General features: G+C 43.1%; 2 protein-coding genes across 2 annotated transcripts; both read right to left on the reverse strand.

The window, feature by feature from the left end:
• Positions 1-41,909: 41,909 nt before the first annotated feature.
• LOC123169681 (protein FAR1-RELATED SEQUENCE 5) lies at positions 41,910-45,528 on the reverse strand. The gene is made up of 4 exons (XM_044587557.1): positions 45,030-45,528; positions 42,772-44,923; positions 42,597-42,683; positions 41,910-42,503 (listed from the first exon to the last, which is right to left on the reverse strand). The coding sequence occupies exons 2-4, from the start codon at positions 44,008-44,010 to the stop codon at positions 42,462-42,464; spliced, it is 1,368 nt and encodes a 455-aa protein (XP_044443492.1). The 5' UTR covers positions 44,011-44,923; positions 45,030-45,528; the 3' UTR covers positions 41,910-42,461.
• A 170-nt stretch (positions 45,529-45,698) lies between these two features.
• On the reverse strand, positions 45,699-51,992 carry LOC123169679 (T-complex protein 1 subunit epsilon). The gene is made up of 9 exons (XM_044587556.1): positions 51,625-51,992; positions 50,776-51,094; positions 49,597-49,945; positions 48,850-48,982; positions 48,724-48,776; positions 48,255-48,357; positions 46,819-46,985; positions 46,619-46,732; positions 45,699-46,167 (listed from the first exon to the last, which is right to left on the reverse strand). The coding sequence occupies exons 1-9, from the start codon at positions 51,821-51,823 to the stop codon at positions 45,997-45,999; spliced, it is 1,608 nt and encodes a 535-aa protein (XP_044443491.1). The 5' UTR covers positions 51,824-51,992; the 3' UTR covers positions 45,699-45,996.
• Between the last annotated feature and the right edge of the window lie 20,097 nt (positions 51,993-72,089).

Raw genomic sequence — 72,089 nt, forward strand, 5'->3', positions numbered from 1 at the left:
CTACAATAACAACATCAGTAGTGATCTTGTGCATGCTCTAAGGATATCAACATGGAGGCAGCCCCAGCCATATTATGTTAAGTGGTTGAATGCTATTGGTAAACTGAAGATTACACATCATGCTAGGGTACAATTTTCAATGGGAAGTTATGTGGATAAAGTGGAATGTTATGTGGTGCCAATGCAAGCTTGTCATCTTCTTTTGGGAAGGCAGTGGCACTTTGATCATGATGCTACTTACCATGGGAGGTCAACAAGTATTCTTTCATGCATCAAGGAGTGAACCATCTCTTGAAACCTATGGTGGATCAAACACTCAAGGTTGAGCAATTCCCACATGTGAAGAAGCCAAAAAAGAATACCTCAAAACCGAGGATGAGTTTGTTTGAAGGAAGGGAGGATGATGTGGACCCGATCATGACTAATGCATCAAAGAGTGAGGTTCATGCTAGAAAAAATGTTAAACCATTAGAAGAGCCAAAGGAAGACATGGGCAAGACCATTATCTTAGTTGGGAAGCTTCGGTGCCAATTTTGGGAGAAATGACACATCAGATTTTCAAGTGAAACTTTCCACCTAAATATAATTAATTCTAGAAGGTTCTAGCATGTTTTAGAGGCTAGAAAAGTTGGTCTTTAAATTCATATATCGTTCAAAAAACGGTGCATCATTTGAGGTCTTGAGTCAAAAGTTGTGCAAGTTCCCATGCAAGTTGTCCACGAATTAATTACAGCGAAGCTCAACAAGTTTGCTCCTACAGCACGGAGCTCACGAATTTACCCTTCACGCCACTTCCAATGCATTGGTGCTTACATGAGGTGCTAAGTGCATTAAAAATCTTAGCAACTAGTCTTCTCAATGCATAGGTTGTCGGTGTACAACAGTAGGGGTCCCTTTTTGCACCCCTTTACTTGTGCGCGGGAAGTCATAGCCCCACGCCCCTGGCCACGCTTGGCGGGGTAGAGGAAGCAAAGGCACAAGACGACCAGACCAACGCCAAGCCGGAAACACAAAGAGCAGAAGGGTGAGATGGACTCCCCCGGCAAGGCCCTTGCCGGGGCGGCCTTCACAGCCCCGGCAAGAACCTTGACGGGGTAACTCGCCCAACGCCAGCAGGGCTGCCACCCTTGAGCCTGAGAGTTCTGATGCCCTCAACCACACTGGAACCAAAGCTCGGGAGGCGCCTCCGTGGTGGCATGCAGATCTTTGTGAAGACCAAGAGCATACAAGACTAGATAAATAACCAGAAGACGAAGATCCTCGGCAAGATCCTTGCCAAGGATACCCACGAGACCCCCGGCAAGCCCCTTGCCGGGGACAACCACGACGCCACGGCAAGACCCTTGCCGGGGCCCCGGCAAGACTCTTGCCGAAGACATCCGCGGGGCCGTAGCCAGGCCCACATCTGCCAAAGCTCCGCCATCATTCCCATGCAGCTGCCAGCCCACCAACTAGGCGAACACCTGCGTGGCGACCTGCGGCCTCTAGGCCAACTCAACAAGCACCTGCGTGGTGGCATGCAGATCTTCGTGAAGGCTCTGCCACCGCACCAGCTCAGTAGCCAGCCAGCCAGCGTGACACTACCCGCCTCGTCAGTTCATACGCGCGTCGAAGCCAGGCGAGGCGGCGACAGCTGGGACGAGCTTCCTTGCCGTCCCTAATAAAGCAAGAAGGGCACGTCGGCAGCGCATTAAATGCGTTTGTCCTACGGTGCCAGAGGATAGACTCGACCACTGTATAGCTTTCCACCCTGTGTGCCACTGTGGCAGCCCCTTTGTCTATAAAAGGAGGCCCGCGGCGTACTGGGAGAGGATTAGGACTTTTTGGACCCTGCACGCCTTGTAGCTAGTCCAAGAACACCAGATAAACAGAAACCAGCAGGAGTAGGGCATTACCCGTCACTTGCGGCCCGAACCTGGATAATCCCCTCGCGTTGATCTCTCAATCCTGCTCTTTCCACAGCCCCGCGCCCCCAACCGTAGCAAAAGGGATTCCTCGTGATCCCGTAGGTGCCGTTTCCCCCGACATAGGTGCATAGTTTTTAACTAAGCTTCACTCATTGAATTGTTTAACAATTAAATTTCTTCATGTATTGGTTGGTAATCATTTTGTATAGGTCCACGTGCTTAGCATCGTTTCCTCTTGAGGTCACCATAATGTTCTCTCTCCTCTTTAATTGTTGTGCCACATCATGTTTTTGCCTATGTGGCATCCTTAGCACCTGTACACCGTGGAGCACTGGGAAGGGCCTCATTTTGTGTTGTTTTCACACCTAACTAGTAGGTTCTTCTAGTATCAGTACTCCCAGTTGTTCCATGTGAAGGGGGATGACATTTCCTCAGTTTATGTTTGTGGACAGCCGGTGAGGTTGTGTTGTGATGTGATCACTAGTTTTGTTGAGTGTTAGCTCATGTGTGTGGATTGGAGGGCATGTCCTCAATTCATATAGGATCCTTGTGATTCTATATAGGTTCACAAGTTTCATGGTTTGGTTGCGTCCTTGTAAACCAAGCTAGTTATCTACTGCAACCTATTTGAGAGTGTTTCCTCTTGTTCTTTGCCATTTGAGAGAGATAGTTGCTGCTCCTTGTGAGTTCTTTCGCACCGTGAAAGATCATTTTTATGGCATCCTGCATCAGGCCTCCTCTCAGGAGCGGCGGAGTGCAAGCCGGATGGCCATCTCCTCCTTAGGGCCGCATGGGATGAGCTCGGTGTCAACGGATCTGGAGGTGAAGGACTCGGATCCACTGCCCGACATGTTGGAGACGGCCGGAGATCGCCGGGCTGAAGCTTGGGTGGCGGAGGGGAGTGGAGTGAAGTGGCCAGGGTTGGGTCCAGCGAGCGGATGGGGAGGGATATATGTGGGGTCGGGTGGGCCATCGTGGGCCGAGGATGACATGGCGGATGCACCCGGGCTCCCTCATATCTGCCCCATATTTGGGATGGATATGAGGGGTGCCGGTCAGCCCGGGAGTTTGAGGCATGTTTGAGGCGCCTGTCTGGGTTGAAATTTCGTGAACGGTTAGTGATGGTGCGGCCCGCCCGGGCGTATGAGGCGGGCTTGGGACGCCTGACTGTAGATGCGCTTAGAGCATCTACAGCCGGACCTAGCAAATCCGACCCCCTAAACGCCCGCAGACGCTGTCCGCGCATATCCATTTTGAGCCCCTATTTATCCGTTTATGCAACCACACTCCTTATTTTCTTCCTCATATGTCCGGTCACTTGCACGCGATAGGTGGAGACGAAGAGAGAGAAAGAAAAGAATGAATAAAGATGGTTCGGAGTGGGCCGCGTCCAATGTGGCGGACTGACCGGACGCATCAACGGGCCCTCATATTCTCCCTACATTTGTCCTCAATACGAGGGTTCGCAGATAGTCCGGACGTATAGGGATGATATGAGAGGTCCTATTGGGTCACTTTTTTTCTTTCTCTCTTGTCCGGTCACTGACTGGTCGCATCCGCAGATGTTTGTTGAGGATTTGAGGATTTCGGTTGTAGATGCTATTAGAACCCCACACGGCAAGGCCGTCCATGCAACAATTGACCCGGGTGCATAGGTGTAGATGGCTCGCGCGCAGCACCATGCAACAATTGACCCGGGTGCATAGGTGTAGATGGCTCGCGCGCAGCACCGCAGGAAACATAGGTCGCTGACATGCCTACTCGGGCTCAACGTCTCAACCAGTGTGTGTGGACCATCCAACTAGGTGGCACACACATGTCTGATGGCGTGCGCGTTGTCTTGGTTTCCACCTAGTGCGGTCCTGTGCAGCTCGAAGAATGATGCAACCCGGGGAAGCAGACGTGTTTTTACTCCTATGTACGACCCAACAAAGCGCCCCACGGGCGCTAGCCGCTAGCAGACAAAAATCAAGGAAAAGCATCGTGCAACGCCCGTGCATGTAGCCCGCCGGCCCAGCCGTACGCAGATATACCCGGCCAGCCAAGCCTCTGACAACCCCACACAGCAAGCCCGGGCATGCAACATGTGGAGTCGTACGTACATGTGCACAAGAATCATGTGACTTAGGCTAACTTTCGTGTTTTGACCCTTTTGGTGTAGTTTAGCCGGATCTGACCCTTGTTCGAAAACATTTCAGGATCTGATCCTTTTTCCTACCGCCAGGGCCCAAGGCGGTAGGGTTGAACAGATTACCGCCGGGGGCCACGGCTGTAGCCCACTCATCCATGCCAGCCTTGGTAAACGGCTACCGTCTCTTGCCGTCCACCCAACCGCCAGGCCACTCGGTGATAGGCTATGCAACCCTACCGCCAAAGGCCCTGGCGGTAGGTGTTGAACCGTTATAAGCTCATGGGGGCGGCTCGTGGGGCCCACCCACAAGCGCAATCCCCATCTTATCCCCTACCGCGCGGCGCCACAAGAACAGAGAGCACAAGTCCTCTCTCATCCCCTCCACTCCCCCCTCTGATCTTCTTCGTTTCTCCACCATTTTTGCGGATCGAGATGGCTCCGAAACAAGAAAAGTGAGCTCCCTCAATCCCTCCAATTCATTTCAGTTAAAAATCTTTCAATTTGATGCATTATTTGCCACAAGATGAACCCTATTTCATCTAGTAGATTTTCATTTTTGTTGTTTTTAGGTTTGTTTAGTTAGGAGTAATATGATGTTTGATGTGGTTGAATATGATAGAAGACTAGTTAATGAACCCTATTCATGTTCATATTCATAAAAAAATTTAATTGTTCATTAACGTTTGATGATGTGCTTGAATATAATTGAATTCGATAGAACCCTATTTCAATGTAATAGATGAATCATAATTCATGTTTCTAAATAGTATCAACTGAACCCTAGTTCATGTTAATTTTTTAATTATTTATTGATGTTTGATGTGGTTGAATATGATTGATGTGGTGATGTGGTTGAATATGATTTGTTAACTAGTTTGAAGATGAACCTAGTTTGAAGGTGAACCTAGTTAATGTTTATAGTATTTTTTTTACAATTGTTGAATATGATATGATTGATGTTAGTTGAATGGTTGAATATGATTGGATAATGTGATATGATGGATTGAAGGATTGATTAACTAGTTTGAAGATGAACCCTTGTTCATGTTTATAGTATTTGTTTTACAATTGTTGAATATGATATGATTGATATTAGTTGAATGGTTGAATATGATACATTTGATGATTATATGTTGATAATTAAATGTTGTTGTTTCAGGAGGGGCCCCCTTGGTCCGGCAGTCGGCACTAGTTAAACGATGCTTGGCCCGGCATTCGATAACGGTCATCGCGCCCATTACATCGAGAATGGAGTGGTAATAAGAATGATCAACGTCTTGCATCAAAATTTTGGCTTTCCAAAAGTTAGTTGGTAACTATTTTCATGTACACATTGACAGATGCTTCCGCCATTATGTATGAGGGGCCACACAAAGGTCGCTGAGATGAAGTACGACAACCGCTACGAGCCATATTACAGGAGAGTTGGGATGTTGGGTTTCATCCTCCAGTTCAATCATGTGCGCCAGCACTTGTCCACACAGCTCTCACAGCGTTGGTGGACCGTTGGCGGCCCGAGACGCACTCTTTCTATCTCCCATGTGGTGAGATGACGGTGGCCCTTGAGGACTTTGCCATGATCACGGCCCTACCGATCCAGGGCCATGCTCTCATTGGGCGCGTGGAGAGGAAGAACTAGCCGGACAGGGTTAACGCCCTCATCGGCGGCTACCCTCCCATGAAGAATAACCGAATGTCCAATGTACCACTGCACTGTCTCCTAACCCACCAGTGAAGGAAATATGCCCTAGAGGCAATAATAAAGTTGTTATTTTATATTCCCTTATATCATGATAAATGTTTATTATTCATGCTAGAATTGTATTAACCGGAAACTTGATACATGTGTGGATACATAGACAAAACACTGTGTCCCTAGTAAGCCTCTACTAGACTAGCTCATTAATCAAAGATGGTTAAGTTTCCTAACCATAGACATGTGTTGTCATTTAATGAACGGGATCACATCATTAGGAGAATGATGTGATGGACAAGACCCATCTGTTAGCTTAGCATATTGACCGTTCAGTTTTATTGCTATTGCTTTCTTCATGTCATATACATATTCCTTTGACTATGAGATTATGCAACTCCCGGATACCGGAGGAATACCTTGTGTGCTATTGATAACCCAAAAGTATAGGGGATCGCAACAGTTTTCGAGGGTAGATTACTCAACCCAAATTTATTGATTCGACACAAGGGGAGCCAAAGAATATTCTCAAGTATTAGCAACTGAGTTGTCAATTCAGCCACACCTGGATAAGTTAATATTTGCAGCAAAGTATTTAGTAGCAAAGTAATATGGAAGTAACGGTAACGGTAGAAAAAGTAATATTTTTGGGTTTTGTAGTGATTGTAACAGTAACAACGGAAAAGTAAATAAGTGGAGAACAATATGTGAAAAGCTCGTAGGCATTGGATCGGTGATGGAGAATTATGCCGGATGTGGTTCATCATGTAACAATCATAACATAGGGTGACACAGAACTAGCTCCAATTCATCAATGTAATGTAGGCATGTATTCCGAATATAGTCATACGTGCTTATGGAAAAGAACTTGCATGACATCTTTTGTCCTACCCTCCCGTTGCAACGGGGTCCTAATGGAAACTAAGGGATATTAAGGCCTCCTTTTAACAGAGTACCGGACCAAAGCATTAACACATAGTGAATACATGAACTCCTCAAACTAAGGTCATCACCGGGAGTGGTCCCGATTATTTTCACTTCGGGGTTGCCGGATCATAACACATAGTAGGTGACTATAGACTTGCAAGATAGGATCAAGAACTCACATATATTCATGAAAACATAATAGGTTCAGATCTGAAATCATGGCACTCGGGCCCTAGTGACAAGCATTAAGCATAGCAAAGTCATAGCAACATCAATATCAGAACATAGTGGATACTAGGGATCAAACCCTAACAAAACTAACTCGATTGCATGATAAATCTCATCCAACCCATCACCGTCCAGCAAGCCTACGATGGAATTACTCACGCACGGCGGTGAGCATCATGAAATTGGTGATGGAGGATGGTTGATGATGACGACGGCGATGGATTCCCCTCTCCGGAGCCCCAAACGGACTCTAGATCAGCCCTCCCGAGATAGTTTAGGGCTTGGCGGCGGCTCCGTATCGTAAAACATGATGAATCCTCCTCTCTGATTTTTTTCTCCCCGGATGTGAATATATAGAGTTGGAGTTGAGGTCGGTGGAGCTCCAGGGGGCCCACGAGGCAGGGGGCGCGCCCAGGGGGGCAGGCGCGCCCCCACCCTCGTGGAAAGGGTGTGGGCCCCCTGGCCTTGATTCTTTCACCAGTATTTTTTATTATTTCCAAAAATAATCTCCGTGAAGTTTTAGGTCATTCCGAGAACTTTTGTTTCTGCACAAAAATAACACCATGGTAATTCTGCTGAAGACAGCGTCAGTCCGGGTTAGTTCCATTCAAATCATGCAAGTTAGAGTCCAAAACAAGGGCAAAAGTGTTTGTAAAAGTAGATACGACGGAGACGTATCAACTCCCCCAAGCTTAAACCTTTGCTTGTCCTCAAGCAATTCAGTTGATAAACTGAAAGTGATAAAGAAAAACTTTTACAAACTCTGTTTGTTCTTGTTGTAAATATGTAAAGCCAACATTCAAGTTTTCAGCAAAGATTATGACTAACCATATTCACAATAACACTTAGGTCTCATGTTTACTCATGTCAATGGCATAATCAACTAGCGAGCAATAATAATAAATCTCGGATGACAACACTTTCTCAAAACAATCATGATATGATATAACAAGATGGTATCTCGCTAGCCCTTTCTGAGACAGCAAAACATAAATGCAGAGCACCTTTAAAGATCAAGGACTGACTAAACATTGTAATTCATGGTAAAAGATATCCAGTCATACCCAATATAAATTAATAGTAATGGATGCAAATGTAACATCCCAAATTTTCAATTTGGAATGTTACATTAAATCATCATTGCATATCATAATTCATTTCATTTTGGCTAGATCCTAGAAATTCTACGCAACTCAAGGGCCCACCGGAGAGAGTTGGGGATTTCGTTATTTTCAAATTTGGGTTTTCTCAAATTTTGAAAATAGGATCATTTGGTTTTATTTATTTTATCCTCAATTATTTCAATTATAAAAATATGAGAGAGGGAATAAAATGAATTTCCCAAAATAAAGGAATAATGAGGATTTAATAAAAAAATCAAAGAAGATTCTATTTTGGAGTTTTTCGCTATTTTATTTGGATAGGAAAAATGCGCGTTTTTCAAAATTGCATTTAGGCCCCAAATAAATGTTCATCTTGTCCGGCTTGATTTTAGAAGTCGGGGAAAATTTATTTTGGTATTTTTGGAGTTCGGTTAGTATTTCTTTTGTTTGTTTTTCTATGCATATTTATTTTAAAAAAACGAAACCGACTTCGGCCAGGACTCCCCTGGCCGGGTCCTTTATAAGTCGCGGCCCGACCCCGCCGTTGGCCCAAGCCGCCCCCGAACCCTAACCCTAGTCGACCTCACCGCCGCCGCCGACGACGACGCCGCCCCGTCGCCCGACGCCCGACGCCGCCGCCCGCCGACCCCGCCGGAGCCCGCCGGAGACGCCGCCCCTCGCCGAGGTAGCCGCCGGAGTTGTCGCCGCCGCCGACGGTTTTCTCTAAAAAGCCGCCCGGTTTTTAAAAAAAACTGCGGTTGTTTTATTTTTTTAGATCGGTTTATTTTTTTTCTCGGTTTAGTTAATTAGCGAGCGTTCGCTCGTTCGTTCGTTTTAACGAACGTGTTCATCGTTTAGTTACAGTTAACGAACGTTCGTTCGATAAACTGTTCGTCAGTTTTTCTTTTTCTCGGATTTTCCGTGATTATTCCAGATCGTGATTTCTGATCCGATTTTCGTTCTAATATATCTTTTCGCTCGTTTATCGGAATCAGGCGATTCAAGCGCCTAGAGTTTTGTCTCGAAATTCTCTTTCCGTTTAACCAACTCAAACAAGTTTTTGCTACTGTAAAATTTGACTTAGATCCAGATTAGTAAACGAAGCTTGTTTCCTTCGCCATTTGACTTTCGTTGCTTCGTTTGATTTGATTCTTTTTGCAAACCAGAGTTCTTAAGTTGAACTTTCTGGTTAGATCTTTTATTTGAGTTTTACCTGTGCATTAGTTGAGTGCTTACTGTATGCTTGTTTGTTTGCGATAGAGTACCCGGAGTGCGCCGCTTGCTACTTCGAATCTCTAGGTTTCACGGATCATCAGCAAGGCAAGTAACACTTTGATCATACCTCTTTACTACCCAGTTTTATTGCATTAGACCAATCCTCAAACATTGCATGATTAGGATCTAATTAAATTGTGAGTATTGGGAAGTAGATGAGGTAGTACCTATTACCTGTTTTGTTATCAAACCCTGGGAGTTACTTCTACGTTTGCTCATGTTGCTATGCTATGCTAGTAGACGTGGATTGGGTGAGTGTATCCATGACAGATGTGAGATTGTTAATTTAATGGTTTACTTAAGGTGGCAACTTAAGCACACATCTGGGTGGATTGAGGCACCTGGGTATTCTAGTGATTGCCTTTTTTTTGTGGACCGCCACCCAGGCTCAAAGGGATCATGATATTATTCATACTAGAAACTTCCGTGTGCAGCCACAAGCATTATGGGCTCTAGCATAGTTGAATAAGTTGTGTGAACTCTTACAGTGGTAGACTAGAAGATGTAGGGGAAAGTAGGTGTAACGGTCTACCCGATCGTAAGGTGCAAACACTTCTGAAAGACTATGTCTCGATCATCCGTCACTCAAACACCATGTAGTGCGAGTAATCCAACGGAGGAGATCGAGTCTTGTGGGGAAAAGTGCACAAACCTCTGCAGAGTGTATAAACTAATCATGGTTAGCCGTGTCCCCGGTTATGGACGTCTTGAGTATCTAGTACTTGGATATCATGTGAATCTCATCATGTTACTCAAATCAATTTTGTTGGGCTAAGGATGATACTTAATTGGGATTGAGATGATGTCAACCATTCTCAATGTTTAACAACCACCATGATAGTTAAATAAAATTTATCCTTTGTAGTAGGGAAAAATTGGCTTTTCGCAAAACTGTAACCATAGAGCTTAAACACCAGCCAAATATGCATGTAGTATAGCTTTATTCTGTTCATTACTCTCTATGTGTTATTTTGCCAGCATATTCCATGTGCTGACCCGTTTTCGGGCTGCAACGTTTCATGTTGCAGACTTTTCAGACGACGAGTAAGGTGCCTTAGGTCGTGGTCTTATACTCAGTGATGCCGTTGGAGTTGATGGACTCACTTATCTTCCAAGTCTTCCGCTGTTATCATTTTAGATGGCCTTAAGCCATATTTGTCATACTTATTTCTCTTTTGAGATACTCGATGTAATAAGTGTGTGATTGCTACTCTGTTATAAATCCTCCAAGTACTGTGCGTGTCAGCATTACTGATCCAGGGATGACACTGGTGCACGGTAGATCAGACTGTTTGAGGTCAGGTCGCTACAAAGGTGGTATCAGAGCACACGCTGACTGTAGGACACGACCACTAAGCTTAAACCCTAGAACACTACTCTCTTCTCATTTCTGACTCCTCTCCATTTTCTACTCTTTTAGGAATGGCGGATGCAAGGAACAAGTTCATGCAACCGGATGAAGATACACCTTTTGGACGACACTTGAAGGAAGTCACTAAGTACCTGAACATCGGAATACCAAGCTTCACCGGGACCTACAACGCCACACTACCAGAAGAAGGGCGCTGGAAGATTCAAGTTCAAGTTCCAGGAAGGACGTTTACGCCAGTCACTGAGCCTATAGAGTTTTCCTTTGATGCACCAACCTGGAGTTTAGGGAAGAGCATGGCAGCCCACATCACTATGGGACGCATTGGAGAAGTCTACCACAGGGAGCTTAAGGATACTATTTATCAGATTTGTGGGCGCCGAGATGAGCAATGGGAGATGATCAGCACCAAGAAGGATGGATCAATTGCAGCTTTCATCCAGGAGCAAAACCAACACATTCGTCGCCAGGAGAACCAGATGTGCGCAGACATGATAGAACTGAAGAAGGCATTGACCAAGATCACGGAGTTGGAGGAAGAACTCAAGTCTACGCGCGATGGATATGAGGAGGAGATCGCCACGTTGTTGGAGAAGAATGACGACCTGATAAAGAAGATCGGAGTATTCATGGAAGACCCAGCACCAAGAGGAGAAGATGATGATTGCGCTTGCCCGAATAACTACATCATCATCGACGACACCGACTCAGACCCCAGCGAAGGTGATTTTGTTGATGAAGCTGGAGCAGATATCATGGAGTCTTCGACCGATCAAAATTTCTAGTAGACCACCATAATCAGTAGTAGTATTTCCCCATGTATATAGTATAGTCCGAGCACTTTGTAACGATAGTTAGGTCGATTGTATGCCTTGTTTGAATTGATTGAGTGATATTGATTGTGTTTGTCTCATGAGCATATGGGTAGTGTTTTCTCTCTAGACCTCATTCTATTCTAAATTCTCATCTTTTCTAACCTATCAGATGCCTCCGAGACGCAACACTGGATTTGTTTTCCCACCGGAGATCACTCAGTTGATTCAGCAGCAGAATGCCCTGATGCAAGTGTTAGTACAGAACCAAGGCAACAACAACAACAACAACCCACCACCACCACCTGTTGATCACTTAACCCGTTTCTTGAGATTGAATCCGCCGGTGTTTTCCAGCAGCACCGAGCCGATTGTTGCAGATGATTGGCTCCGCAAAGTTGGAAGGGAGTTGACCACTGCAGGATGCACAGATGCGGAGAGAGTGCGTTTTGCCGCACATCATCTTGATGGACCCGCAGCATCATGGTGGGAGAATTACACAGTCACACACCCTATTGACACTGTCACATGGGACCAGTTTCAGCAAGCTTTCCGTACTGCCCATGTTTCAGCAGGAGCTATGGCTATGAAGAAGCGTGAGTTTTGCAACCTACGCCAAGGAGGACGCACCGTAGGCCAGTATGTGGAGGACTTTAGTAGGTTCGCACGTTATGCTTCAGATGACATTGCTACAGATGCAGCCAAGCAGGAGAAGTTTCTGGAAGGACTGAATGATGAGCTGAGTATGCAGTTGATGGTAGCAACCTTCAACAACTACCAGGAGTTGGTAGATAGAGCTCTCATGATTGAAGGGAAGCAGCAGCAGATTGAAAGCCGCAAGTGGAAGTATGGACAAGGGAAGTACAATTCTGGAGCTCATCAGAAGCCACATTTTACCCCAAATTCGGGAGGATCTTTTCAGCATACCCATGGAGCAGGAGGTTCGCACAACCATAGTGGACCCAAGAATGGTAATGGGAATGGAGGAAGCAACGGACAGAACCGTAATAACCCATCTACCCCAGTTAAGAGAGATCTGAGCCAAGTCACTTGCTACAAGTGCCAGAAGACTGGACATTATGCTAATGAATGTCCCGAAGCTAAAAATGGAAATGGCAATGGAAGCTCTGGGAAGAAGCCTAACCCTTTCAATAAAGGACATGTGAACCACGTTTACGTGGAGGAGGTTGAAGCACAGCCTGATGCAGTAATAGGTAAATTTTTGGTTAAGTCATTTACTGCACTCGTTCTTTTTTATACTGGTGCATCGCATTCATACATATCAAGGGGATTTGTGGATAAGTATAAACTGCCCACCAAAGTTCTTAGAACACCTATGTTAGTGAGTTCACCAGGAGTAGAGTATATGGCAAGCCAAGGATGTTTTCAGATGCCATTGTCCATAGGTAGGCATGTTTTCCCCTCAGACTTAATAATCTTGGAGTCGCAAGGTTTGGACGTAATTTTGGGTATGGACTGACTCTCGATGTACGGAGGAAACATCGATTGCGCCAGTAAAACGATTTCGCTTACCACCCCAGAAGGAAGAAGGATTAAGTATGTATCCCGGCATGTGCCAAAGAGGACTCAAGTAAATTCCTTATCAGGAGTTGTACAGGAGGAAGTACCAGTGGTGAAGGATTACCCGGATGTATTTCCAGAGGAGTTGCCAGGCATGCCACCGGATAGAGACATTGAGTTTTTGATTGAGCTTTTGCCAGGCACAGGGCCAATATCAAAGAGACCGTACAGGATGCCCGCAAAGGATTTAGAAGAAATTAAGAAGCAGATTAAGGAGTTACTGGATAAAGGCTATATTCGCCCAAGTTCTTCACCTTGGGGATCACCCGTACTTCTAGTGGAGAAGAAAGATGGATCGTTGAGGATGGTTGTTGATTATCGTGGATTGAATGAAGTGACCATCAAAAATAAGTACCCACCGCCGATGATCAATGATCTGTTTAACCGATTACGAGGAGCTAAGTTATTTTCCAAGATCGATCTACGATCAGGATACCATCAGTTGAAGATTCAAGAGCAGGATATACCTAAGACGGCTTTTACCACCAGGTATGGGTTGTACGAGTATACCGTTATGTCATTTGGTCTGACTAACGCACCTGCCTATTTCATGAACCTGATGAACAAAGTGTTTATGGAGTTTCTGGATAAGTTTGTCGTAGTATTCATTGATGATATTTTGATTTACTCAAAGAATGAAGAGGAACATAAGGAGCACTTGCGTTTGGTACTTGAGAAGCTCAGAGAACATCAGTTATACGCCAAGTTCAGCAAATGTGAGTTTTGGTTGAAGGAAGTTGGATTCCTCGGACATGTTATATCCGGAGACGGAATAGTAGTAGACCCCACCAAAGTCGACACTGTGACAAACTGGGAATCACCCACATCAGTTGGAGAGATCCGGAGTTTTCTTGGACTTGCAGGATACTACCGGAGGTTCATTGAGAATTTCTCGAGGATTGCTAAGCCCATGACAGAGTTGTTAAAGAAGGACACCAAGTTCAATTGGACTGAGGAATGTGAAGCTAGTTTCCAAGAGTTGAAGAAACGTTTGGTTATATCACCAGTGTTGATTCTGCCAGATCAACGCAAGGATTATGAAGTATATTGCGACGCTTCACGTCGAGGACTTGGAGCAGTGCTAATGCAGGAGGGAAGAGTTGTTTCATATGCTTCACGACAACTTAAACCCCATGAGAAGAATTATGCCACGCATGATTTGGAGTTAGCAGCCGTAGTGCATGCGTTGAAGACATGGAGACATTTTCTCATCGGAAATCACTGTGAGGTGTACACGGATCACAAGAGTTTGAAGTACATTTTCACGCAAAAGGAGTTGAATCTCACGCAGAGAAGATGGTTGGAACTCATAAAGGATTATGATATGAGATTGCATTATCACCCCGAAAAGGCTAACATAGTAGCCGATGCGTTGAGCCGCAAAAGTCATGTGAACACACTCATGATCGGAGAATTACCCAAGAAGTTAGCCGAGGATCTTCATGAACTACGTTTGGAAATAGTTCCGAGAGGCTATGTAGCAACGTTGGAGATTCAGTCTACCTTGATGGAAAAGATCAGGGAAGCTCAGAAGACAGACAAGGAGATTGACGAGATAAAGAAAAGGATGAGTAAAGGAAAAGCCAAGGGATTTCGTGAGGATGAGCACGATACCTTATGGTTTGAGGACCGCGTTTATGTGCCCAATGATCCGGAGATCAGGAAGTTGATCTTGCAAGAGGCCCATGATTTGCCGTATTCGATTCACCCAGGGAATACCAAGATGTATTTGGATTTGAAGGATACTTTCTGGTGGACCGGAATGAAGAAGGATATTGCGGAGTATGTAGCAGTTTGTGATGTATGTCAGAGAGTGAAGGCAGAACATCAGAAGCCAGCAGGATTGCTACAGCCATTGCCGATACCCGAATGGAAGTGGGATAAACTAGGCATGGATTTTATCACGGGATTGCCCAGGACTCGTTCAGGCTATGACTCGATATGGGTTGTAGTCGATCGTTTGATGAAGGTAGCTCATTTCATCCCAGTGAAGACCACTTACACCAGTGCTAAGTTGGCAAAGATATACATAACTAGGATCGTATGTCTGCATGGAATTCCGAGGACCATTGTATCAGATAGAGGAACCCAGTTTACTTCAAAGTTTTGGAATCAGTTACATGAAACTTTGGGTACCAGGCTAGAGTTCAGTACAGCCTTTCACCCACAGACAGACGGACAGACCGAGAGAGTCAATCAGATTTTGGAAGATATGCTGAGAGCTTGTGCACTAGATTATGGATCTAGTTGGGACGATAATTTGCCGTATGCAGAGTTTTCTTACAACAACAGTTATCAATCCAGTTTGAAGATGGCCCCTTTCGAAGCTTTGTACGGAAGGAGGTGTAGAACACCATTGTTATGGGACGAAGTTGGAGACCGCCAGTTGTTTGGACCAGATTTGATTAAAGAGTCTGAACAGAAAGTGAAGTTGATTCGCGATAGGCTCAAGGTAGCCCAGTCCAGGCAGAAGAGTTATGCGGATTCTAAACGCAAGGAGACAGTTTACGAAGTCGGAGACAGAGTTTATCTACGAGTATCACCACTTCGAGGAGTGAAGCGCTTTGGAGTTAAGGGAAAGTTAGCGCCATGTTTTGTAGGACCATACAAAGTTTTGGAGCGTATGGGAGAAGTTGCTTACAAGCTGGAATTGCCTAAAGGATTGTCAGGAGTTCATGATGTATTTCACGTTTCCCAGTTAAAGAAGTGCCACACAGAGATGGCTGAGATGCCACTAAGAGATACAGTGCCTTTGGAAGCGATTCAGCTGGATAGTGATTTGACCTATGAGGAGAAACCAGTTAATAATAGTGCACGTGCATTGGACTAAGTTGGAATCTGCAAGCATTCAATAAACAGGAGAAGACAAGGCAATATGGGCTCTTGGTTAAATCAACAATAATGCATATAAGAGCCACTTCAGCATTTTCATTATGGTCTTCTCCAATCGACCCCCAAAGATAAGCTCCCAACAAGCAAAAGAAGAACAGGAAATCCTTTCGGGTTTTTCTTTTAATTACTACTACTACAGCAGGAAAGGTAAACTAGCTAACACTACAACTTTTTTTTGGTTTTATTAAGATTTTCAAACACACAAGAAGAAAGCATAAAAAGGAAAATAAACTAGCATGGATATTACAGTGGAAAAGTATGAGCACCGACATCTAGCAATGAGTGTGTGAACATAAATGTAATGTCGGTGAGAAATACGTACTCCCCCAAGCTTAGGCTTTTGGCCTAAGTTGGTCTATTGCCACGGCTGGCCTGGCGGATATCCAAAGTTGTAGTTGGGGTCGTACTGAGATGCCGCAGTCATTGCATTGTGGGCTGCAGCTTGGAGGCGAGCTATCTCAGCCCTCCTCTCGTACTCGGTCGCCTCCTCTCTGGTTATGAAATATCTCCCCTTTGCCTGAAAGTCAAAGAAAGTATAAGCAGGGAGAGTGACGTGATAGGTGCGTCGTCTGTCAAAGATTAGTCGGTACTGGAGGAACTGATCGTTCCTCTCTACAAAATGATGACGAACCATAGCCTCATAATCTAAGTAAGCAGAGGGCAACTCAATATCATCCTCACGTATGGTTACACCAAGAAAATCAGCTAAATGGGTTGCATAAATTCCACCAAAGAAATCTCTATTAAATCTATTATTATGCAACCTACGTGCAACAATGGCTCCCAAATTATAATGTTTATCTCCTAACACAGCACTCCTGAGAACACTGAGGTCAGGAACACACATGTGACATGCTTCATCCTTACCATTTATGCACCTACCTATGAAGAGAGCAAAATAATGTATAGCAGGAAAATGAATGCTCCCTATGGTAGCTTGTGCTATGTCTCTAGATTCCCCCACAGTTATACTAGCAAGAAAATCTCTAAATTCAGATTTGCGAGGTTCACTAGTACTACCCCATTGTGGAAGTTTGCAAGCAGTGGTAAAATCCTCTAAGTCCATAGTATAAGAATTTTCATAAAGATCAAACAGGACAGTTTGAGAATTACGTGAAGATGAAAATTCAAACCTCCTCACAAAGGAACTAGTGAGATAGTGGTACTGACGGCACTTATCTGCCTCGAAGCTCACAAGATCAGCGTTACGCACATATGCGTTAAATTCTTCCTTGATTCCTGCTTGATCCATGAAGTCCTCGGAAGGCCATTCACAAGCCCGCACTTGAGCGTCCCTTGGTGGTTCATCGTCAGCATCGCGCATTGCAAGCCTGGGTCCTTGCTTCCTTGAAGGACCACCTTGGTATATTTTCCTAAACATATTTCTTCCTCTGAAAAATTTCTGAAAATTTTAGTAACTTCAAATAAAAGTGAACCAAGCTCAACAAAATTGATAGCAACTACTCCTACAAGTGCCTATAGACTATATCATGCATTAGAACCACTTGGAACCATATAAATTTGACATGCAAGCTCAAGAACATGGTCACCTAGGCAACACAAATTTGCAATGAATAAAGCACTAGAACAAAAACTAATTGGACCAATGGAGGAGTCACATACCAAGGAACAATCCCCCAAAGCAGTTTTGTGAGAGGTGCTTTGAGCAAGGAGATCGAAAATCGCAGCAAAATGAGCTAGAACTCGTGCTTGAGGTGGTTGGTGATTTTTTCGGGAGGAAGAAGAAGTGTGTGGCTGCAGGAATAAGTGGAGGGGAGCCAACATGGGCCCACGAGGCAGGGGGCGTGCCCTGGACCCTCGTGGCCAGGTGCTTGCTCCCCCTACTGTGTTCTTAGTGCCAAATATTCTCAAATATTCTAGAAAAAATCATATTTCATTTTCGGGACATTTGGAGAACTTTTATTTTTGGGGTATTTTTTATTGCACGATAATTTAGAAAACAGACAGAAAATACTAATTTTACTTTATTTCAACTAAATAACAGAAGGTAGAAGGAGGGTACAGAAGGTTGTGCTTTCTAACTTCATCCATCTCATGCTCATCAAAAGGAATCCACTAACAAGGTTGATCAGGTCTTGTTAACAAACTCATTCCGAATAACATGAAACCGGAGAAATTTCGAATAACACTATGTCACCTCAACGGGGATATGCACGTCCCCAATAATAAGAATATCATATTTCTTCTTGAAAGTAGGAAGAGGAAATTCAAAACCTCCAAAAATAATCGATGGAATTTTTCCAATAGAGTTGGTACTATGAACTTGAGGTTGGTTCCTCGGAAAGTGTACCGTATACTCATTACCATTAACATGAAAAGTGACATTGCCTTTGTTGCAATCAATAACAGCCCCTGTAGTATTCAAAAAGGGTCTTCCAAGAATAATAGACATATTGTCGTCCTCGGGAATATCAAGAATAACAAAGTTCGTTAAAATAGTAACGTTTGCAACCACAACAGGCACATCCTCACAAATACCGACAAGTATAGCAGTTGATTTATCAGCCATTTGCAAAGATATTTCAGTAGGTGTCAACTTATTCAAGCCAAGTCTACGATATAATGAGAGAGGCATAACACTAACACCGGCTCCAAGATCACATAAAGCAGTTCTAACATAATTTCTTTTAATGGAGCATGGTATAGTGGGTACTCCTCGATCTCCTAGTTTCTTAGGTATTCCACCCTTAAAAGTATAATTAGCAAGCATGGTGGAAATTTCAGCTTCCGGTATCTTCCTTTTATTAGTAACAATTTCTTTCATGTACTTAGCATAAGGATTCATTTTGAGCATATCAGTTAATCGCATACGCAAAAAGATAGGTCTAATCATTTCAGCAAAGCGCTCAAAATCCTCATCATCCTTTTTCTTGGATGGTTTAGGAGGAAAAGGCATGGGTTTCTGAACCCATGGTTCTCTTTCTTTACCATGTTTCCTAGCAACGAAGTCTCTCTTGTCATAACGTTGATTCTTTGATTGTGGGTTATCAAGATCAACAGCAGGTTCAATTTCTACATCATTGTCATTACTAGGTTGAGCATCAACATGAACATCATCATTAACATTATCACTAGGTTCATGTTCATTTCCAGATTGTGTTTCAGCATGTAACATCCCAAAATTCTAAATTTTGGAACGTTATATTAAATAATTGTGATTATTTGTTTGATTTTTCTGTGATTGATTGTGTGAAACTAAGTGGAAATTGAAACTTTTTGAAAGTTGAATGAGAGGGAATAAAAGGACTTTCCCCAAAAAAATCATCTTGCATTTTGATCTCCATGAATTCAAATTCATTTCATCACAAAACCATAGAGTGAAGATAATATGACTTCTTCCATTTAAATAAATAAAAGGGGTTTGAAAATTATTTGAATTCCATTTGAAATATTTTAAATTTAGAAACTTGAAGCAACTCAATGAGTTCATGAGAGAAGATAAAATGACTTCTTCAAATTTGAAGAAAGAGAGTTGGAAGTTTCAAAGAAATAACTTGAAAGTCACTTTCAAGTTATTTGCAACTCATTTTTCCATTTGAAGTTGTTTGAAATTCCAAATTCATTTCCAATTGGGAGTTATTTGGGTTTATATTCAATTTTTTCCTAAAAATAAATAAATGGAAATAAGGGTAAAATGATTCCCTTCAATAGAAAATAAAGTTGAAATCATTTTGCTATTTTAAAAATGATTTTTATTGATTTTAAATGCAATAGTAGCACTGTTTGACTTTTATGAATTTTTACGGAATTTATTTGAACTTGAAAAATAGTTCATCTTATTCTTGGTAATTTTCTGAACACTTTGGTATATAATATGCCTATGTATAATTTTTATTTAATTTACTTCTGTTGGAGTTTTCTTTCTATTTTAAAAAAACGCACGCGCGCGCGAGCCAACCGGCCCAGCCACAGGCCAGCGAGGCCATGCCCAGCCGCAGCACTAGGGCAGCCAGCAGCCTGCCAGGCAAGCGCCAGGAGGCCAGCGCCCCAGCGCCGCACGCACGAGCCGCGTGCTCCTCCCTTCGCTCGCTACCCGCTGCTGCCGCTGACGCATGGGGCCCGCTCCCATCGTCCCCAACCTCCCGCTCGTCCCGCTCGGATTAGCTCGCCGCCGCACTTCCGCAACCGTCGGGCGACGCCCTCGCGGATAATGCTTATCCCGCAGCCCCGAGCACCCCTCTCCGTGCCTATAAAAGCCTCGGAGCCTCCTCTCTCCATCCTGACCACTCTCTCGTCCTCTCGCCGCTCCTACAGCCCGCAGTCGCCGCTTGGATCTCGCCAGCTGGAGCTACTTCGCCGAGAAGCTCGTCGGCCGTAAGCCACTCCGAGGCCCCAAACTCTGTCAACTTGTTCCCCTGCTCCATGCACACCTTCTTGACAACTTTTTGTTGTCTAGGGGACACCTGAGCCGCTGCACGGACGACGTCCGAACCACCGGAGTTCGCCGGAGCATCACCCTTCCTTCGCTCCGACCCCGACATCCCCAACGCGAGCCGCCTCCACCACCGGACCGCCCACGCCGCACAGGTCCCGTTCGCCTTCTTCCCCGTCGCCGGAGGCCGCCACAGCCGCCGCCCCGTCTGTCGCCTCACGCCAACGCCGCCGCCCCCTGATCATCGTTGTCGCTCGTTGTAAGCCGAGCCGCTCGCCCGCCCCGTTTATTTCGTTTTTGTTAGTATTAGATCGATTAACCCTGGTTGTAGTTAAACCAAACGGTTTTTATTTAAACCGAAGTTGGTTTTCTTTTAGTTAGGCGTTGCCACTGTTTTGCTTATTTAGCGGTTGTTCGCCCTGTAAGCCTCACAGCGAACAACTTGCAGCCTATAGAAATCTGCCGCATGGCTAGGACCTGTTCGTGATTACTTTTCTTCACCGTTCAGTCCCTGGAATTAGCATATTAGCCCCTAAATTTAGATTAGCCACAACTTTTTAACCGTAGATCCAAACTCGATGAAACCAGCAGCAAATTCTTCGTATTGATTAGATCTATTCAGCAGTGTCATCTTTGTAAACTTTTGTCGGATTCAAATTTGAAAATATTCAGATTTGAATTCAAACTTCAAATGGCCATATCTCCTAAACCGCAGCTCCAATTAAGTCGATTCTTTTTGTGTTTCGTCACCGTAGCCAAACCCTACCACTTGGACCAATCTCACAATAATTTTTTCACACATTAGGATCTGACCATGATAGTTTTACTATTATGCTGTGTATGCACTTTAGTTCACATCACATCTTTGCACCCTATGTCACATGTTGTTTTGCACTGAGGATCTTTCCATGCTAGTTAAGTGTGTTGAATGTTCATTTGGTTTTTCTGAGACTTTGTGCTTTGCATGTTCTTCTTGGTTCTATGAAACGATTGCTTATGTGAGTGCAATGTTTGACTTTATAGATTTTCATCGGAGAGTGATGAATAGTTCTAAGTAAATTTCTAAGAGTGATATAATCTTCATCAACTATTACCAGGCAAGTTGCATCTTGATCATGTTTCATTACCTATGTTTTTATTATGCACTTAGTTCTTTGCGGTAGGACTGCATGGTAGGAATTGGCTGCATGACTATGCTTTTCACCCAGTAGTTCATTGAGGTAGGTCTGAACCTTATAACATTGTCGCCATCGTTTTACATTATGTTGCTTCGCTAAGTACACGTGGATTGGGGAGTGATCATTGTAAAGTATGAGTGACAATGTAGTAAATAGGACCTAAGATAATTAATGAACTACCTAGGCGGAAACTTGTTGGAATGGTGGCGAAGTACAGTGGGGCACACATGGGAAATCCATGGTGGTGCACCACTAGTGGACCGTCCGCTCAGGCTCAAAGAGATCAATCGTATTCTCATGTCTAGAAGCTTACGTGTGCAGCCACAAGCCAATATGGGCTCTGGCTTAGTTGAGTAGTTAGTGTGACCCCTTCCGGGATGGGCTAGCAGATGTAGAATGATGTAGGTGTACCGGCCTATCCGTGGTTTAAGGGGGAACATTTTCGAAAGACTATGTCTCGATCTTCCGATCATGGAGGTGGTCGAGTCTTGTGGGGAAAAGTGCACAACCTCTGCAGAGTGTCAACCTAATCGATTAGCCGTGTCCCCGGTTACGGACAAGTTGAGCATCTAGTAGTGGAAATGCCGGGATATCTCCTCACCTTTAATTAAACAGTTGGGTTTTAAATGAAACTTGGGATTGGATTGAGTTGGGTTTGCCAACTCATCCTATGCTATACTGTAATGATAGAATAATATATTTTATTCTAGGGAAAAACTAGCTTTATGCAAAAACTAAACTTAGAGCTTTCCACTAGCCAAATTGCATGTACAAATAGGTTCATTATTCTTATGGTGTGACTTGCCAGTACATTCAATGTACTGACCTACAGGGCTGCAACGTCTTATGTTGCAGGAATTTCTACGACGAGTAAGAGTTACGTTGTAGGGTTACGGTCTACACTCAACTTGCCGTTGGCGTTGATGGGACTCCACACCCGTTTGATTGTTTCCGCTGAGACTTATGAGGTATATATCAGTTTTACATTATTTATACATGTGATTGCACTTTGATATATACATCAATGTACTGTGCGTGCCAGCATACTGATCCAGGGATGGCACAGATACACAGAGGCTTGACCGTTTGAGGTCGGGTCGCTACACAGCATCAGAAATAGAAATATCATTGGGATTCTCAGGTGTTTCAGCAATAGGTTCACTAGAAGCATGCAAAGTCCTGTCATTTTTCTTTTTCTTCTTTTTAGAAGGACTAGGTGCATCAATATTATTTCTCTGAGAATCCTGCTCAATTCTCTTAGGATGGCCTTCAGGATACAAAGGTTCCTGAGTCATTTTACCAGTTCTAGTAGCCACTCTAACAGCAAAATCATTATTCTTACTATTCAATTCATTGAGCAAATCATTCTGAGCTTTAAGTACTTGTTCTACTTGAGTGGTAGCCATAGAAGCATGTTTACTAATGAGTTTAAGTTCACCCTTAACTCTAGACATATAATCACTCAAGTGTTCAATCATATAAGCATTTTGTTTTAATTGTCTACCAAAATAAGCATTAAAATCTTCTTGCTTAACCATAAAGTTATCAAACTCATCCAAACATTGGCTAGCAAACTTGGTAGGAGGGATTTCAGCTTTATCATATCTATAGAGAGAATTTACCTTTACTACCTGTGTCGAGTTATCAAGACCATGAGTTTCTTCAATAGGTGATGAATTAATACCATATATTTCTTCAACAGGCGGTAAATTAAGACCATGTATTTCTTCAATAGGAGGTAAATTCTTAACATCTTCAGCTTTAATACCTTTTTCTTTCATAGATTTCTTTGCCTCTTGCATATCTTCAGGATTGAGAAATAGAACACCCCTCTTCTTCGGAGTTGGCTTAGGAGTTGGCTTAGGAGTTGGCTTAGGAAGCGTCCAATTATTTTCATTTGTCAACATATTATTCAATAGAATTTCAGCTTGATCAACAGCTCTTTCCCTGAAAACACAACCAGCACAACTATCTGGGTGGTCTCTGGAAGCATCGGTTAGTCCATTATAAAAGATATCAAGTATTTCATTTTTCTTGAGAGGGTGATCAGGAAAAGCATTAAGTAATTGGAGAAGCCTCCCCCAAGCTTGTGGGAGACTCTCTTCTTCAATTTGCACAAAATTGTATATTTCCCTTAAAGCAGCTTGTTTCTTATGAGCGGGGAAATATTTAGCAGAGAAGTAATAAATCATATCCCGGGGACTACGCACACAACCAGAATCAAGAGAATTAAACCATATCTTAGCATCACCCTTTAATGAGAACAGAAATAATTTAAGGATATAATAGTAGCGAGTTTTCTCATCATTAGTGAACAGGGTGGCTATATCATTTAATTTAGTAAGATGTGCCACAACAGTTTCAGATTCATAGCCATAAAAAGGATCAGATTCAACCAAGGTAATTATATCAGTATCAACAGAGAAATCATAATCCTTATCAGTAATAAAGATAGGTGAAGTAGCATAAGCAGGATCATATTTCATTCTAGCATTCAGAGTTTTTTCTTTCAGCTTAGCTAATAATTTCTTAATATCACTCCTATCATTGCAAGCAAGAAAGTCTTTAGCAGTTTCTTCATCCATAACATAGCCCTCAGGCACAACAGGCAATTCATATTTAGGGGGAGAGTCTTCATCATCACTTTCATCAATATTATCGGTTTCAATAATTTCATTCTCTCTAGCCCTAGCAAGGTGTTCATCAAGAAATTCACCAAGTGGCACAGTAGTATCAAGCATAGAAGCGATTTCATCATAAGTATCATGCATAGCAGAAGTGGCATCATCAATAACATGCGACATATCAGAATTAATAGCAGATGCAAGTTTAGGTGTCGCAAGCTTACTCAAAACAGAAGGTGAATCAAGTGCAAACCTAGATGGCAGTTCCTTACCTCCCCTCGTAGTTGAGGGATAAATTTTTGTTTTCTCGTCTTTCAAGTTCTTCATAGTGACCAGCAGATATAAATCCCAAGTGACTCAAAGAATAGAGCTATGCTCCCCGGCAACGGCGCCAGAAAATAGTCTTGATAACCCACAAGTATAGGGGATCGCAACAGTTTTCGAGGGTAGAGTATTCAACCCAAATTTATTGATTCGACACAAGGGGAGCCAAAGAATATTCTCAAGTATTAGCAACTGAGTTGTCAATTCAGCCACACCTGGATAACTTAATATCTGCAGCAAAGTATTTAGTAGCAAAGTAATATGGAAGTAATGGTAACGGTAGAAAAAGTAATATTTTTGGGTTTTGTAGTGATTGTAACAGTAACAACGGAAAAGTAAATAAGCGGAGAACAATATGTGAAAAGCTCGTAGGCATTGGATTGGTGATGGAGAATTATGCCGGATGCGGTTCATCATGTAACAATCATAACATAGGGTGACAAAGAACTAGCTCCAATTCATCAATGTAATGTAGGCATGTATTCCGAATATAGTCATACGTGCTTATGGAAAAGAACTTGCATGACATCTTTTGATCTACCCTCCTGTGGTAGCGGGGTCCTAATGGAAACTAAGGGATATTAAGGCCTCCTTTTAACAGAGTACCGGACCAAAGCATTAACACATAGTGAATACATGAACTCCTCAAACTAAGGTCATCACCGGGAGTGGTCCCGATTATTGCCACTTCGGGGTTGCTGGATCATAACACATAGTAGGTGACAATAGACTTGCAAGATAGGATCAAGAACTCACATATATTCATGAAAACATAATAGGTTCAGATCTGAAATCATGGCACTCGGGCCCTAGTGACAAGCATTAAGCATAGCAAAGTCATAGCAACATCAATCTCAGAACATAGTGGATACTAGGGATCAAACCCTAACAAAACTAACTCGATTACATGATAAATCTCATCCAACCCATCACCGTTCAGCAAGCCTACGATGGAATTACTCACGCACGGCGGTGAGCATCATGAAATTGGTGATGGAGGATGGTTGATGATGACGACGGCGACGGATTCCCCTCTCCGGAGCCCCGAACGGACTCCAGATCAGCCCTCCCGAGAGAGTTTAGGGCTTGGCGGCGGCTCCGTATCGTAAAACGCGATGAATCCTTCTCTCTGACTTTTTTTCCCCCGAACGTGAATATATAGAGTTGGAGTTGAGGTCGGTGGAGCTCCAGGGGGCCCACGAGGTAGGGGGCGCGCCCAGGGGGGCAGGCGCGCCCCCCACCCTCGTGGAAAGGGTGTGGGGCCCCTGGCCTTGATTCTTTCGCAAGTATTTTTTATTATTTCCAAAAATAATCTCCGTGAAGTTTCAGGTCATTCCGAGAACTTTTGTTTCTGCACATAAATAACACCATGGTAATTCTGCTGAAAACAGCGTCAGTCCGGGTTAGTTCCATTCAAATCATGCAAGTTAGAGTCCAAAACAAGGGCAAAAGTGTTTGGAAAAGTAGATACGACGGAGACGTATCAGCTATCAAACGTCACAACGCAACTGGGTGATTATAAAGATGCTCTAAAGGTATCTCCGGAGGTGTTTGTTGGGTTGGCATAGATCGAGATTAGGATTTGTCACTCCGAGTATCAAAGAGGTATCTCTGGGCCCTCTCGGTAATGCACATCATGATAAGCCTTGCAAGCAATGTGACTAATGAGTTAGTTACGGGATGGTGCATTACAGAACGACTAAAGAGACTTGCTGGTAACGAGATTGGATCAGGTATGAAGATACCGACGATCGAATCTCGGGCAAGTAACATACCGATGACAACGGGAATAACGTATGTTGTCATTTCGGTTTGACCGATAAAGATCTTCATAGAATATGTAGGAACCAATATGAGAATCCAGGTTCAGCTGTTGGTTATTGACCGGAGAGGTGTCTCGGTCATATCTACATAGTTCTCGAACCCGTAGGGTCCGCACGCTTAACGTTCGATGACGATTTTGTATTACATGAGTTACGTGATTTGGTGACCGAATGTTGTTTAGAGTCCTGGATGAGATCATGGACATGACAAGGAGTCTCGAAATGGTCGAGAGGTAAAGATTCATATATAGGACGATAGTATTTGGACACCGGAAGTGTTCCGGGGGTACCGGGTACGTATCGGGTCACCGGAAGGGGTTCCGGGCTACCCCCGGCAAACTATATGGGCCTATTGGGCCAAGAGGGGAAACTAGCTAGCATGGGCTGCTGTGCCCCCCTTGCTGGCCGAGTAGGAAGGGGAAAGGAAAGGGGGAGAGAGAAGGAAGGGGAGGCAATTCGGCCTCCCCCTTCCTTCCCTCCTCTCTCCCCTTTCCTTCCCTCTCTGGGAAAGATGGTAGGGGGCGAGTTGGACAAGGCCCCCAAGTAGGATTCCTCCTACTTGGGGTGCCCCATGGTTTTCCCCCTCCCCCTCCCACCTATATATATGTGGGGAGGGGCGCCTAGAACACACAACAAACATTGTTAGCCATGTGCGGTGCCCCCCTCCACAGTTTACGCCTCCGGTCATATTCACGTAGTGCTTAGGCGAAGCCCTGCGCGGATCACTTCACCATCACCGGGATACGTCTCCAATGTATCTATAATTTATGAGGTATTCATGCCATATTTACAACAATTTTATATGGTTTTGGTATGATTTGCATGGCACTAACCCGGACTGATGTTGTTTTCAGCAGAACTACCGTGGTGTTGTTTTTTGTGCAAAAATGAAAGTTCTCCAAATGAGCTGAAACTTTTTGACGATTTTTTTTGGAACAAAAGAGACCCCCGAAGCTTCGTCGGCGGGCCATAAGAGCCACGAGGAGGGCACAACCCACCAGGGCACACCTGGTGGGCCTGGCTTGCCCCGGTGGGTTGTGCTCACCTCGAGGCCCATCTTAGCGTGAAACCAACGCCAAAAAATCCTATAAATAGAGAAACCATCAGAACTTAACCTAGATCAGAAGTTCCACCGCTGCAGGCCTCTGTAGCCACCGAAAACCAATCTAGACCCTTTCTGGCACCCTGCCGGAGGGGGGAATCATCTTCGGTGGCCATCTTCATCATCCCGGCGGCCACCATGATGAGGAGGGAGTAGTCCACCCTCGGGGCTGAGGGTTTGTACCAGTAGCTATGTGTTTAATCTCTCTCTCTCTCTCGTGTTCTTGAGATGTCACGATCTTGATGTATCGTGGGCTTTGTTAATATAGTTGGATCATATGGTGTTTTCCCCTCTCTATCTTGTTGTGATGAATTGAGTTTTCCCCTTTGAGATTTCGTTGTTATCGGATTGAATACTTTTATGGATTTGAGAACACTTGATATATGTCTTGCAATTGAATACTCGTGGTGACAATGGGGTATCGTATTTGATTCACTTGATATATGTTTTGGCACTCAACTCACGGATTCCCGAGGTGACATTGGGGTAATCTATGCATAGGGGTTGATGCACGTTCTTGTCTTTGTTTCTTCGGTAGAAATCTTGGGGCACTCTTTGAAGTTCTTTGTGTTGGATTGAGTATTATGAATATGAATTTGCTTTGGTGTTATTTTAGTACGAACTCTAGGATAGATCGAACGGAAAGAATAGCTTTGTGTTATTTTAGTACGAACTCCTGAATAGATCGAACGGAAAGAATAGCTTTCAGGTGGTTTCATACCCTACAAACAATTTATTCTTATGTTCTCCGCTAGATAGGAACTTTGGAGTGATTCTTCATCGCACTTTGAGGGATGGTTATATGATCCAATTATATTAGCATTGTTGAGAGATTGCACTAGCGAAAGTACGGACCCTACGCCTCATTTTCAAGCATTGCGATACCATTTTTGTGCCCGTTTACTATTTGCTACCTTGCTGTTTTTATTTACCCAGATTATAAAAATATATTTCTACCATCCAAATTACACTTTTATCACCATCTCTTCGCTGAACTAGTGCACCTATACAATTTGCCATTGTATTAGGTGTGTTGGGGACACAAGAGATTTCTTGTATTTGGTTGCAGGGTCGTTTGAGAGAGACCATCTTCATCCTACGCCTCCCACGGATTGATAAACCTTAGGTCATCCACTTGAGGGAAAATTGCTACTGTCCTACAAAACTTTGCGCTTGGAGGCCCAACACGAGTCTACAAGAATAAAGTTGCGTAGTAGACATCAAGCTCTTTTTCTGGCGCCGTTGTCGGGGAGGTGAGTGCTTGAAGGTATATCTTTAGATCTTGCAATCGAATCTTTTAGTTTCTTGTTTTATCACTAGTTTGGTTTGTAAAAGAAAACTACAAAAAAATGGAATTGAGATTGCATCATATTATTGATCGTCTTTATAATATCTTTCTTGAAAATGATGGTTAGGAAAATTGTGCTCAATTTTTAGAAGAAGACGTCAATAAAATGTTTGGCACAAAATATTTGAATGACGAGCATGATTGCAATGTTGTTGGTATGAACTCTTTAAATATCCATGATGCTAACGATATGCAAAGCCATAAGCTTGGGGATGCTATGTTTGATGAAGATGATTTTTAGTCCCCCAAGTTTTGATGAGAAAAAAATATTATGATGAAATCATGCCTCCTATTTATGATGATTATAATTATGAAAGTGGATTTGGCGAGGCCATGACTTTATTTAACGATGGATCCACTATTTCAGAAGAGCTTTCAATTAACTATGATAACAAAGTTGCTATCTATGATGATTATGGTGATGACATATATGCTATAAAGAATAACAATAACCATGAAACTTGTCATCATGATTTTAATTTTCACTCTCATGATAGTTATTTTGTTGAGTTTGCTTCCACTACTATTGATGAGAAGAAATTTGCTTATGTGGAGAGTAATAAGTTTTCTATGCTTGTGAATCATGAAAAGAATGCTTTATGTGATAGTTATATTGTTGAATTCATTCATGATGCTACTGAAAAATATTATGAGAGAGGAACTTATGCTTGTAGGAATTGCAATAATATCAAGTTTCCTCTCTATGTGTTGAAAATCTTGAAGTTACGCTTGTTTTGCCCTCCTAGGCTAGTTGATTCTTGTTCCCATAAGTTGTTTGCTCACAAAATCCCTATGCATAGGAAGTGGGTTAGACTTAAATGTGCTAGCCATATGCTTCATGATGCTCTCTTTGTGTTTCAATTCTTATCATTTATGCAAGCATCATCGAAATCATCATGTCTAGCTTAAAAGGCATAAAAGAAAAGCGCGTGTTGGGAGACAACCCAACACTTTTACCTACTGTTTTTCTGTGTTAACATGATTAAGCTACTGTAGTAATCATGTTTTATTGCTTTAGCCTTTGGGATCATGTTGGGTGATAGTTGCTTTGATCTTGCTGAAAAACAGAAACTTTTGCGCTCACGAAAATAATTCTCATTTTTAACAGAAGAGTGATTTTGAGTTGATTATTTTTGCAGAAGTTTAATATACAAATTGCTCACGTGGTCCTATGTTTTTCAGAATTTTTGGAGTAGCAGAAGTATGGTAGTTATCCAGATTACTACAGACTATTCTGTTTTTGACAGATTCTGTTTTCAATACATAGTTTGCTTGTTTTCTAGTTTCTATGGCTTATATTGCTCAGTATAAATTGTGAAAATGATATGCTAAAGTAGGCATTGTATGGAAACAATTATGAATCTTGTCTTTGACAGTACCAAAGTGAAATGGTTTGCTCTTTATCATACTAACCTATCTCACGAAGTTCCATTAAGTTTTGTGTGATTGAAGTTTTCAAGTTTTGGGTGAGATGTCGATATGAGGAGAATAAGGAGTGACAAGACCCTAAGCCTGGGATGCCCAAGGCACCCCAAGGTGATATTCAAGGAAGATCCAAGCAACTAAGCTTGGGGATGCCCCGGAAGGCATCCCCTCTTTCGTCTCCAATATTATCGGCAACCTCACTTGGAGCTATATTTTCATTCATCACATGATATGTGTTTTGCTTGGAGCGTCAATTTATTTTGTTAGGATTTTCTTGCTGTTATTTAGAATAATGTTTTGCATCTTTTATTTCAATAAAAGTGGCAATGATAGCCTTTGCCATGCTTATTTTGCAAGTATACATGTTGCTGTTTGAAAACAGAAAGTTAACCGCTGGTGCAAAAATTCCCTAGAAAAGTCAGAATGTTATAAAATGTTGAATTTTTTGGAAAAATAAGCTCTGATAAATTTTATACAGTGTGGTAATTTTTTCATAATTTTTGGAGTTAGGGAAGTATTGATACTCTTGCATTATTTACAGACTATACTGTTTTGGCAGATTGCTGTTATGTTTGCATTGTTTGCATATGTTTGCTTGTTTAATGATTCTATCTGAGGATAGGCGTATTAAATATGCAGAGGAATTTAGTATGAAATTTTGAATAATAATTTTAGTGATTTGCTACAGTAGAGAATGATAAGATTTTTGCATTGGTTTATACTAACTTATCTCACGAGTTCTTGTTGAGTTTTGTGTGGATGAAGCTTTTTGGGATTTAGGAAAACCGTGATGTGAGAAGAATTAAGGAGACACAAAAGCTCAAACTTGGGGATGCCCAAGGCATCCCAAGATAATATTCAAGAAGTCTCAATAATCTAAGCTTGGGGATGCCATGGTAGGCATCCCACCTTTCTTCTTCAACAATTATCGGTTAGTATCGGTTGAGCCTAAGTTTTTGCTTCTCCACATGAGTTGTGCTATCCTTGGAATGTCATTTTATTTTGTTTTTATTGTTGTTTTAATAAAGTACTTAGATCTGAAAGTTTTTAAATAAAATAGAGTCCTCAAATAGTTTCCAGGGAGGCTAGGTAAGTGGCACTCACATCCCGTCAACGAAGATCTTTTCTATGGAATTGCTCTAGTGCTTCACTTATATCTTTTTGAGCATGGTGTGCTTTATTATTTTTGAAGAAATTCTCTCTTGCTTCACTTAAATTAATTTGAGAGAAATAAATATTATGCTCATGATCTTCACTTATATTTGTTTGAGCTTATCAAAAGCAGCACATGAAAATTAGTTCCAAAGTGATAGATATCCAAGAAGGATATAATAAAAACTTTCATGAAGATCATTGGACAAAATAACCTTGATTCTTAGTAATAGTTTTGAGATATGATGATGTGATATGTGAGTCATGTTGATGAGTAATTATGCTTTAGTAAAAAAATTGGTGTTAAGGTTTGTGATTCCCCATGCAAGCGGGAAAGTCAATAGTTGTGCAATGAAATTACATCCTACTTGTGGTGCATTATTCGGTGTTAATTATGCTCAATGCTCGCTTATGAGATTATTCGTTTCTTGGTTGGTCGCTTCTCAATCTTTTGCTAGCCTTCATTTTGCACTAAGTATGGTCACTACTTGTGCATCCATAATACTTTAAACCAGTTTTGACACATGGGTCCACTATACCTACCTATATGCGGTATTCTTTTGCCGTTCTAAGCAGATTTGTATGTGCCATCTCTAATTTTCAAAATAAATCTTTCTTTTGTGTGCTTGTACCGCTCGCGAGACGGTGAGGGGTGGCCAATATTTTCCATGCTAGATGTGCTATTCTCACGATGAGTGTTTATTCACTTGTCATTGCACAAGAGTAAGGCAAAGGTATTAGGGATGCCCATTCCCGAAATAAAAAATGAATTTACTTTATGTTGTTAAATAATAAATTCCTTGGAAAGTGTTGGTATGGAGGGCACCCATGGATACGGTTAGCCATGGAAAGTGAAAGTATGGTGGAAAAAGGAATAAACTTTATTTTCTGTTTGGGAACCGCCTATGATATATCTAGCATGGAAAGTGTTGGGAGCTCTAAGTCGTTTGCGTTGCTGGGGAAAGTATGCCTCTCAAAATGTTTTTTATCTCTCAATTTTCGCTTTGAGCTTTGGCACCTCTACAAATCCCTACTTCCCTTTGCGAAGGGCCTTTCTTTTACTTTATGCAGTTTCTAGTTTTAATTTGAGTCTCCATCTTCTCTTATAAAGCACCAACTAGGAGGCACTATGATCGTACTTGAGCGTTGAGTGTAGCTAATATGTGAGTGTGTTTCATGAATGGATCAATGATTGAGCATGATGGGCTAGGGATAACTTATTTTAGCGTTGATATTTTGAAAGACATGGTTGCTTGTTGGTATGCTTGAGTATTAAAGTCCTCATGTCGAAACTAGACTATTGCTTTGAACCATATAAAAGTCCAAATGTCCATGCTACAAAAGAAAAGAGTATATGATGAATATGATAGGTACCATTCCACAACAGAAATTCTGTTTTAAATTGCTACTTTATCATGATAAGTTTTATGAGAAAGTGTTGTTGTTATGATGCTAGGAAAAGTGATTGAAATTATCATTGATCAAACTTATGCACTTTGCTAGCATTCACACTTCATAAATTATTTCTTTTATCATTTACCTACTCGAGGACGAGTAGGAATTAAGCTTGGGGATGCTGATACGTCTCCAAAGTATCTATAATTTATGAAGTATTCATGCCATGTTTACAGCAATTTTATATGGTTTTAGTATGATTTGCATGGAACTAACCCGGACTGACGCTGTTTTCGGCAGAACTACCGTGGTGTTGTTTTTTGTGCAGAAATGAAAGTTCTCCAAATGAGCTGAAACTTTTTGATGATTTTTTTTGGAACAAAAGAGACCCCCGAAGCTTCGTGGGAGGGCCAAAAGAGCCACGAGGAGGGCACAATCCACCAGGGTGCGCCTGGTGGGCCTGGCTTGCCCCGGTGGGTTGTGCTCACCTCGAGGCCCATCTTAGAGTGAAACCAATGCCAAAAAATCCTATAAATAGAGAAACCATCAGAAGTTAACCTAGATCAGAAGTTCCGCCGCCGCAGGCCTCTGTAGCCACCGAAAACCAAGCTAGACCCTTTTTGGCACCCTGCCGGAGGGGGGAATCATCTTGGTGTCCATCTTCATCATCCCGGCGGCCACCATGATGAGGAGGGAGTAGTCCACCCTCGGGGCTGAGGGTTTGTACCAGTAGCTATGTGTTTAATCTCTCTCTCTCTCATGTTCTTGAGATGTCACGATCTTGATGTATCGCGGGCTTTGTTAATATAGTCAGATCATATGGTGTTTTCCCCTTTCTATCTTGTTGTGATGAATTGAGTTTTTCCCTTTGAGATTTCGTGGTTATCGGATTGAATACTTTTATGGATTTGAGAACACTTGATATATGTCTTGCAATTGAATACTCGTGGTGACTATGGGGTATCGTATTGGTTCACTTGATATATGTTTTGGCACTCAACTCGCAGATTCCCGAGGTGACATTGGGGTAATCTATGCATAGGGGTTAATGCACATTCTTGTCTTTGTTTCTCCGGTAGAAATCTTGGGGCACTCTTTGAAGTTCTTTGTGTTGGATTGAGTATTATGATTATGAATTTGCTTTGGTGTTATTTTAGTACGAACTCTAGGATAGATCAAATGGAAAGAATAGCTTTGTGTTATTTTAGTACGAACTCCTGAATAGATTGAACGGAAAGAATAGCTTTCAGGTGGTTTCGTACCCTACAAACAATTTATTCTGATGTTCTCCGCTAGATAGGAACTTTGGAGTGATTCTTCATCGCACTTTGAGGGATGGTTATATGATCCAATTATATTAGCATTATTGTGAGATTGCACTAGCGAAAGTACAGACCCTAGGCCTCATTTTCAAGCATTGCAATACCGTTTTTGTGCCCGTTTACTATTTGCTACCTTGCTGTTTTTATTTATTCAGATTATAAAAATATATCTCTACCATCCATATTACACTTTTATCACCATCTCTTCGCCGAACTAGTGCACTTATACAATTTGCCATTGTATTGGGTGTGTTGGGGACACAAGATATTTCTTGTATTTAGTTGCAGGGTTGTTTGAGAGAGACCATATTCATCCTACGCCTCCCACAGATTGATAAACCTTAGGTCATCCACTTGAGGGAAAATTGCTACTGTCCTACAAAACTCTGCACTTGGAGGCCCAACACGAGTCTACAAGAATAAAGTTGCGTAGTAGACATCAAGCTCTTTTTCTGGCGCCGTTGTCGGGCAGGTGAGTGCTTGAAGGTATATCTTTAGATCTTGCAATCGAATCTTTTAGTTTCTACGAGGGTACATGGACACACTCTCCCCCTCTCGTTGATATGCATCTCCTAGATAGATCTTGCGTGAGCGTAGGAATTTTTTTGAAATTGCATGCTATGTTCCCCAACAACCAGGCCGTATGCCCGGAAGATGCGGATCTGAGGACCGTGGAGCAGTATGCGAGGGCCTACTTGTGGTTTCTTCTCACGGAGGTCGTGTTTCCAGACTACTCGGGGGACAACGCCCTATGGATGTATCTCGACTTCCTGGCCGACTGGGATGCAGGGTACAAATGGGGATCCACCGGCCTCGCGTACCTATACCGTTCGGTAAGACATATATCTCAATATTCGTTTATGGATGCATGTGTGTGCTGCTTTAAATTGTGTCATATGATCATCAATTGTTATTTTTAGCTGGATGACACAACGCAGAGGACTGGAAAATCGTCTGGGATGGGTGGGTGTGTCTGGCCCTCTCGATTTAGAGTTGGGAGCGGCTGCCGGTTGGTCGTCCTGAGAAACTAAGACAGTCCATGGACGGAGTATGGCGAAGATGGCGACAGTGCTCGATACCCTACCGTCGCCTACTCTTGGGACACGGTTAAAATCTTCTTAGGCAAGGGCAGTGCATTGTACAAGGCCTTCACCAACGAGCTGGACAACCTGACATCATATCAGATATACCAACGAGCGAGCTAGTTTTTTAATGTAGCCACTTTCACGGTTGCTAAACAGTCTTTCTGTAGGTTAACTGGTGGTCGTACCACGATAAAGATTGGGGTTTCGAACCGAATGAGATGTGCTATCGGGACTGCCTTCTCTACCAGTGCATTGTCCCAATGATATGCGTGTACACCGTCGAATGGCACCTACCATAGCGCGTGCCCACGCAATTTGGCATATTGCAACACACACCACCAGCACGCCCCACCGTTGTTTTCGACCTTCACTGGTATGGGCTGCCATCTCTTTTACCGTGTTTTGTTCGGTTTGACGTTCTTATGGTCTTTTGTATTTTATTGTTTGTTATGCCCTCTGCAGGAAGAGCAGGCAGCATTCTCAGTCGATAGTGGACTAGGCCAAAGAGCACGAGACTTACGTGGCAATGTGGGACAAGAGGAGGTTCCGCAAAGACGAGGAGAGGTCGGGCATTGACAGGAATGTGTACGAGAGACACATGCATTGGTATGACGATGGCATCAAGTTTCGTCTACGCCTGAGGCCACGGTAGATGACCGCGGACATGGCATCACTGCAGGAGGAGGAGGACTCTGAGGATGAAGCCTACAAGAGAAGCCTCAGAGATATGGAAGGTGATTTCAGGGAGTATGCACCCCTATTGAACAGAGTGGTAAGTTTTGTTCAAATGCATTCAAGCCGGCGGTTGGATGATGCTGACATGGTCATTCTCGCTAACCTTTTCATTATCCTTACATTTGCAGGCTGCGGAGCTGATAGAAACATTTTCGATGGCTTGAATGTGCTAAGTTGCGACCCTGGGACCATGGAGGGTGACGGCAAGCTGAGGGAAGCGATGAAGGTAACTTTGAGCCTCATAACATTCTGTTCGAGCAACCACAAGTTTGATCCATGCCATGTTCTTATCTATTTGTAACCCTTAACGTGATCCAAGCCACTCTCTTCTATATTTGTTATTGTAGAAGATCATCAACCGTTGACGTGCATGCTCCTAGTGGGTCGACATGTGCCCTCGCTGTATCCAGCCACGCAGGTGGAGGTTCCTCTAGCCATGTCACCTCGTCATCTCACATTATTTAAGAGGCCGAGGAGGGAGAAGATGATTAGAGAGAGGAGGATGAAGAGGAAGAGGGAGAAGAGGAAGGAGGTGACGACGAAGGAGGTGATGAGGAGGAGTACGACGACGAAGACGGACCTCCACCCACTCAGCCAACCCAGGACAAGAGGGGGAAACATCCGAAGAAGGATTGGAAGAGTCCATCCCCGCGCCCTTGTCGTCGCACAAAGAAGCAGGACGAAACCCGCTTGAAGAGAAACGAGGAGCGTGCCGCCAAGAGGGGGAGGAACTAGTGATATGGTCGTGTTGAACTCGCTTAGTTAAAGTAGTTGTGCCATGTTGAACTACTCGGTGTTGTCTTATTGTTACCTACTTTACTATGTTGAACCTATTTTATATGTTGAACTTATGTCGATTTGCTATCTGTAATGTGTGAGATCATCATATTTTCATATGCAAACACTATTTGTTGTTGTGTGTTTATCTATCAGTCATTTTTGTAATTCAAAAGGTCAAGTTCTTGTAGAAAAATAAGTGAGAGAGGACCCTACCGCCAGGAAGCATGGCGGTAGGGGTGGCAGTAGCCTTAGCTACCCTACCGCCTTCTACCACGGCGGTAGTGCAGTTAGGACACGTCAGGCTGCAACGGCTGGTTGACGGAGGCTGTCGTTAACCTACCGGAAGCCCCCCCCCCCCGACAGTAGCCTGTTCAACCCTACCGCCTTGGGCCCTGGCGGCAGGAGAAGGGTCGGATCCGGAAAAAATTGAACCGGGGTCAGATCCTGCTAAACTACGCCAAAAGGGTCAAAACATGAAAATTACCCTGCGACTGAACCCGCTCAGCAGGAAGCGAACGACGCTGGCAGGCCAACCAAGGCTCGCCTGGAGCGCGTAGAACAACGCGCGAGGCATGGCATCAAAGAGAAACGAAGGACCTATGTCCGGATCCGCACATGATAAAGACCCGCGACTAAGAAGGCTCGGACCTAGCTGATTTTTCGGTTGCATCGGGCCCAATTTTTCTACGTGTTCCCATATGTATTCTTATTAATGATAATGCACTTTGGGGATGACTCACAAAAAGAACATTTCCTATGCGTGCCTCCCAAAACTTGCTTAACTTCCCGGCTACAGGGACGATGGTTGCGTTCAGGTTTGAGTGTCAATTGTTTTGCTTTTAGGTGGTGCGTGCTAATGTTGTAGTTATATGTTTTTTAATGTGATTATGCAGATTTGTAGGAAGCTTATGCAAGAGAGCGAAGACGCCCTTTGTGTATGAATGGACCATGTCTGCATGCATTCGTTGGATACTGTTTCATTTGGCTTGCTTGCCTTCTTTGATGCAGTTGGCCATTACGCCACGGGCGCAGGCGTGCAATGGGTCATTGATAAGTTTGAGTAAAATGCCCTTCATATAGTCATCCATACAAATGAATGCGAAAGTTGGGCTTGGTTTTGCTTGGGTTCTGCTAAGTGGGGTGTCGAGTTTTGCCACGGTCTCTCGTGGTCTCTTCCCTTTGTCCAGAAGCCGTGTTTTGGGATCTGGGCACGTTTTTTAGCACCACCCGAACTTTGGCCATTACGGCTGGACGAATAGTGTGTTTTGCCACGTATGCCTGGAGTTGGCCCACTACGACTGGTTGTGCGCTGTGTTTTACCATATCACTTGGCCTTTCTCCATTGTGCCTTGGCCTGATGGCATGGTTTGCAATCTCTCTCGACCTTTCGCCCCTATGACTTGGCCGACTAGCGTGTACACAACACGTGGTCGCTGACCACACTGTTTCATGGCCCGTCGACCGTTTGGTCGGTTCTCTTGGTTTTCGTCAGCTCATGTGATTTCGGGTGGGTATCCCCAGTTCTGATGGGTTAGGTCATTTTCAGTGGCGAGTGCGGTATGGCTTTCTATCGATCCAGTCATTGGGTTGCTCTAGACGGCCAATGAACAACATGGGCAACAATCATCGATGTGTGTCATTGGTAAATATAAAAGGAAATTCACCAGTAACTTCCTTCAAATGGTTCACCCAATTTCTCAATTGTTGTTTCTCCATCCCAATTACGAGATGAGAAAAGGACGGATCATAAAAAAAATCTCAGAGGCTATTCATCTGCTCAAGAAAATGGCCTATGTTTCTCCAAAGAAAGATACGGGCAATGATCATCATCAAGGAAAATAGAAACACAATATAGACATAATCATTTTGCAAAACAGATGAGGGAAAAACCCTTCAAATAGTTCACTCAACTTTCTGCGCCAATGGCACAACGAGTCATCTAGTATGAATAACAGTGTAGCCACGCACGACAACATAGAGTATCACTGGACATTATTTCAAAAAAATACCACAAGCTCAATAAGAAGCAAAGAAGGGTGAGAGCCTGTGACAAAGTACCCCATAAAAAACCAGAGCACAATCTAATAGGATGCACTTTTCACCATTTGGCATCAAGATGCAAAAAAAAAGGCAGAAGAAGCGATGCTAACGACCATAGCTCAACTAGTGCTTTTCTTCTCATGGTCGAAGTTATCATCATGATGCGCATGAGGCGGTGAAGTGGCATCATCAAGGGCAAAAGCATCACCAAAGGACGACTCCTAGGAAGTGATCTTCTCCTCGGCACCGGCTTCTACAATATCTCCATGCTTGCCCTTGACCATTATTATGTTCATCTTGCATGTAGCATGGTCCTTGTACTGCCTCATATGAATAACCTTTCCCGTGCTAAGAAAAAACTTCAAGCCTCTCGTGATCTTTCTATCATTACCGTTAGACCTTAAGCTACAAGCTCCAGAAGTTCCAAACCAATTATAGAGAAGATCCATGGTGCCATGCTCATCCTCTTGATCATCATCCTCTTCTTCACCATCACCTGCTTTGTTCCTCTCGACATAAATCTTGACAGTTTCATGCTTCTGAGAAAGTAATCATTCTCAAACACGAGGTTGGTGACTGAAAAAACATAGACAATGAAGGTGTGAAGGTATAGACCATAGGTGGCAAACCTTCTCTCCATCACAACAATGCTCATCTATTGGAAAATGTAGTCCATTACATCAAGTGGTCCCTTGTGAGTGTGAGTATAGTCCATGAGATTGACAAGGTAGCTTCTCACCTCGGTGCTATCACCCATCTTGGCGGTAATTGGGCCATAGATCTTGTGGATTTTCTCGTAGAACATTTGCATACCTCTCACATGTCCAATACTTTCTCCAGGCTTGCAAAGGGGGAAAGGAAAGTTCTATCCACGATGTCTTCGTCGTGAATGTGAAGTCCTTGACTATGCTTTGCATGTTGAAACCGGTAGCCAAAAGAACTAGAAAACACGCTGAAGTTGGCTTCCCTCCTCTTGGCTGGAACCTCCACTTTTATTTTACCTGGTACTCCAACTGTTGAACCTTCAAGAGACTTACTGGACAACCCAGTGCCACCAAGGGTACTACACACTTCCGGAAACATGTGTTTCCTTTTTGGTTCAAATTTTGAAGGTGTTTGGTACTTCCAAGAATGTTTTTTGTAGAACTTCTGGGAAAGTTATTTTTTCCAAGTAATGGAGAGAGAGAGCAAGTCATTCCTTTCCATTTTGACTACTATGTTTCAGTTCAAATTCTGATGTAATCATGTAAGAGAATATGTATGATGAAGGTGTTTTATTATGACAGAGCAAGGTAACATCCTCTATGCATGGTTTGCTTAAGCATCGTCTCAATTTTAATCTTCTTCATACATTGTTCCTTTTGATTTTTGGATAAGTATGTTAGGCAACCAACATATTAAGATATAGGACCATTGTCTGATGAATCAATATTGTTGTATATGAAATAGAGGCAAAAGGGGTGGCCCAACTAGCTCATCAACAAAAAATCACATCAACAAATTACTCTGGCGGCATGCATGATAGCGCCCAAGTGCCTAGCCCTCACGGTAACCTAAAGTTTGGCCTCATCCTTAATAAGCTTTAGAATGTCGAATGGTGGCGTCGATTTCTTTCGAAACACTATGGCATTCCTCTCAATCCAAATGACCCAACACCCAAGCGACAAGCATGGTGAGGGTGGCCATTCCCTTACGGTGAGCTGTGTTGGGCCTTGACATGTTGGTACACCATTTCTTGACAAAGCGCTCGTTCGCCAACTGATCCATTGGCAGGTTCGCCAAACCAAGCCAATCCTTCACCATCCTTCACACTCGCAAAGTGAAACGGCATTTGTAGAAAAGGTGGGGGCCATCTCGTTGGCTCTCTTGCATAGCGTGCATAGCCCACAATCAGGCCATCCTGCCTTTGCAGTCGATCCGCCGTCCAATGCATATTTTGCAAGCTAGCTAGGTGAAGAACTTGACCTTGGTGGGGCTTCCAAACGGTCTTGTTCACGGTGGTCAACATGGAGCCCAGGAATTGTGGCTCATACACAGACATAGCAGAGTACTCACCGTTGGCCTCAAATTTCCACAAGATGTCATTCTCCGCGTCGGGGTGAAGATGGAAGTGCACTAGGCGGACCCAAAGGACCACAAACTCGGTAATGTGGCCCAAAGTGAGTTCCACAGAAGGTTTGATCTTACTCAACCAAGCATTGTCCCTCATGGCCTCATGCACAGTCCACTGCTTGCGCTTGCATGCCGCGAAGGTGAGAGGAGTGACTCAATATTTGTTGTTGCAATGGCAAGAAGGGATGGTAGAAGAGGTAGATGCAGATGAAGAACTTCTAGTGCTCAAGCATCTCAAACTAGAGCAATATTTTGGTTCGGACAATTGTAGCCTCTTGGATGCAATGTTGTGATGATGCTTTTGTTACATCATGTGATTAACTTCTTGTGATGATCTCTTTGTTAGTCATTTAAGAGCAATGTTGTTGTCCCTATATTGTTGAAGAGAGAGCACATGCACAATAAGTGATCTCTAGGAAACACGCATAATGATTATCTTCTACAGAAGTGCTCAATTCATCTTCATACATTGCGACACCAATGAACACAATAACGGTACACTGTTTCATTTCCCAACTAACACGCACATAGCAAAGTGTAATCCATAGCCAACTACCTCATGATAAGGCTAACTAGCTGAACGACTAGAATTCACACAAGCAACCTAAGTGCTTTCAACATCCAGCTCCATCTTCTCTACTTCTCTTTCAATAAAGCCTGCAATGTTGGGTTCTCCAACCATCCTTCCATGCCTCTAGTCACCTGCAACATCATCTACCATGCACTGCTGCTTGCCTCCTGCAAATGTGCTGACTGTCCCATGCTTTTGAACGGGTGTAGGATCAACTTCATTTGCGACCCAAAAAAATCTTTGTAGAGATGTCCCATTTCCAGAAGTCACAGCCACTGCCATGATTCTACTTAAGACAAATTTGCTAGCTTCAGAATCCCGAGCACAAAAACCAACAAAATCCAGAAATCTTTCAAGAATCCGTTTTTCAGTGTATGCCATGTATAATATTTTTTTAGAGGAAAGCAAATTGAAGACACCGTTCCTGGCACTTGATCGGTACAAAAACAAGTAACTTGGGGACGCGGCTCGTCTGCCGTGAAGAAGGCACGGCAGAACTGCCGTGGAGCATAATCTCAGCCATTCTTATCTCATCAAGCGCATCCAACGAACAGCAAAACAGCCCCGTCCACGTACGCACGCAGGGCGCGCGCCAAGTCTCTCTTCCCTTCTACTCTGTGAGTATTTCCGAGCAACAGAGCTAACGCAGAAAGGAAAAACAAAGCATAGTCGCCGTCCGGCGACGCTGCGGCCGTCCGGCGACGCCGTGGCTGTCCGACGACGCACTGCCGCCGCCGTCAGACTTGTCACCGTCTCGTCCCTCTCGACGGCAAGGGAGCAAAACTGACGACCTCAAGCAGAACGCCGGCCTAAAGTTCAGACTATGAGCAAGCCTGAAACACACACAAAGAGAACCAGGAAGTACAAAACAAAGCCACCTTGGCTGCTACTAAACGATCATCTCATTCCTTAATCAACACACAGTCAGAGATACAATTTTCAATCAAGAAACGTCAAAGTGTTGATGCAAATTTAGCACTGGAGCATCACAGAGTCACAGACGGATTACTACGCCATGTCCCAAAAGGCCAAATTGCAAATGCTTGTTTTAGAGGATTTCTAAATTTCTAAACACACAAATCCTGGAGCCACACCAAACACTTCTTAAAACTTCGTCTTAAAATCTTTGCATGATCAAAAGATATATTCGGCACCAATGTCTTCAATACTAGAAGCCTGCATTTTAAAGAACATTTGATATCTTAACACCAATGCATTATTGACTTTAGCAAAACTTGATATCTCAACACACTTGCACATGGAACATACCGTCAATAGATCGGTGAAGCTTCGGAACCCAGAACCTTGGGAATTATTATTCTGATTTTGTGTATTTGTGCTCCCACTTTCTTGTTGCTGGGAACCCAACATTTAAGTAAGTCTCTTGTTTCAGAAAACTTCAACATTCAAGTAAGTCTCTTGTTGCATATAATAAAGAACATACCTTAGTTAACTCTTGTGCTTTCACAACTTCAGCTAGTTCTTTCTTCTTCTTCCCCTTGTGGAATTTGTCAAGCCAACTTAATTTTCTCTTTTTTGTTTTCTTCCGAGGAGATTTTTTCTTTAGGCGCGCAGCGGCTAAATTTTCATTAGATTTTTCTGCTATTACTTGTGTATCACATCCCTTATCGGGGTTACTTTCATTTCCAAGTTGCAGCTTGGCAGCAATAACCTTACCAACACTATCGAGCGCATCATCTAGTAAAACACAACATTCTTCAGATCTAGACGCTGGAGTGGCCAAATTTACGAACTTGTGCGAGAGATATTTGTAGCGAAGAACAGCAGCCAACATTGGATTCTCAACAACATTTCGTCCACTTCTATCTTGAACAGTTCCAGACCGTGCTTCTCGAGTCCATCGCTTCAAAATATAATGCGCTGGTAGTAACTTAATGTTCATCAAATCAAGAATTCGGAGAGCATGCGCATATAATATCCCTATTCTCTCAAATTGTCCACAACTACAAAAAGTTGTTTGCTCCAATGGATTAGCAATGACTTTGCATTCCTTTTCAAAGGTTGGCGCTTCAAAAGGAGTACTAATAGTTACTGCAAATTCATACTCCACATTCAATTGTTTAGTGCAGGCTGCAATGGATCTCTCATATTCTTTTTGGAAACATTCGAATATGACCGGAGTGTAAACTTGGCTTGCTTGGACCAGCATGGGTGTTCTCATTTTGACCCTAGGTACTAGCTCCCTTGACTCATACTCCGAACTCAACTCAATGTCTCGTTTCCCTTGCACAACCCTTTCAAAATGCTTGAAAAAACGGATCACATCAAGATCTGATTTCAAATGGTGCTTGAGGTCATTGTTCAAACTTTCACTTAGTTGTGTACTTCGCATCCCCAAGGTGAATGCATCCTTCATATAACATACAACCCACTTCTCTTTTACCTTATAAATGCTATCAAACCAAGTTTGTTTCTCTACTTTAGTTCTCATGGTGTGAAAAGCTTCCTCAAAATTTTCCAGCTCTTCGTACTCGAACATGCAAGCACTAAAGTCTGCAAGAATATTTGATTCTTCCTTTTCCTTGTCCTCTTCATTTTCTTTGTCCTTGTCCTTGTCCTTGTCCTTGCGACAAGATAAATGTTTAACGGCATTTTGCATTATGTGAAAAGTGCATAGCCCATGTCGTGTTGCTGAAAACACACTCTCCACTGCATTTCCCATTGCAATGTCTTGATCGGTATATATGGTCTTGGGCTGCTTCTGATTGTGTATTGACAGAAAAGTTTCAAAAAGCCATCTAAAAGATTCAAATGTTTCATCGTACAGAAGACAAGCACCAAAAAAATAACAGTTTCTCTGAAATGATTGAACCCAACAAATACGCCAAACGGCTGATGCTCCTTGTTTGTTCCAAATGTGGTGTCAAAAGTTACAACGTCACCGAAATGAGCATAGTCAATTATCATTCTTGCATCAGCCCAGAATATATTTGTGATCTGTTCTTCACAATCATGTTGTATCTCATATTGAAATGATGGATTTTCTCGGATTTTATCCTGGAAATATTTCAAGATACTTCCTGCTTCACCATATTTTAGTTCCCTTTGGCGCTTAGTACGCAAGTAATTTTTGTGATCCCGTTGAATGTAGCCAAGGATGGATGATCCGCCAACTCGCCGGCAAGCTGATTCATGTGCAGCTTTTGGTCCAATACCCGAATCATCGGCAATTTCAATCTCAAACGCTTGAATTTCAGTTATCTTCCGCTGTGAGGGCATGAGGTGGCATGTTTCTTGCAACTGCAACATGTGATTGTGTTCAAGAACAAGATCAAAAACTTCGTAATTTACCATTTTCCCGATCTATTGTGAGACCCATACGAGCTTGGCAACCAGTCCTAATTTCTGCTCGAGGTTGCTTAATATGCTTATCTCTTTTGTCTTTTCCTCGACGACCCTCTTTACGACACACAAATCTGCATGAAGTAATTGTTCCGTCAAATTTGCTCGGATTTGAGTACCTTTTCCTAACACCAAACCCAACTCTGCCACCATAATGCTCCCAAAAAATCCAAGCCTCATCCAAACTGCTAAACTTCATGCCAATTTGTGGTATCCAGCTTGGTACATCATTTCTGTAAAATAGCCAACACCAGACAATGGTTAGGAGATTGGACACAATTGTTTCGTCTAAAACATAAAGAGGATTATGTTGCTGTTGTTGCAATGCTTCTCACTTACCCAATTGAAGCAGAGGTCTGGTTTTCCTCGTTGATTTGTTGGTTCTCCATGCTACAGAAGCTCACTTGGGTGGATTGCACAAAATCAGCAGCGATTAAACAGACTTCAGAGTGATGTAGAAAAGATAAGAAGATGAGGGTGAAGGTGGACTGTGGCCGACGGCAAACAAGATCGTGAATTGTGTTTTACCTTCAAGAATATGGAGAGCGCGAGGGTTAATGGAGGGAGGCAGCGGCGTTCGAATGCCGTCAGCCACGGCAGCCCGCCGTCTTCCGAGTTGATCGCCGTTTGTAACGACGACCCGCCGTCTTCAGCGATGATCGCCGGCGGCCACGGCGGCGCGCCAGTGGATGATCGTCTTCGTCTCTCCGCGCCCAGCCGAGAACCTGGCTTTTGGCGCCAGAATACGAGCCGGCGGCTGCTTTTTGACGCTGCCGGCGGCTGCTTTTTGGCGCCAGCGAAAGAAAGGAAGGAGAGATTTGGCACGCGCCCTGCGTGCGTACGTGGATAGGGCTGTTTTGCTGTTCGTTGGATGCGCTTGATGAGATAAGAACGGCTGAGATTATGCTACTGCCGTGCCTTCTTCACGGCAGACGAGCCGCGTCCGTAACTTGGTACACATCATATGTCTGACCCACACCAACTTTACCTGAGATACTTTAGACAAAGTGAACAAAAAAATGAAACAATTACGATAAAGCAGACAAATTAGTGGTCCAAAACCATAGCATTAAGCATCCGAACAACACAACGAAGGGCTAAAACTGGTATCGACAGGATATGTGCTACTGTCTCAAGCTCTACAAAGTGTGAACTCACGTCACAAAACTAGATAGCTCGTCAATCAAAACAAGTGACCACTCCATGTAAGAATTCTAGGAGCAAATCCAAATCAACCCATATAAAATATGCTGACTAATGGAGTGCATGCCACTTAGCACAGTCGATTCCGTTCTTGAAGGCGTCATCAATACTCAGAAGGCGTTATGACATCATCAATCTTGAGGATCATCTTGACCACCTGTGTTGCCAGCAAGATCTGCTGCTGCTTGCCGATCAGAGTCTCGAAAACATTCTGCTCTTTCATGTCATTGGTACCAACATCATTGCAATCGATGCCACAGCGGGAATTGTTCTCCTAGAAATATGTTCAGAAATGAAATGTTACCCTCAGTTCAGAAGGAATGACATAACAATACTCCCTCTGTAAACTAATATAGATTTTATATTAGTTTACAGAGGGTGTGGTAGATATAAGCTCAAAAACACTGGTGACTGGCAGTGACATGCCAAGAAGGTCAGCGCTGGTTTCTGGAACCCTTACATCGTACACTACATAATGTGACTTGAGATGATGGTACAACGTGTACAGCATCAAGCACACTCAATGCCAGGTGGGGAAGGACTAAGGACTAAGCACAGGCACTAGCCAAAAGTAACTTCTGAAATAAACTCTATCACAAGACAAATAAAAACACATGCGGCTAATTAGTAGGAGTATAACAGAAGGAGGATTTTTAACATGAGAAGAACAGGCTGACAACCGACATTATAAAGTGATGTCAAAATCAACAGAGAAAACAGAATACCTTGACATGTTGGGATTTTACGACGGTGAGAGTATCAATAGGCGGCAAACCACTGTTTTCAGCTAAAGCTAGTGGAATGGCATCCAAAGCATCAGCAAATGCCCTGATTGCATACTGAAAGTACAAAGAAGCACAATTAGAAGAAAACATAATACATATATGGCTTTCTTTTGTAGTACCAGTTCCGAAACCCCAATTACCTGCTCGACTCCAGGATGACGATCTGCTGCAGCATCAACAGCAATTGAGCAAGATATTTCTGCTGAGCCACCACCATACACAATTGAGTTGTTGATGATCAGATTCCTTGCCACACATAGAGCATCATGAATACTTCGCTTGGTCTCTTCAATCATCATTTTGTTGCCTGTGCAATGCCAGAATATACCAATCAGAAGATACCCGTATAAATTATTAGCTTAGATATGACTGAAATGTATACTACCCCTGTATTGGTTTATTGGTCCCCTTAGTATTTTGTGCCAAATTTTGAACATTGATTTAATTAGCAAAATATGAATGCATGTCACAAAAAATAGTATCATTGGAAACTATGTTCAAATACGAATCAAACAATATAAATTTTGGTGACATGCATTAACATTTTGTCAGTTAAATCTATGGTCAAATTTAGGCACAAAATACAAAGAGGACCAATAAACCAGGATGGAGGTAGTACTAACTAAGACTGGAAAACAGCAGTTAGGCTTGGTGTTTCTCAGATATTTTGAGGACTTCAATCTTACAATCCTAAAAAAGTAACAGCACACAACTAAATAGTACAGATGATTTTAATGTTATGATATGACTATTACCGATTTAACAGCCTAGGTTATGTTCAGATTGTGACCAAAGTGTACCTTCCCAATTTTTCGGTCATCACAAAAGAAGCATTGGCTTTTTGTTTGGATGGATACCAACTGTTTGGCATGCAAATGTTCATTTACCAACTGTTCACTTTCTAGCTAATCTGTTGGCAAGCAAAACCTCAACCAAAATTTTGGCTAGCAACTTCTTGACAGGGCAACCATGGGCACAAACCAAACATGCCCTTATTAAGCCCCAGAACTACATAACCAGTGAGCTCCAAACTGGCAAGGAGTTATATTAAACCCTACAGTGGTTTTGAGGGTGGTACTGAATATATAGCTCAATGATTTGGATTAGTTGCCAACAGACTCCGACATCACCCAGATCAACATTTGAGGGCCTATTGGACGACTTTGGATAGTTCATGGCATAAATTAGAAATTTTGCAGTTCACTGGTGTCATTTTATAAGCCGTCTTGAGGTATGGCAAGTACGATAAAATACTATCACGATTAAAAACAGTTGGCATTTCTTCAGTTCTAGTGACCACAAGAATTATTTCTCATGTATTACAATTAACAGTTGGTACGATCTAATATGGAGTCAACATGCATTAAAATTTTCTTCTAAAACCATTGCTTTGAAAATTCAAAGTACAAATACTGCCAATTGTTATATAACAATATCCATGCTATCCAGTATGAACTGCAAAGTGTGTCTCGAACAGATTCGAGGTTGGTGGGATAATGCCTCCATGGCCCAACAAAGCACTGAGCATACATGTGTCAATATGAAGAAAAGAAAAAACATATACATCAGAACATACCACCGCGGATGAAAATAGTTACAGCTTTGGAATTGGCACACTTCTCGATGTAAAGCATCCGATCTTTTGTCGTTCCAAATGACTTTTCTCTGACTAATCCAGCCTATTTAAGCAGCACAAGCAAACAAACATAAATCTTATGTTTTACAAAGCAAATTAAGATGGCAACCAAGCATGTGCCATTCAAAGTTCAAACAATACATCCTCTGTTTTCTCTAATATAACTGCTGTTCCGAAGTGCAAGGCATTCACATGGTGTTTTCAAGAAACTGACTAAACAACCAACTCAGCTACCAAGAATAGCATGATGGTTGAATTAGGGTTGGAGATAAATCATTCAGCATATCAAACAGTGGTGAATGGCCGCCCTCAGAAACCCACACATGGTTACATTCACTCTCTGTTGAACCCTCACAACAAATGCATGCATATTACTTGTTCGAAAAAAGATAGACAGATCAGGTTATACCTTCCCAAGCTTTTCGGTAGTCAACTCTTGGAACCTTGGAACGATCCTCCCTCCTGCAGTCAGTTCTCAAATGTTATGTACTGCCATAAAATATAATTTAGAATCACAAGAAGAGAGGTAGGTTACCTGTCGCAATGGCAATTAATTCTAATTCAACACCACCAACCCATCTAACAGCCGGCAGCTCCCTTTGCATGAGTAAATGATTGGCTTCATCATCAAACCCCCATTGACAAATAACTAGGGTTGCACCAACATCCTATAAAATGTACATAGTTACGCGATTATGTTTTGAGCAAATCACACACTGAACATAAAAAACAGATTGATGTGCATACACTTTGTACAGCATAACATAAGTAACATAAATGTTAATAAGGGAAGGTAGGAAGTGTTTTTTGCAGCCTAAGGGTATTAACAATAATGTATCCTACATATATCTAAGAGAGTCATCCCCACTAACTTATTTATAACACATGCAAGCATGCCACACCACCATACAATTATAGACGGGATAAGGCTGACCTCAACATGCAACCATGCATGGGAAAAGATCTACCACAACATGCAACTATGCATGGGAAATTATTTTTTGTTCTATTATTCTACTTATATTCAATAAATATTTTACAACTATACATAATCAAATACAGTAAGTCGTATGTATTTTAAATTTTGGTTCACATCTTATCAATCAAAATATTTATATTCCACACAATCAAATCTCATTAAAATTAATATATTGCAACCAATTCCCACAGCAACACGTGAGGTACCATTTAGTTATTGTAAAAGAGCACACATCACAAACCAAGAATACAAAAACAAGCTACTCCACAATATATAAACAGTTTGTCCTTTATACGCGTTTACCTTGCATTTCTGAACCATGTCATCGAAGTATTTCTGCTCTTGCCCACGGAGTGTCTGGAATTTCTCTACAGTGTCAATGTCAACCTTATGCTTTGTCTTAGGCTTCGGGGGCTCAAATGGGCAGGTCAGAATGGCAATGTGAGCATCCTCAATTCTCTTTGGCATTTGGGGGTGGCTCATATCTTTGTCAACAATGATTCCTTGTACTAGCTCAGTATCCTCGAGCTTCCCACCAACCTTACCTTCAACCTTAATCAAGTCCAAATTTACATCCTTCCTTTCCAAATCAGCAACCGCAAGGACTGCTTTGACAGCAATCTCAGCTAGAGACCGCTTCCAACGGCTAACACTGTAGAATCAGAATAATTGGACGGGTCAGAAAGGTTGTAATAACCTATGTAAAATGTACCCATACAGAAATACTCCATCCATTACACATTTGCACTATATCATCAGCCCGCCATGCACACAGACCAACGCTAACACTAAGAAAGAGTTAGCAAAAAATGAGTCAGATGATTATGCAAAGACATACCACAATGGCATGTGACAACCACTTAACATCTAGTAAGGCAATAAAGCAAGGCTAGAGTGTGGAAGTATTGCATCCACGCTTTTCATTTCCTCAATTGGAAGTTATTTGAAATACATTTCACTTGGGGTCAAGGACGGTTATACTAAAATGGAAGGGATACTTCCAACTTCTAAGGCTGTAACAAATAGTCTTTCTGCTATACCAGAATATTTCTTTCATGTAATGTCGATTCTAGAAGTACAACTGCGGAATTGGTATTATTGTACAAAATGAGCTCAAGAGACAACAAGATAAGACAGTAACATCTGCAATTAAAATGACACCAGAAATTCTCCAAAACTGTAGGCAAGTATACTGTCCTTAAATTGTGTTCTCGCAAAACAAAGGGAACAAAACTGGCAACATGTTCCCCTGACAGCCTGCCTGTTGCAGACAAATGTGAAGCCCAATTCAAGCCAAAATAATACTCCCTCCATCCCGAATTAGTTGTCTTAGATTTGTCCAGATGCGGATGTATCTAGACACGTTTTAGTGTTAGGTACATCCATATCTAGACAAATCTAAGACAACCAATTTGGGACGGAGGTAATATCTTATAACTCAGTTCTAAAGCAGCTGACTGATTAAGCACGATATGTACTCACATCTTTGAGGACAAAGTTGTCATGCAGGTTTGCACCAAAGGCTCTATGTCTGTAGCACTGAACTCATATTTCGTGGAGATGCTTTCAAGGTGATCAACAGCTATCCTCGACGCCATCTCATAACCTTCGGCAATCCTTATTGGGTGAATACCACGTTCCAGCAGCTTCTCAGCCTGCTCCAGGAGCGACCCAGCCAGGACCACAACCCCGGTGGTACCATCTCCAATGTCATAGTCTTGACTGCGGGACAACTCCACCATGAGCTTCGCAATCTGGTTGTCAACATCCATCAGCTCCAGGATCGTCGCCCCATCGTTGGCTGAAAATCCATGTGGAAAGAAGGTCAGTAAACAAAACATGAGACAAATCAATTAAGTACGTAAGCACAACAAATGAAGTGCTAAAAACACAACCGGATCTCCAGATTCGCATAGGATGGGGGCACCTCGCCTCACTTCAGCATAACATTTGCAGCAGTAAAACTAAGAGCACGCTCATACCGACTAGATAGAGATAGCTACAGAAATGGCAACCTAGCATTTCCACGATACACAGTATTCCCATCCGAGCAGAAACGTGACGAAACCAACAAACTAGCCCTACAAATCGTACCATATCCTTCCCCAAGCAACAACATAACAGCACGAAAGCAAGGGGCATCCCACAAACAGCTAGATCTCACTGTCATAAGACTCACTGTGACACCTAAGAGAAACCCTGATCCTCAAAGCACTGCCCTGCCACCGACGCCGAAGATCCAGTGGCACGCGAAAACTTCCGGATCTCGTACCAGGCTAACCGGAACGACCAGACCTAAAACCTGGAGAAAGCGAGAGGGAGCGGGATTACTGATGGTGACGTCGCCGTCGGGGGATTGGAGCATCTTGTCCATGCCCTTGGGCCCGAGGGACGTGCGGAGGATGCGCGCGACGGACTTGCCGGCGGCGATGTTGGCCTTCTGCGCGTCGAGCCCCTGCAGGCGCGACTTCTTCTCCTGCTCCCGGAGGATGATGAAGGGCCGGCCGTACTCGTCGAAGGCGAGCGCCATGGCGGCCGGAGCGCTGGCGCTGCCCCTCCCAGGTGCTTCCGGAAGGGCGGATCGGACGAGGACGAGGAGGGGTGCTGTGGTGGGAGGGAATGAGGCGGCGGTATGTTTCTGGGGGGAGGGAGGAGGCGCCGCGGGGGCGAGGGTTTGTGGTGCTTTCTTCTTCGTGCTCCCACTTGAGAACTTCTGGCGGCTTCACTCAGGCAAAACCCTGGCTGTGGTTTGGGCCGGGATGAGCACATGGGCCTGGCCATTATCATGATGTCTAGGGTTTCTGGTAAGCCCAAATATTGGCCCATGTTCAATTAAAGCACAATCGCGCACCCTGCCCAAACAGCGCGCGGCTACATTGGGCCGGTCCATTTAGGGTACTCCCACTGGTTTTGAAAAGGTCCTAGAACCTTCCTGCACCATTTTTTCTTTGTTTTCTTTTTCTGTCGTTTTTCTCTTTGTTTTGGATTTTAACTTTTTTGTAATCAATGTTTTCCTTTTTTCCCTTTTTATATTTCTTATATACTTATAATTCCTGAATATTTCTTGATATTTTATAAATAATTCTGAAAAAATGAGATATTTTTGGGATATTCTATGAGTTTAGAACACCTTCTAAAATCTCATTTTTTTAATTCAATAACACTTATCAAATCATGAACAGTATTTGATATCCAGGATTTGTTTCCAATTCATTAACATTAATTAAAATCTAGAACATTTATCGAAAATTGGAATTTTTAAAAATACTCCGTATGATTTTAAAAACCCGTAGCATTTTTAAATAATCCGGGAATATTTTTGAAAATTGAAAACATTTTTAGAATCTGAGAACATTTATAAATTCACTATAAAATTTTGAGATTCAAAATAATTTTAAAAATACATTTATTTTTTTAAAATCCCAAACATTATATTTGGAAAAAATTACAAATCCCCAACTTTTTCGCATTTTTTGAACATTTTCCAAAACCAAAGCTTGTGTCCCGCACTTAGCCGGCCCAAACTGTGTGGCGAGGCCCACATTTGCTTTCTCCCACGCCCAAAATAATTAATTAACATCACTCCCACCTTCCCAGGTTGCGTGCTCGAAATCACTTGTCGCAACCTAAGAGTTTTCTTTTTTTTTAAATTTTGTTTATTCAAAATGTTTAATCTCTCAAACCGCGCGTCCGAATCTCAAATCGTTTTCACCGTTGGATTCTCGAGTCGAGATCTTTAAAACTAGATATCATGTTGATAGGTTTCAATGAACCTTTTTTTCACGAAAAATACCGAACCAGAAGCATGTTTTTTCCTTTCCAAGAGGCATGACCGTGCCTCCCGCGTAAGCAAATCCGTGCCTCCACGAAAGTAAATATGTGCCTCTCACGGAAGAAAAAAAAGAAAAGTGTGGTTTGTTTCCTTTCCGAGAGGCACGGCCATGCCTCGCGCGGAAGCAAACCCGTGCCTGCACGAAAAGTAAATCTATGTCTTTTACGGAAGGAAAAAAATACGTTTTTTTATTTCCGAGAGGCACGCTCGAAAGCAAATTTGTGCATGTGGAAGAAATAAACACATTTTTCACGTAAAAAAAGTTTTCCAAAAAATTGATCCAAAAACTAAGAAAAATCCATGCTTTGCAGATCTAAATGACCCTTGAGAGGGCTTCTATAGGAGTACTCATTGATTAGTTGCTCTCTCCCGCGCCCTCTGTTTGTGTTTTAGCTAGAGCCTGGGTCGTGAAAGCTTGCAGGGGTGCACGTTGCCTACATCCTCCATGCTTTGTAGATCAATCCAAAAACACCTAGTTCTCAAAAAAAAATCCAAAAACATCCACCCATCGAAATCTATGCAGTGTGTGTTAGCGCTTGCCGGAGTGTTTAACAGATAGTCACTCCAGTTCAGAAGAAGAAAAAAAGTAACGACACACAGTTACTAATCAGTGTCATGCTGCAACATGAGCAATCTGATGGCACGGTTATATGCAATCATCACTACACTACATGGTGCTCAAAAGTCCTAAATAAATCACAGCCTACCACACTAGACTAATCAGCCTCTCCCGACTGGCCGTCACAACGAGGTAAGGCCTAAGAAAAAAAAATCAAAAACATGGAGTTAAGTGAGCTAGTTAAAAGGCAACGATTCAGAAAGGAAAAAATATACAGCCTAGAATTCCTTTCAAGAACAGAAATAACTTCTAATAGGCTTTCAACTGTGACAAAATCCATATGGATGTGCAAAATACCGTGAAGATATGCAGTTTTACATTTACCATCTTACTGACCGGCCACACGGGTGCACTGACCACTGTCAAAATGGTCGGAGTGAGGAAGAGGCCACTGAAAACATTGTTGAACTTGACCCGGGAACAGAGGCCATGACCATAAATGTCGTCTTGGCACGACCAAAGCGAGCCAAACAAGGGATATTTGTCACTGGCACTTGACACTGTGAGTAATTTCCATCAAAATCTCTATCATGACGCTACATTTTGTCTCTACGTCGATCCCCTCGCAGTGAATTTTATTTGCCACAGACGACAGCCATTGGTGCGTAGGGCCGCATCAAGGAAAAAAAATGGCTTATTAGCCATCTCCGTGTCAATCAGAATTTGGCCCACTTATGTCTGCGATTTTCTCTGATTTCCGGCGACGACCAGCCGCCGCGACGTCGACCACCTTATGAAGACGCTGTCCAGGTGGGATTAGTTTCCTCTGACTCCAGTAGTGTTTTACTGCAAGGGTATGTCGGCAGCCTGCTTTCTCTCCATTAGAAAAAAAAAATCAGATTTGTAGTGGAGACCATCTTTAATTCTCTGTAAGCATGCACTTATATCAACTCATCATGCCATCATGGATAAAGAAACACATGTAATCAATGATACTAGTATTAAACATACATTTCACAACTATATAATAATCAAGTACAATAAATTATATTTATTTAAACTTTAATTGTCATGCGGTTAACGCAAATACTAATGTTTCATATTCAACATACAACTATGTCAACTCACCATGTCATGATGCATGAAAAAAATACTCACCTCAACATGCTATTCATATTCAATAAATATTCTATAACTATATACTATAACACAATAAATTATACTCCTATATGATCTAGTTTCAATTCCTAAATTTTAATTCAAATCGTACATGCCTAAGAGAGTAATCTACATTAACTTATTTATCTCAACATGTATGTCGTGGACCGTGAGTAGCTTAAATGGTTAGACTCCTTGTGGTGGAACCAATTCACCAAAGTTCAAGTCCTAGGCTTGGCACCGTTGGTTGTATTTTTTTGTACTTATTTGAGATTGCTCATAGGGCTAGGGTGTGCACGTGCGCTCATAGAGCTGAGTGTTTGTACCTTGTTAAAAAAACATGCAAATATGTCACCTCACTGTACAACCATGATTGGGAAAAGACCCACCACAAGATTCAATCATGCATTGGGAAATGTTTTCCACTCTATTATTTTACTTATATTCAAAAAATATTTTAAAACTATATATATTCAAATATAATAACCCATATGTATTTTAAATTTTGGTTCTCATGTTATCAACCCAACTTTTAATAAACCAATTTCCGCAACGAGGCGTAGATTATCCTCTAATATTATTATTTCATACAACCAAATCTCATTAAAATAATTGCATCCCACATCAATGCGCAGGGTAGAATCTTTAGCACGTATATTACGTAGCATAGACCCTTACAGAAGTGTATTCATAAAACTGAAAATGCATCCAAATCCTTGGGCTTGCTGAAATTTTCTTCCTCCTCCATCCACCCATGGCGCATCGTAAGCAAACCTCCGCTTCTGCGCCTCCATCTAGCTAGGCAAACTTTTTTGGACCCAGAAGCTTGCCAAAGTAGCAACTAGAAAGTTGTCTATTTAGACCAAAAGATGTCAATGACCACAATTTGCATAGGAAGTCGCCACTCTGGAGAAGACCTAAGAGGCATGTATAGTGCTCCATGTCTGGCTTGACGGAGTTGGCGTACACAGCTTTCACACGGTCCCCAGAGAGGCCCAAGTTGTCAACCTTCATAGGTCGGAAATGGGCCGGGGATCAAGACGCACAACCGCACCATTCGCCCCCCAAGGCAGCGCTCATGGTATGTGTGCTCCTCGGTGGCGAGCATCGTACGTGCATTAACATCTTCTAGGCGGTGATCTTATCTCGTACAATGGCGGCGACAAAGCTCGAAGAAAAAGGTGCGGTGGATGGCGACAGAGGATGCGATGGAGGACGGCCTACAAAACCAGTTGGGGCAGTGACGGGAGGCGGCGAGGAGGTCGGGGAGGAGTCGTGCGATGCCCCGACTTAATCGTGCACTAATCATACACGCAATGCACATGATTAAGATCAGAGACTCAGGGGAAGATATCACAACACAACTCTAAACACAAATTGAAGTCATACAAGCTTCATGTTACAAGTTAGGGGCCTCGAGGGATCGAATACATAAGCTGAAATACAAACTAGTCAGCTGAAGCAACACTATCTGAGTACAGATATAAGGTAAACAAGTCTGCCTTAAGAAGGCTAGCACAAACATCAACAACGACCGAAAAGGCAAGGCCTTCTGCCTAGGAGCCTCCTAACTACTCCTGGTCGGCGATGGCCCCCACGTAGCAGTAGGCACCCTCAAGGTAGTAGTAGTCGTCGGGGGTGGCATCTGGCTCCTGGGATCCATCATCTGATCGCAGCAAAAAAACAAAAAAAATGAGAGAAAAGAGAGAAGGGGCAATGTTACTATCCTTTTACCACACTTGTGCTTCAGAGTAGCACCATGTTCTTCATATAGAGAGTCTCTTGAGTTATCACTTTCATATACTAGTGGGAATTTTCATTATAGAACTTGGCTTGTATATTCCGATGATGGGCTTCCTCAAACGCCCGAGGTCTTCATGAGCAAGCAAGTTGGATGCACACCCACTTAGTTTCCAGTTTGAGCTTTCATACACTTATAGCTCTTAGTGCATCCGTTGCATGGCAATCCCTACTCACTCACATTGATATCTATTAATGGGCATCTCCATAGCCCGTTGATACGCCTAGTTGATGTGAGACTTTCTCCTTTTTTGTCTTCTCCACATAACCCCCACCATCATATTCTATTCCACCTATAGTGCTATGTCCATGGCTCACGCTCATGTATTGCGTGAAAGTTGAAATGGTTTGAGAACATCAAAAGTACGAAACAATTGCTTGGCTTGTCATCGGGGTTGTGCATGATGTGAATATTTTGTGTGGTGAAGATGGAGCATAGCCAGACTATATGATTTTGTAGGGATAACTTTCTTTGGCCTTGTTATTTTGAAAAGACATGATTGCTTTATTAGTAGGCTTGAAGTATTATTGTTTTTATGTCAAATGATAGACTATTGCTTTGAATCACTCGTGTCTTAATATTCATGCCATGATTAGATACATGATCAAGAGTATGCTAGGTAGCATTCCACATCAAAAATTATCTTTTTTATCATTTACCTACTTGAGGACGAGCAGGAATTAAGCTTGGGGATGCTGATACGTCTCCATCGTATCTATAATTTTTGATTGTTCCATGCCAATGTTATGCAACTTTCATATACTTTTTGGCAACTTTTTATACTATTTTTGGGACTAACATATTGATCCAGTGCCCAGTGCCAGTTCCTGTCTGTTGCATGTTTTATGTTTCGCAGAATATCCATATCAAACGGAATCCAAACGGGATAAAAACGGACGGAGGATATTTTTTGAATATTTGGAGAATTCCGGAAGAAAAAACAACGCGAGACGGTGCCCGAGGTGGCCATGAGGCAGGGGGCGCGCCTGTCCTCCCTGGGCGCGCCCCTGACCCTCGTGGGCCACCCGTAAGGCGGTTGATGCCCTTCTTCGGCCGCAAGAAAGCTAATTTTTGGTTAAAAAATCACGGCAAAGGTTTCAGTCCAATCGGAGTTACGGATCTCCATATATATACGAAACGGTGAAAGGGCAGCAGGGGAGAGCGCAGAAACAGAGAGAGACAGAGAGACAGATCCAATCTCGGAGGGGCTCTCGCCCCTCCCACGCCATGGAGACCATGGACCAGAGGGGAAACCCTTCTCCCATCTAGGGAGAAGGACAAGGAAGAATAAGAAGGAGGGGGGCTCTCTCCCCCTCACTTCCGGTGGCACCGGAACGCCGCCGGGGGTCATCATCATCACCGCGATCTTCACCAACACCTCCGCCATCTTCAGCAACATCTCCATCACCTTCCCCCCTCTATCTACAGCGGTCCACTCTCCCGCAACCCGTTGTACCCTCTACTTGAACATGGTGCTTTATGCTTCATATTATTATCCAATGATGTGTTGCCATCCTATGATGTCTGAGTAGATTTTCGTTGTCCTATCGGTGGTTGATGAATTGATATGATTGATTTAATTTGCTTGTGGTTATGTTGCTGTCCTTTGGTGCCCATCATATGAGCGCGCGCGTGGATCACATCATAGGGTTAGTTGTATGTTGATAGGACTATGTATTGGAGGGCAAGGGTGACAGAAGCTTCAGCCTAGCATAGAAATTGATGCATACGGGATTGAAGGGGGACCAATATATCTTAATGCTATGGTTGGGTTTTACCTTAATGAACGTTCGTAGTTGCGGACGCTTGCTAATAGTTCAATCATAAGTGCATAGAATTCCAAGTCAGGGATGACATGCTAGAAGTGGCCTCTCCCACTTAATACTTGCTATCGGTCTAGTAAAGTAGTCAATTGCTTAGGGACAATTTCGCAACTCCTACCACCACTTTTCCACACTCGCTATATTTACTTTATTGTGTCTTTATCTAAACAGCCCCTAGTTTATATTTACGTGCTCTTGATTAGCTTGCAAACCTATCCGAAAACACCTACAAAGTACTTCTAATTTCATACTTGTTCTAGGTAAAGCGAACGCTAAGCGTGCGTAGAGTTGTATCGGTGGTCGATAGAACTTGAGGGAATATTTATTCTACCTTTAGCTCCTCGTTGGGTTTGACACTCTTACTTATCGAAAGAGGCTACAATTGATCCCCTATACTTGTGGGTTATCAAGACCTTTTTTCTGGCGCCGTTGCCGGGGAGCAATAGCGTGGGGTGAATATTCTCGTGTGTGCTTGTTTGCTTTATCACTAAGTAATTTTTATTTTCTGTTCTTAGTTGTTTTCTATCTTTAGTCATGGGTAGGAAAAGCAAAATACCAAAAAAAATAGTTGTACCTACTGAACCAATGGTTGAAGAACCACTCAAAATCTATCACATTGCTGAAGCTTATTAGTTGGATCATCTTCGATCCCTATGTGCTCCTGCTGAAACCCCAACTAGCTTAGTTGAGGGCAAATCTTTAGATGAGCATGCTTGTTATGTGTGACACCGTATATCTGAAAAAGGGAAACTTTTACTGGGTCAAATTCATCGTTTGCAATGCTATGCTTGGAATTTATGTGAGATATATGATTTTACTTGTTGTTCTGAAAACCCTAAGAAACACCTTCCCTATCAATGTGAGTTTAGTGATAATGGAATCGTATCTTCGTATGCTAAGGGTGTTTATAATTACTATGATGTTCAACAAATTGAAGAATTTGTTGCTTTTAAGGGTGCTTACGAAATTGCTTCTTTGATTGAAAAGTATGATTTACTCTTTACAAATCTGAAAATTTTGCCATACTTAAATTTTGCTATGATAATTATGCTTCTAATGCCTATGGTGAACCATATATTGAGGACTACTTCGCTGTCCAAGAAGAGACTAATATTTTGCAGGAGTCTATGGAAGAAGAAATTGATGAAACTGTGAGCTCATTGGATGAAAAAGATGATGAGGAGAGCGAAGAACAAAAGGAGGAAGAGCGGAATAGCTACCCGTGCCCACCTTCTAATGAGAGTAACTCTTCAACTCATACATTGTTTAATTTCCCTTCGTGCTTACCGAAGGATGACTGCTATGATGATTGTTATGATCTCGTTGATTCTCTGGAAATATCCCTTTTTGATGATGATTGCTATGCTTGTGGCCAAGATGCCAATGTGAATTATGCTTATGGAGATGAACTTGCTATAGTTCCTTATGTTAAACATGAAATTGTTGCTATTGCACCCACACATGATAGTCCTATTATCTTTTTGAATTCTCCCGATTATACTATATCGGAGAAATTTGCTTTTATTAAGGATTATATTGATGGGTTGCCTTTTACCGTTGCACATGATGATTTCGATGAATATAATATGCATGTGCTTGCTACTCCTACTTGCAATTATTATGAGAGGGGAACTATATCTCCACCTCTCTATGTTTCCAACACGATAAAATTGCAAGAAACTATTTATACTATGCATTGGCCTTTACTTTGTGTGCATGAATTGTTCTTTTATGACATGCCGATGCATAGGAAGAGAATTAGACTTCGTTGTTGCATGATATATGTTGCCTTGTGCTCACTACTAAATGCCAATTCATTGCTAATTAAAATTGGCTTTGATATACCTTGGGATCCGGGTGGATTCACTACTTGAGCACTATATGCCTTGCTTAATGGCTTTAAAGAAAGCGCTGCCAGGGAGACAACCCGGAAGTTTTAGAGAGTCATTTATTCCTGTTGTGTGCTTTTATAAAGTTTAGAAATAAAAATAATGTGCCAAGGTTTGCCTTTAGGATGTTTACAATGCTTGTTGGTTTGTACGGTGCAGGACAGAAACTTTGGCTTTAGTGCGTGATTTTTAGTTTTTTACTGGAACGTCAAACGGTTCTTATTATTTTTGCACTGTCTTTCTATGCAATTTTTTTATTTTTCCTAATTTTGGCAGAATTTTTAAATATCAGAAGTATGGTGAATGTTCAGATTATTACAGACTGTTCTGTTTTAGACAGATTCTGTTTTTGATGCATAGTTTGCTTGTTTTGATGAAACTATCAATTTATATCAGTGGATTAAGCCATGGAAAAGTTATATTACAGTATCTACAATGCAAAAACAAAATATGAATTGGTTTGCAACAGTACTTAGAGTAGTGATTTGCTTTATTATACTAACGGATCTTACCGAGTTTTCTGTTGAAGTTTTGTGTGGATGAAGTGTTCGATGATCGAAAAGGTCTCGATGTGAGGAGAAGGAAGAGAGGCAAGAGCTCAATCTTGGGGATGCCCAAGGCACCCCAAGTAAATATTCAAGGAGACTCAAGCGTCTAAGCTTGGGGATGCCCCGGAAGGCATCCCCTCTTTCTTCAACAAGTATCGATATGTTTTCGGATTCGTTTCGTTCATGCGATATGTGCAATCATGGAGCGTCTTTTGCTTTAGTTTTCATTTTTCTTTTATGCACCATGCTGGTATGAGATAGTCCTTGGTTGTTTTATAGAATGCTCTTTGCACTTCACTTAAATCTTTTGAGTATGGCTTTATAGAATGCTTCATGTGCTTCACTTATATCATTTGAAGTTTGGATTGCCTGTTTCGCTTTACATAGACAACCGCCATTTGTAGAATGCTCTTTTGCTTCACTTATATTTGTTAGAGCGTGGGCATATCTTTTGTAGAAATAATTAAACTCTCTTGCTTCACTTATATCTATTTAGAGAGATGACAGGAATTGGTCATTCACATGGTTAGTCATGAAATCCTACATAAAACTTGTAGATCACTGAATATGATATGTTTGATTCCTTGCAATAGTTTTGCGATATAAAGATGGTGATATTAGAGTCATGCTAGTGGGTGGTTGTGGATTGTAGAAATACTTGTGTTGAGGTTTGTGATTCCCGTAGCATGCACGTATGGTGAACCGTTATGTAACGAAGTTGGAGCATGAGGTATTTATTGATTGTCTTCCTTATGAGTGGCGGTCGGGGACGAGCGATGGTCTTTTCCTACCAATCTATCCCCCTAGGAGCATGCGCGTAGTACTTTGTTTTGATGACTAATAGATTTTTGCAATAAGTATGTGAGTTTTTTGTGACTAATATTGAGTCCATGGATTATACGCACTCTCACCCTTCCATCATTGCTAGCCTCTTGGGTACCGTGCATTGCCCTTTCTCACCTCGAGAGTTGGTGCAAACTTCGCCGGTGCATCCAAACCCTGTGATACGATACGCTCTATCACACATAAGCCTCATTATATCTTCCTCAAAACAGCCACCATACCTACCTATCATGGCATTTCCGTAGCCATTCCGAGATATATTGCCATGCAACTTCCATCATCATCATATACATGACTTGAACATTTATTGTCATATTGATTTGCATGATCGTAAGATAGCTAGCATGATGTTTTCATGGCTTGTCTGTTTTTTGATGTCATTGCTACGCTAGATCGTTGCACATCCCGGTATACCGCCGGAGGCATTCATATAGAGTCATATCTTGTTCTAGTATCGAGTTTTAATATTGAGTTGTAAGTAAATAAAAGTGTGATGATCATCATTATTAGAGCATTGCCCCAGTGAGGAAAGGATGATGGAGACTATGATTCCCCCACAAGTCGGGATGAGACTCCGGATGAAAAAAAAAAAAAGAGAAAGGCCAAAAAAAAGAGAAGGCCCAAAAAAAGAAAAAAAAATTGAGAGAAAAAGAGAGAAGGGGCAATGTTACTATCCTTTTACCACACTTGTGCTTCAGAGTAGCACCATGTTCTTCATATAGAGAGTCTCTTGAGTTATCACTTTCATATACTAGTGGGAATTTTCATTATAGAACTTGGCTTGTATATTCCGATGATGGGCTTCCTCAAACGCCCGAGGTCTTCATGAGCAAGCAAGTTGGATGCACACCCACTTAGTTTCCAGTTTGAGCTTTCATACACTTATAGCTCTTAGTGCATCCGTTGCATGGCAATCCCTACTCACTCACATTGATATCTATTAATGGGCATCTCCATAGCCCGTTGATACGCCTAGTTGATGTGAGACTTTCTCCTTTTTTGTCTTCTCCACATAACCCCCACCATCATATTCTATTCCACCTATAGTGCTATGTCCATGGCTCACGCTCATGTATTGCGTGAAAGTTGAAATGGTTTGAGAACATCAAAAGTACGAAACAATTGCTTGGCTTGTCATCGGGGTTGTGCATGATGTGAATATTTTGTGTGGTGAAGATGGAGCATAGCCAGACTATATGATTTTGTAGGGATAACTTTCTTTGGCCTTGTTATTTTGAAAAGACATGATTGCTTTATTAGTAGGCTTGAAGTATTATTGTTTTTATGTCAAATGATAGACTATTGCTTTGAATCACTCGTGTCTTAATATTCATGCCATGATTAGATACATGATCAAGAGTATGCTAGGTAGCATTCCACATCAAAAATTATCTTTTTTATCATTTACCTACTTGAGGACGAGCAGGAATTAAGCTTGGGGATGCTGATACGTCTCCATCGTATCTATAATTTTTGATTGTTCCATGCCAATGTTATGCAACTTTCATATACTTTTTGGCAACTTTTTATACTATTTTTGGGACTAACATATTGATCCAGTGCCCAGTGCCAGTTCCTGTCTGTTGCATGTTTTATGTTTCGCAGAATATCCATATCAAACGGAATCCAAACGGGATAAAAACGGACGGAGAATATTTTTTGAATATTTGGAGAATTCCGGAAGAAAAATCAACGCGAGACGGTGCCCGAGGTGGCCACGAGGCAGGGGGCGCGCCTGCCCTCCCCAGGCGCGCCCCTGACCCTCGTGGGCCACCCGTAAGGCGGTTGATGCCCTTCTTCGGCCGCAAGAAAGCTAATTTTTGGTTAAAAAATCACGGCAAAGGTTTCAGTCCAATCGGAGTTACGGATCTCCATATATATACGAAACGGTGAAAGGGCGGCAGGGAAGAGCGCAGAAACAGAGAGACAGAGAGACAGATCCAATCTCGGAGGGGCTCTTGCCCCTCCCACGCCATGGAGACCATGGGCCAGAGGGGAAACCCTTCTCCCATCTAGGGAGAAGGACAAGGAAGAAGAAGAAGGAGGGGGGCTCTCTCCCCCTCGCTTCCGGTGGCGCCGGAACGCCGCCGGGGGTCATCATCATCACCGCGATCTTCACCAACACCTCCGCCATCTTCACCAACATATCCATCACCTTCCCCCCTCTATCTACAGCGGTCCACTCTCCCACAACCCGTTGTACCCTCTACTTGAACATGGTGCTTTATGCTTCATATTATTATCCAATGATGTGTTGCCATCCTATGATGTCTGAGTAGATTTTCGTTGTCCTATCGGTGGTTGATGAATTGCTACGATTGATTTAATTTGCTTGTGGTTATGTTGCTGTCCTTTGGTGCCCATCATATGAGCGCGCGCGTGGATCACATCATAGGGTTAGTTGTATGTTGATAGGACTATGTATTGGAGGGCAAGGGTGATAGAAGCTTCAGCCTAGCATAGAAATTGATGCATACACGATTGAAGGGGGACCAATATATCTTAATGCTATGGTTGGGTTTTACCTTAATGAACGTTAGTAGTTGCGGACGCTTGCTAATAGTTCCAATCATAAGTGCATAGAATTCCAAGTCAGGGATGACATGCTAGCAGTGGCCTCTCCCACTTAATACTTGCTATCGGTCTAGTAAAGTAGTCAATTGCTTAGGGACAATTTCGCAACTCCTACCACCACTTTTCCACACTCGCTATATTTACTTTATTGTGTCTTTATCTAAACAGCCCCTAGTTTATATTTACGTGCTCTTGATTAGCTTGCAAACTTAGCCAAAAAGACCTACAAAGTACTTCTAGTTTCATACTTGTTCTAGGTAAAGTGAACGCTAAGCATGCGTAGAGTTGTATCGGTGGTCGATAGAACTTGAGGGAATATTTGTTCTACCTTTAGCTCCTCGTTGGGTTCGACACTCTTACTTATCGAAAGAGGCTACAATTGATCCCCTATACTTGTGGGTTATTAGGGGCCAGGGGGTCCAGTTGACCCAGTCAACCTCCAGCCAGCAGTCAACTAGTTTGGCTGCTGACTTGGCCAAACTTACAGGTGGGGCCCAGGTGTCATAGACACATACTTAATAGGACATTTTTACTCATCTAATTGCGTGTGGGGCCCCACTGTCATAGTCATAGCTTGTATTAGTCTTATTTTAACCACTTATTTAATCAATGGGGCCCACACGTTAGTGCGTGTTCACTAGTCACCCGACACCCTGGGCCCACATGGCGGTGACGCAGAGGCCGGTTTAACTGCGTGCACACGCTGGTGTCACGTCGACGGTGGTTCGGGGACGCCCTTGTCCTCGCCGGGGAGGCACGGATGGCTGCCGCGTGCGGCAATCGCGCCATGGACGACGGTCAAGCCTCCACCGCGCCCTTTATGAGCAAGGGGAGATGGCCTCCCCATGGTTTGGGCCGTGCATTGTGGCCACTTATGGCCCAGTGGCATAGTAGTCTTAGATCTTTTCCTCTTTTTTCTTTCGGTTTGCCTTTCCAGTACTTGTTTGCATTAAGTTGGGCCACCAAATAATTTTTGCTTTGAGCAATACTTGGCACATAATTCTAACACAATATCTTGAGATGGCACAAAAAGTTTGGGGTCAAAAGAAGTTGTCTAACCATTTTTAGAAATTGGAAAGGGCAATTTAATTACTACTGGACCACTATTATTTCCCAGGGGCATTTTGGGAATTCAAATGAGGTTGGTTTCAACATGACAATGGCCAGGGGAATTTATAGGATAATGTGAACATTTTAGTTTTACTGTTTCAAGAAATAAATATTTAACTTGCATTTTAAATTTGGATTTGACTTTGATTTTAGGACAAGTGGCAAGTTGCATAGTAATTACGATGACATGGCAGCATTAGGAGGAGATCACTGTAGCATGTTTATCGGGGTGTTACAAGTCGTGGGAGCTCAGAGAGGCCACACGAAGGTCAGGATGCGGCTAGGCTCAAGGGCGACGACAAACTCAAGCTCGATGACGACGGCGGCGGTGCCACAAATCGGAGCCACTCGACCTCCGAATCGATGGTCGAAGTAGTGGAAATGGGTTAGTGGAGGTTTGGTCTAGGGTTTGGGGTCCCGACGCCGACATTTATAGACGGAGGTGATCGAATAGGGCGGCATGCCGACCACTTGACCATTACCGTGGGAGGTGAACGTCTCCTCACTTATCCTAAATTGCCTCACTTTGAGTACTCCCTCCATTCATATATATATGGCCTAATGCATTTTTTGAGACCGCCTTGAGTGATAAGATTAATAGAATATGAGATGTACAATGTGAAAATTATATCAATGGACGCTCCTTTCATATACTAACGTGACGGTATGCTTAGTGTGACTTGCATGCCATATATTATTTCTCTAATGTGTGGTCAGAGTTACACTCAAAAAACGCATTAGAGCTTCTACAGTCAGGCACCCCAAACCGTCCTCAAACGCCCGGGCGGACGGCCCGGTAAGTAAGCGTTAAAAAAGAAACCCGACCCAGACGAGCGCCTCAACCAGTCTCAAACGCCTGGGCTTACCGGCACCCCTCATATCCATCCCAAATAAGGGGCGGATACGGGGTGGCCCGGGCGCAACATGGCGCGTCCGCCACATCAGACCCAGACCACGCTGACCCACCCGACCCCACATATATTCGTCCCCATTCACTCCCATGACCAGACCCTAGTCACTCTACTCCACCCCGCCCTCCCAAGCTCCCGCCCGGCAATCTCCGGTCGTCCCTGGCATGGCGGGCAGTGGATCAGACTCCGATCACTCCGGATCCATAGACTGTGGTGCCATCTCATGTAGGTTGGAGGAGGCAATGGTCGTTCGCATTTCCCTCCATCGCTCCCGGGAGACTGCGCTCTACCGACGCCGGGGCTAGATCATAGCAGTCCCTTAAATTCCCCATCTTTGGGGGAGAGTATGCATGAGAGCTACCGAGACCTGTGTGCCCGCTGTGTGAAGGAGAGGATGAGGATGGCCGAGGCCCGCCTCGCTGCCGACATGGCGTCAGTGGAGTCGACGGATGCGGCAGCGTGCGCTACCACGGAGGAGGAAGCCATCTGCCCCTGTATCGTAAAGAAGCGACAACGAAGGAACACATGCGCCCTCGCCCGAGAGCATAATCGGGCAGCTCGTGCCATGTCCGGACTGCCCTCCAAAGAGGAGAAGGAGGACAACGATGGGTCCGGCAGCTCCGGTGATGAGCATATCCAGCTTGATCCATATTGCGTTTTTGACCGCTACTTGTGCGGGAAGGACAACAAGGGCAACGGAAGGGCAAGGGTAGCCGTGGATGATCTTCTCCATAGTTAGTACGTAGATAGAACATGCCAAATTTTGGTAGTCCGATGGCATGTCCTAATGTAGTAGTGATACGTCCATTTTGCATCATGTTTTCCTACTATTATTTATATTGTTTTTTGTATAATAATGCTTTTTGGAGTAATTATAATGCTTGTTCTCTCATAATATGCAAGGTTCACACAAGGGGGGAGAATACCGGCAACTGGAATTCTGGACCTGAAAAAGCTACGCAAGGCCACCTATTCTGCACAACTCCAAATGAGCTGAAACTTCACAGAGATTTTTTATGGAACATATAAGAATTATTGGAGCAAATAACTACTAGAGGGGCCCCACCAGGTGGGCGCAACCCACCTGGGCGTGCCAGGGAGCCCAGGCGCGCCCTGGTGGGTTGTTTGCCCTCCTCGGCCCACCTCCGGTGCCCCTCTTCTGGTATATAAGTCATTTGGACCTAGAAAAAAATGAGAGGAGGACTTTCGGGATGAAGCGCCGCCGTCTCGAGGTGGAACTTGGGCAGGAGCACTTTTGCCCTCCGGCGGAGCGATTCCGCCGGGGGAACCTCCCTCCCGGAGGGGGAAATCATCGTCATCATTATCACGAACAACTCTCCTCTCCCATCATGGGGAGGGCAATATCCATCAACATCTTCAACATCACCATCTCCTCTCAAACCCTAGTTCATCTCTTGTGTTCAATCTTTGTACCAGAACCTTAGATTGGTGCTTGTGGGTGACTAGTAGTGTTGATTACATCTTGTAGTTGATTACTATATGGTTTATTTGGTGGAAGATTATATGTTCAGATCCATTATGCTATTTAATACCCCTCTGATCTTGAGTATGATTATCATTTGTGAGTAGTTACTTTTGTTCTTGAGGTCATGGGAGAAATCTTGTCGCAAGTAATCATGTGAACTTGATATGTGTTCGATACTTTGATGGTATGTATGTTGTGATTCCCTTAGTGGTGTCATGTGAACATCGACTACATGACACTTCACCTTATTAGGGCCTAAGGGAATGCATTGTGGAGTAGTTATTAGATGATGGGTTGCGAGAGTGACAGAAGCTTAAACCCTAGTTTATGCGCTACTTCGTAAGGGACTGATTTGGATCCAAAAGTTTAATGCTATGGTTAGATTTTATCTTAATACTTTTCTCGTAGTTACGGATGCTTGCGAGGGGGTTAATCATAAGTAGGAGGTTTGTTCAAGTAAGAACAACACCTAAGCACCGGTCCACCCACATAGCAAATTATCAAAGTAGCGAACACAAATCAACCCAACATGGTGAAAGTGGCTAGATGAAATTCCCGTGTACCCTCAAGAAAGTTTGCTTATCATAAGAGACCGTTTTGGCCTGTCCTTTGCCTCAAAAGGATTGGGCTACCTTGCTGCACTTTTGTTACCATTACTTGCTAGTTACAAATTATCTTGCTATCAAACTACTCGTTACTTATAATTTCAGTGCTTGCAGAGAATACCTTGCTGAAAACTCTTGTCATTTCCTTCCGCTCCTTGTTGGGTTCGACAGTCTTACTTATCGAAAGGACTACGGTTGGTCCCCCATACCTGTGGGTCATCAAGTAGCCCGACGATGATTGTTGTATCGTTTACGTAAACGTTGCATGTCTTTGTAATTGGAAAGTAAAGATTGCAAAATAGTAAATGAGATGCGATGTAAATAAAAGAGATGCAATATAATAAGAAAGAGACCCGGGGGCCATAGGTTTCACTAGTGGCTTCTCTCAAGATAGCATGTATTACGGTGGGTGAACAAATTACTGCTGAGCAATTGATAGAAAAGCGCATAGTTATGAAGATATCTATGGCAATGATCATGAATATAGGCATCACGTCCGTGTCAAGTAGACCGAAACGATTCTGCATCTACTACTATTACTCCACACATCGACCGCTATCCAGCATGCATCTAGAGTATTAAGTTCATAAGAACAGAGTAATGCATTAGGCAAGATGACATGATGTAGAGGGATAAACTCAAACAATATGATATAAACCCCATATTTTTATCCTCGATGGCAACAATACAATACGTGCCTTGCTGCCCCTACTGTCACTGGGAAAGGACACCGCAAGATTGAACCCAAAGCTAAGCACTTCTCCCATTGCAAGAAAGATCAATCTAGTAGGCCAAACTAACCGATAATTCGAAGAGACTTGCAAAGATATCAAATCATGCATATAAGAATTCAGAGAAGAACCAAATAATATTCATAGATAATCAAGTTCATAAATCCACAATTCATCGGATCTCGGCAAACACACCGCAAAAGAGTATTACGTCGAATAGATCTCCAAGAACATCGAGGAGAACTTTGTATTGAGGATCAAAGAGAGAGAAGAAGCCACCTAGCTAATAACTATGGACCCGAAGGTCTGTGGTAAACTACTCACGCTTCATCGGAGAGGCTATGGTGTTGATGTAGAAGCCCTCCATGATCGATTCCCCCTCCGGCAGATCGCCGGAGAAGGCCCCAAGATGGGATCTCATGGGTACAGAAGGTTGCAGCGGTGGAAATATGGTTTCGTGGCTCTCCCTGATGTTTTTAGGGTATAAGTGTTGGAAATATGCCAAGAGGCAATAATAAATAGGTTATTATTATATTTCCTTGTTCATGATAATCGTTTATTATCCATGCTAGAATTGTATTGATAGGAAACTCAGATACATGTGTGGATACATAGACAACACCATGTCCCTAGTAAGCCTCTAGTTGACTAGCTCGTTGATCAATAGATGGTTACGGTTTCCTGACCATGGACATTGGATGTCGTTGATAACGGGATCACATCATTAGGAGAATGATGTGATGGACAAGACCCAATCCTAAGCCTAGCACAAGATCGTGTAGTTCGTTTGCTCAGAGCTTTTCTAATGTCAAGTATCATTTCCTTAGACCATGAGATTGTGCAACTCCCGGATAACCGTAGGAATGCTTTGGGTGTGCCAAACGTCACAACGTAACTGGGTGGCTATAAAGGTGCACTACAGGTATCTCCGAAAGTGTCTGTTGGGTTGGCACGAATCGAGACTGGGATTTGTCACTCCGTGTAAACGGAGAGGTATCTCTGGGCCCACTCGGTAGGACATCATCATTATGTGCACAATGTGACCAAGGAGTTGATGACGGGATGATGTGAGTTACGGAACGAGTAAAGAGACTTGCCGGTAACGAGATTGAACAAGGTATAGGGATACCGACGATCGAATCTCGGGCAAGTAACATACCGATAGACAAAGGGAATTGAATACGGGATTGATTGAATCCCCGACATCGTGGTTCATCCGATGAGATCATCGTGGAACATGTGGGAGCCAACATGGGTATCCAGATCCCGCTGTTGGTTTTTGACCGGAGAACGTCTCGGTCATGTCTGCATGGTTCCCGAACCCGTAGGGTCTACACACTTAAGGTTCGATGACGCTAGGGTTATAGGGAAAGTATGTACGTGGTTACCGAAAGTTGTTCGGAGTCCCGGATGAGATCCCGGACGTCACGAGGAGTTCCGGAATGGTCCGGAGGTAAAGATTTATATATGGGAAGTCCTGTTTTGGTCACCGGAAAAGTTTCGGGTGTTATCGGTAATGTACCGGGACCACCGGGAGGGTCCCGGGGGTCCACCAAGTGGGGCCACCAGCCCCAGAAGGCTGCGTGGGCTAAGTGTGGGAGGGGACCAGCCCCAGGTGGACTGGTGCGCCCCCCACCAAGGCCCAAGCGCATGGGAGAGTGGGAGGGGGCAAACCCTAGGTCCAGATGGGCCTTAAGGCCCACCCTAGTGGCGCCCCCCCGCTCCTCCCCTTGGCCGCACCCCTTGGATGGGATCTAGGGCTGGCCGCCACCCCTTGGGGTGGGAACCCTAGAGGGGGCGCAGCCCCACCCCCCCTATATATAGTTGAGGTTTGGGGCTGCCCAAGACATGAGAACGTCTCTCTTTCGGCGCAGCCCTACCCCTCTCCCTCCTCCTCCTCTCCCGCGGTGCTTGGCGAAGCCCTGCGGGATTGCCACGCTCCTCCATCACCACCATGCCGTCGTGCTGTTGCTGGATGGAGTCTTCCCCAACCTCTTCCTCTCTCCTTGCTGGATCAAGGCGTGGGAGACGTCACCGGGTTGCACGTGTGTTGAACGCGGAGGCACCGTTCTTCGGTGCTCAGATCGGAATCAACCGCAATCTGAATCTCTACGAGTACGACTTCATCCGCGTTCTTGCAACGCTTCCGCATCGCGATCTACAATGGTATGTAGATGCACTCCCCTTCCCCTCATTGCTAGATTACTCCATAGATTGATCTTGGTGATGCGTAGAAAATTTTGAATTTCTGCTACGTTCCCCAACAATAAGAGTATATATAGGCGAAGGAAGTACGTCGGTGGAGCTATGAGGGGCCCACGAGGGTGGGGGGCGCGCCTACCCCCTGGGCGCGCCCTCCTGCCTCGTGGCCGCCTCGTGGCATTCCAGACTTCAACTCCAAGTCTTCTGGTTTGCTTTCGGTCCAAGAAAGATCATCGCGAAGGTTTCATTCCGTTTAATATTCCTTTTCTGTGAAACACTAAAATAGGCAAAAAAACAGAAACTGGCACTGGGCCTCCGGTTAATAGGTTAGTCCCAAAAATAATACAAAAGAGCATATTAAAGCCCATTAAACATCCAAAACAGATAATATAATAGCATGGAACAATCAAAAATTATAGATACGTTGGAGACGTATCAAGCATCCCCAAGCTTAATTCCTGCTCGTCCTTGTGTAGGTAAATGATAAAAACAGAATTTTTGATGTGGAATGCTACCTGACATAATTATCAATGTAATTTTATTTATTGTGGCATGAATGTTAAGATCCAAAAGATTCAAGACAAAAGTTTAATATTGACATAAAAATAATAATACTTCAAGCATACTAACAAAGTAATTATGTCTTCTCAAAATAACATGGCCAAAGAAAGTTCATCCCTACAAAATCATATAGTTTGGCTATGCTCCATCTTCGTCACACAAA

Source organism: Triticum aestivum, chromosome 7D, assembly GCF_018294505.1.
Source record: "Triticum aestivum cultivar Chinese Spring chromosome 7D, IWGSC CS RefSeq v2.1, whole genome shotgun sequence".
NCBI classification, from domain to species: Eukaryota; Viridiplantae; Streptophyta; class Magnoliopsida; order Poales; family Poaceae; genus Triticum; species Triticum aestivum.

Coding starts and splice junctions, on each gene's coding strand:
- LOC123169681 (XM_044587557.1), bottom strand. CDS start 44,010: ATGGGAAATGCAGTGGAGAGTGTGTTTTCAGCAACACGACATGGGCTA. Junction 42,684..42,771: donor AAGCACAAGAGTTAACTAAG/GTATGTTCTTTA, acceptor TTGGGTTCCCAG/CAACAAGAAAGTGGGAGCAC. Junction 42,504..42,596: donor GCTTCACCGATCTATTGACG/GTATGTTCCATG, acceptor TTTAAAATGCAG/GCTTCTAGTATTGAAGACAT.
- LOC123169679 (XM_044587556.1), bottom strand. CDS start 51,823: ATGGCGCTCGCCTTCGACGAGTACGGCCGGCCCTTCATCATCCTCCGG. Junction 48,983..49,596: donor ACATGGTTCAGAAATGCAAG/GTAAACGCGTAT, acceptor TACATTTTATAG/GATGTTGGTGCAACCCTAGT. Junction 48,358..48,723: donor CTACCGAAAAGCTTGGGAAG/GTATAACCTGAT, acceptor CTGCTTAAATAG/GCTGGATTAGTCAGAGAAAA.